General features: G+C 38.9%; 5 non-coding genes across 5 annotated transcripts; all 5 read left to right on the forward strand.

Moving 5' to 3' along the window:
- Positions 1-20,095: 20,095 nt before the first annotated feature.
- On the forward strand, positions 20,096-20,169 carry trnai-aau (transfer RNA isoleucine (anticodon AAU)). The gene has a single exon. It is a non-coding gene; the product is annotated as a tRNA-Ile (tRNA).
- A 14,130-nt stretch (positions 20,170-34,299) lies between these two features.
- trnan-guu (transfer RNA asparagine (anticodon GUU)) lies at positions 34,300-34,373 on the forward strand. The gene has a single exon. It is a non-coding gene; the product is annotated as a tRNA-Asn (tRNA).
- Positions 34,374-37,908: 3,535 nt separating this feature from the next.
- On the forward strand, positions 37,909-37,980 carry trnaq-cug (transfer RNA glutamine (anticodon CUG)). The gene has a single exon. It is a non-coding gene; the product is annotated as a tRNA-Gln (tRNA).
- Positions 37,981-40,174: 2,194 nt separating this feature from the next.
- On the forward strand, positions 40,175-40,246 carry trnaq-cug (transfer RNA glutamine (anticodon CUG)). The gene has a single exon. It is a non-coding gene; the product is annotated as a tRNA-Gln (tRNA).
- Positions 40,247-58,931: 18,685 nt separating this feature from the next.
- On the forward strand, positions 58,932-59,005 carry trnan-guu (transfer RNA asparagine (anticodon GUU)). The gene has a single exon. It is a non-coding gene; the product is annotated as a tRNA-Asn (tRNA).
- Positions 59,006-60,948: the final 1,943 nt, after the last annotated feature.

Here is a 60,948-nt window from a genome sequence, read left to right on the forward strand (position 1 = left end):
GGAATGTGCCCCCTCAATCCACTCCCCAATCACAAGAGGACAAAATCAAAGCTGAGCTGAGTGTTTACTTGATGTCCCCCAGTGTAGATACTGATACAGACTCACTTATATGGTGGAAACAGTAAACAAGCTCGAGTTCCTTTTAAAAAACCTGTAAAGAACTGTTTGTGGTTTTGCACTTTTCTTATGCTGCACATTATTTAAAGTGAGTTGTTTGTAAGTTTTTTATATAAAGGATATAGCTAATTAAGATGTCTATTTTGTTCAAATTATTGTTAATTATTGTTATATTGTTATAAAGTTTGATTTCCTTGAAAGGATAATTATAGGTGGTGCTGTTACTATTTTTGCATTTCTGCCGTCTTTTAAATAAAACATTTTCAATTGCATTATACAAAAACAAAAAAGAAATTGCAATCGAGACTCGATAATACACCTGAAATTAATCTTTTTTTTTTTTTTCAATATCACCCAGCCCTAACTGTATTACAAATTAATGTGGACAGATCTGTAAAAATGAAATGTGTGGCCCTCTGGTTTAGGTGTTTATGTGAAATCGGCCCTTGGTATAAAGAAGTTGTGCACCCCTGCTCTAACCAATTGAGCTAATCCATTAAGTTTTTGTTTTTAAAATCTTTGTACATAATTCTACACTAACTACATTCAACCAGCTGCATGGCAGCATAAAAAACATTTGAGAGTCTGCACACTTTCAGTGAAGTAGTGATGGGAATTTCGGCTCCTTTTAGAGAGCCGGCTCTTTCGGCTCCCAACTGGGTCCTTAGATTTTTTTGTTGCTTAAATTAATTTATTACCAAATTACATGTAAAATGAATTACTAATGTAAAAAAAAAAAAAACATTGTATTAAATGTTTATTATTTAAATTGCTTTTATTTATATACTCAACATGGAACAGAGTGCTCCAACAATAAATTATAAAATACAAAAACAAAGACCCATCTCAATTAGACAAAAAGATCTGATTGTGTATATTAATTGTACATTTGCATCTAGAGCGGGACGGCACGGTGGCTAAGTGGTTGGCACTGTCACCTCACAGCAGGAAGGTCCTGGGTTCGATCCCCAGGTGGGGTGGTCCGGGTCCTTTCTGTGTGGAGTTTGCATGTCTTTCCCATGTCCATGTGGGTTTCCTCCGGGTGCTCCGGTTTCCTCCCACAGTCCAAAGACGTGCAAGTGAGGTGAATGTTCCTGTCATGAATGTAACCAAAGTGTAAAACGTGACATTAAAATCCTAAACAAAACAAAATAAACAAGCATCTAGAATGAAACAGCATAACATCAACGAAGCATCACTCACACTCAACAAAATATAAATGAAAATGTGCAAAACAAAAAGAAAATCCAGGTGACAGTATTATTTGTAAGTATTTAGTGAAGATTAGCATTCAGAAAAACCAAGGAGCTCATCTTTGATGGGTTAATCCTGTTTCTCCTTTCTGTTATGATCTGCCCTGTTAAAAAAGATTCTCTCTGAGGGGACAGATACACAGTCTATGTGCCATCACATGTAAACACAAACGCCACCATGTATCTTGACCAATCACGTGCGGTTTTGACAGAAAAAAAATGGGAAAAAACTAATCGGCTCCCAATCAGGAGCCGGATCCCGTCGTTCACTTTAAAGAGCCGACTCTTAGAGCCGGATCGTTCGCGACCGACCCATCACTACAGTGAAGAGCTGCAGAAATGAGCGGCTCCTAAACTGAATTTGGTTGTTATTGCACCAGAAATGCAGCAGCTTAATGTTATTTTAATGATCAGAGATCTCAGTCCTACTTCAGACATCACTGTCTAGTCATTTCTTATGTTCAGACTTTCTTAATACACATCTAAGAGGTTTAATGGGTTCTTATATGTGTGTTCTGTTTAAACTATATATTTCTTAAAGTTCTTGACTGAGCTTAATGCCGCCAACCACTGACTGGAGCAGATACGACTCAGGTCCTAGGATTTGTACGTGTAGATTCTGGGTTTTAGGAAGTTGAGCTACTGTTAATTTTTTTTTTCCAGTTGAACTAAAAACAACCTGAATTGATGTTTTAATTGTTCATTAAGACTTCACTAAGAGTTATTACCATCAAGCAAATGTAAAGCATATTTCTATATGAAGAGCATCTGTTTCCAGATAATATACACTGAGGTTTAAAGCATAATGGAGCGGGTTCAGTAATTGTGTAGTAGTTTAAAAGTGACAGTAAGTCTGTGTCTGTTTCTGTTACTTATTCTGAATTGTGTTTGTTTGTAAACTGTAAATTAGTTCTTAATCTGGTCGTGATGTTAGTGAATTAAACCTACATCACTCTGATGGTCTGACCGATGAGCTGTCTGTTCTGACTTGCTGCTTAAGCCTGGCTAGCTCAGTCGGTAGAGCATGAGATGCTTAATCTCAGGGTCATGGGTTCGAGCCCCACGTTGGGTGAGTAGCTTTGTTTAACATCTACGCAAACCAAAAGAACATTCTTCCAATTTGGACAGAACTGAAGGGCTGTCAGTGTAGAATCGGGTATGTGGGTATATGCACTGCACTTGGACATCAGTTGGTTAGAGCGTGGTGCTAATAACGCCAAGGTCGTGGGTTTGATCTCCGTACGTACACTTTTGGACTTAAACTAACGAACGAGTGAGCTTTCTCCAACTAGCAGGTCCGATTGACCTGGGCTTCAAACGTTGTCTCTGACAAGTGTGAGCTCTGTGTACTTTGGTCAGTAGAAGTAGTTTTATAGCTTTATAAAAACATTGTACTTACTTACTATTTCCATTCTTGCAGGAGTGTGGGTTTACCTTCCACTTCAATAGTGAGGCGTGTCCAGCTCTGCTACACAAACTGTCATCTGTGTCCCTGTTAAAAACTTTAGCTTAGTTAAAGCAAATAAAGACACATTTAAAATGTTCATCTTTTATTACAGGTTTAAAGTTGCATAAAACAAATGTTTGTACAAATTATATAAAACCAAAGTACAAAATAAACATTTAACTTATTTTAATTATCTCACAAATCACTTCTTAGTTTTAAAGGTCAAAGGCAGAACAGCTATTAACATTAAATATCACTTCTTGTAACAACTCAGCACAATAATTTAACTGCACAACCCAACAAGTTAAAATAACCCATCATGTGTTCTGTCCAAAATTTACACAGTGCTTGGTTGCCAAATAACACCTTTTCACCTGCATTCAGCCTTTCTTTCCTGTATACCAAAAACAGCCACTGCAGGTCTACAACATGTTACAAAAACACTTGGGATTGAAGAGCCATAAACACTCTCTAATTTTTATTTTTGCTTTCTTTATGTTGTCGGTGAAACTAAAATAAATAAATAAATCATTAAAAGCTTAAAATTAAAAAGCAAGTGTTTAGGTTCATTCATCATCTTAACACATATTACAAACGAATCAAGCTCATCAAATTGAAGTACTAACCAGGCCCGACCCTGCTTAGCTTCCGAGATCGGACGAGATCGGGCGTTCTCAGGGTGGTGTGGCTGTAAGCGAGAGAAGCTGTAAACAAGCTGCTTCTTATAGACGTCCGTCGTTCAGCCTTTCTAAATTAATAAATTAAAAGTAAATAAAGTAATTAAAAGCTTAAAATGGTTTAGGTAGCTCGTTACATTTCAGGCATGTTTATGTAAACAAAACTCTCAAAAGGACGACTTATGAAATTAATTTATTCATAAATAGTGTTTATGGTTTTAAGCTTTATGTTAATAGTAATAATAATACAATAATAATAATAATAATATGTCAGAAGAAAAGATTTATGGAGTTCAGGAAAATATAATTATATATTAACATAATTAACCATCCTATTACCTTTGGGGTCAATTTGACCCCATTCAGTGTTTAACGTCTTTAAATAAACGATTGACATATTTTTTTTGCTTCATATTTGATGACTTTTCCCAATTTAATGGGGACAACTGGGTAAACATAAAATTAACATGATGTTATGTTTTCAGTGTCCTGTACACATGTTGTACGCATCAGTGTTCTTTGGGGTCAGTTTGACCCCAGGCTGTTTTAGCTGTAAAAAAACATATAATAAATATCAACATTTTACACACATTTGTTTTGGTTGTTTAGGATGATATTGAGGTCACTATGACATGCAATTTTATAATCTTCAAAAAACCTCAAGGCCCTAATTTAACATAACCATAACTGTAGTAGTGCGAGAACCACTGATAGTTCACACAACATGGGGAAGTGGAAAACATCATCCTCACGAGATTTTTGTATATTTCCTATGCTGTAGGGACAGGAAAATATGGTTCCCGCGTATAGAGACAGAGGATGATGTTGAGGAGGACCCTGATTATGAGGCATCCTCAGTGTTGACCTTTCTTTTGTCTCTCAACCACCAGCAAACACACTACCTTCCAAAAATGAAAAGTTATTATGGTCTGTCTCCCCACTTGAACAACAGGGTAGACTTAGTGCTGCTAATGTCATCAAAATGGTTCCAGGCCCCACCAGCCATGTACAAGACATAAAATCAGCATTTGAGCTCGTCCTAACACCATCACTTAAAAGGATATACGTAAGATGACAAATTTAGAGAGGTGTGTGTATAGGGACAGTTGGAAAGACTTGGATGTGACCCACTTGCAAACCTACATTGGGTTGCTCATTTTGGCGGGAGTACACAAGTCAAAAGGTGAAGCAACAGTAAGTCTTTGGGCTGCTGACACTGGAAGGGCAATATTTCCAGCCACCATGTCTCTAAACACATTCCATGTTTTCTCCCTCGTCATACGCTTTGATGACAGAAAAACAAGGCAGGGCCGACGAGAGCATGACAAACTTGCAACAAAATGTACCTAGAAAGTATATAAAGCTCATAAAACACCAAAAAGATCTGTACTTCCAATTTTAGATCAATCAATTAGATTTTATGGTGATCTGCATATTGCTCCATAATCGTGCAACAGGTATTCTGGATGTATAAGGGGGGGGTGGGTACGGGGTTTTCTTTTAAAGGCTATTTAAGTGGTCAACGAACAAACAAAGTATGTGACATAAACTTGGGTAAAAACTTTAATTATAATCATTTTCTAGAGGTTTAAATTCTGTTAGTAAACCTGAAGGTAATAGGAGGGTTAATACAGAAAAGTACATTAAGATCTTAGAGCAACATGTGCTGCTTTCAAGGCGTCGTCTTTTCCAGGGATGTCCAGCATTTTTTAACAAGACGATGCAAAACCATCTGCTGCACACATTAAAAAGGCGTGGCTGTGGAAGAAGAGGGTACGAGTACTTGACTGGCCTGCCTGCAGTCCTGACCTGCCCCCTATAGAGAATGTGTGGAGAATTTTGAAAGGAAAAATGCGACAGCATTCATAATATGAAGAATTATTGCAAACACCATAAAGACCAGGGTAAAATTCTTCCACTTGAAAGTAAAAGTTGTTCTGTGTTTATTAAAGTAGATTAAACTTGAATAATGAACAAAAACAGATTCAGATCTGAGGTTGGTACATTACACCACATTACTTTTAATGATTAATGATCATATTCATACCATGATGTATATTTAATAATTAAACTAGAACAGTTCTAGCAAAAGAAAACCATACAGCTTTACCTCCTGTGTGAATGTGCTGGTGTTGTTAGAGAGAATAATGCACAAACATACTTTCCACACTTTTAACAGTGATGTAGTTTTTTTGTGTGAGTTTGTTAATGCCGTTTAAGATTACTTTCATAAGCAAAAAACTTTCCACACTCTGAGCAGTGATACGGCTTCTCTCCAGTGTGAACACGCTGGTGTACCTTAAGGGCACTACTTTGAATAAAACTCTTTTCACACTCTGAGCAGTGATACGGTTTCTCTCCTGTATGAACATGCTGGTGTACTTTAAGAGTATTACTGTTAGCAAAACTCTTCCCACACTCTGAGCAGTGATACGGTTTGTTTCCTGTGTGAACACGCTGGTGTTGTTGGAGTTTACTCCGTCGAGTAAAACTTTTTCCACACTCTGAGCAGTGATACGGTTTCTCTCCTGTGTAAACACGCTGGTGTACTTTAAGCTCACTACTTCGAGTAAAACTCTTTTCACACTCTGAACACTGAAATGGCTTCTCTCCTGTGTGAATGCGCTGGTGTTTTTGGAGCGTACTGTGACGAGAAAAACTGTGTCCACACTCTGAACACTGAAATGGCTTCTCTCCTGTATGAATGCGCTGGTGTCGTTGGAGATTACTCTGCTTAGTAAAACTCTTTCTACACTCTGAGCAGTGATATGGCTTCTCTCCTGTGTGAATACGCTGGTGTTGTTTGAGATGACTCCGCTTAATAAAACTCTTCCTATACTCTGAACACTGATATGGCTTCTCTCCTGTGTGAATGCGCTGGTGTTGTTTGAGATGACTCTGCGTAGTAAAACTCTTCCCACACTCTGAGCAGTGATGAAAGTTCTTCATGTTTATGCTTTGATAAGACTGTAGAAACTGTTTCCTTGGAAAGCGACAGAAACAAAGAAACAAAGAAACAAGTCGATTAATTAGAATTACTTTTACTACATTAATACCACAATAATATTAAACTCTTCACCTAGTATTAAAAACATTAAATTCACTTCACGTCTAAGTGAGAATCTGAATAATAATGTGAATTATAAATATATTGTCTGGCCCTTTAAGAATGTTAAGTGCACTATAGGGCGTAGGGAGCGAGTGTGTAGGGAGGATTTCAGAATTGACCGTTTCCGACTGTGCTCCTGTTATTTGCACTGAGCTTGTGTGATTTAAAGTAGCGTTCTCGTTAAACCACTCAAATGTTTGGACTTGAATGAATTATTTTACATTATTTTACATCACCGTCATCGCAACATTAACATTTACATTAATATTTTTTTGTTACCGTATAGAACTTCTGTATTACAGGCATAACTAATCGTACACGTTCATACACTTTTAAGAAATAGCTATAACTAGAAACTAACCAGTTAACTTTTTGAAATATATTGAAGTGTTTAGCCTTCTATTATTGTGTTTTGTGTGGGCTGAGAGAGATTATTATTATTAATGGCTATATGTTAATATGTTTAAAAGTGTAATTGATACCTGCATTTACAGTTATGCGTATTTATTATAGATCAGATGGGATAAGCAATGTTTGACGTTCTGACTGTAATTTTTTTGTAATAAAACATTAAAATATTGTGATTACACTCTAAAGTGTGTACACTGTTTGTGAGATTTTTTTTTTACTTCTAAAACTAAAGCATTTTTTCACCCACAGGAGACATATTTCATTAGTCTAACTGACCACACACACAAGCAGGTTTAATGTTATCCAGTTCAGTCTGAAAAAAACTTAAAATAGGGATACAGTGAAGATACACCGGTGACAAACGCAGCGACGTGTGTGTGTGTCTTTTTTTTTTTTTTTTATTATCTATTTTCCCACTTTTATCCCCATTCTAGTCATGTCCAATTACCCTGATTGTGTCGTCTATACTGGTTCAACTCCTTGCTGCTGACTGAGGACGCCACTCAACCGAATTGCGCCCCCTCCGGCACGCAATCTGTACAGACTTGCATTTTTCACCTGCACAAGCCGAGTTCATACACCGAGAGACACTGCGCACGGAGGGTCACACCCCCCTCAATGTTATTCCTCAGCCCTGTGCAGGCGCCGTCAGTCAACCAGCAGGGGCCGCAGTTGCACCAGTTATGAGGGCTTATGCTCCGACTCTACCCGCTAAGCCCATGAACAACAGCCAAATGTTGTTCATACTGCCGCCCAACCCAGTGGGAAAGGTGTGTGTGTGTCTTTAAAAGAGATGATCTGTTCACAGTATCGATATAAGTGATTCACGAGTCGATTCATTTTATGCGACGCGTAAGATTCTCTTCTCAGTTATCTCTCCGTGTTTACTGTTATTAATTAATGTCATGGTTTTAAATAAACACCAGCTACTACAGAACATTCTGTGTGACTCTCTTACATTAAAAAGCTTCATTAAAAATCTTAATTAAACTGCTATTACCACAGAGCGGTAACCGAGTCAGAGTCATTCTGTCTGTGGAGCTAAAAGTTTTCTGTCAGTCAGAGCAAATGATCCTGAACTAACCAACTTAGTAACTAATAAACTTTTGCCTCTGATTGGCTCTGTAACGTTTTCTGCTCTCATCTACATCAAAAGCAAGAACCGCTTACGATTTACCAAAGTGAACCACAAGTTTATATAATGTGCTCATAGAATCGACTCAGATGGGGTCGGGTTGAATTGCATCGTATGTATGATGCACAACGTTAATGATGTTATTTTAGGTTGTGAAGTGCGATGGTTGTTGAATGGTGATGCGATGGCTGGAGCTTTGTAGCTCAAAGTCTGGATCAATCCACTGAGCTGTTAAGCTTAACATGGAGGTGATGTTTATATATCACGCGATCTGATCTGCTGAATTTAGGAAATATTGGCCGATCGCATATTTTGATATAAAAATTGGCCGATTTCGATACATAGCAGATCGATCCTCCCATCTCTAACTACAACCTTTGTCTTTTCTAAATTTGCGTTTCTCAATTTTTGTAAATTTTGCTAAATTTTTTATTACTTATTATACACATGCTGTGGGACTTTTAACTTAGATTGTGGTTGTAGTAAGTAGTACAGGTAATTAGTTAACTACTACAACCTTTGTCTTATCAAATTTGCATTTTTGTTAATTTTTTAAATACACTGCTCACAAAAATTAGGGGATATTTCAAAATTAATATGAAGCAATAAAAAAAGAAGCATTTGAATTTTTTTAATTAAACAAGAACATCAGAAAAGCAAACGATAAGTCAAAGAAAGTTGTTCGATTATGCAAATGAGATGCAAACTCAATTATCGTGATTGAGTAGCAAGTGACATATTGGTGGGGGTGAACAGAAGCATGTCAAACTGGACGAGAGTGCCACACATTGACTGTTCAGTAGGGTGTATGGTCACCCAAGACAGCAAACACACTGACAGCAATGGGGCATGGACAGGATCAGATTGTCCAGCAGTTCTTGTGGGATCCTCTGCCAATGAATCCAGGGCAACTTCCAGCTCAAGAAGTGTTGTGGGAGGCATCGGACGGTTTGCCAGATGTCTACCCAGTGCATCCCAAGCATGTTCAATGGGATTTAGGTCTGGAGAATGAGAAGGCCAGTCCTTTTTTTTAATCGCTTCATATTCATTTTGAAATATCCCCTAATTTTTGTGAGCAGTGTAGTTTGATTTGTTACTGCACCCATGCTGGGGGACTTTTAATTTGTATTGTGGTTGTAGTAACTAGTACAGGTGACTAGTTAACTACTACAACCTTTGTCTTATCAAAATTAGCATTTCTCAAATTTTGTACAATTTTTGATTTGTTACTGCACCCATGCCTTGGAATTTTTAATTTGTATTGTCATTATAGTAACTAGTACAGGGGACTAGTTAAGTACTACAACCTACATCTTATCATAATCAGATTTTCTTCATTTTTGTTAATTCTTTTTACTATTTGTTATTATTATTGTGGTTGTAGTTACTAGTACAGGGGACTAATTAAGTTCTTCAACCTCAAGTTCTTGATGTGTACTGTACCCATACTGTAGGACTTACAGTTAGGGTTGCCAACCGTCCTATAATATACGGAATTGTTCCTTATTTGGAAACTAAACGTTGTGTTCCGTATTGAACTGATACTGGACACGTTTTGTTCCGTATTTTTATCAGTGGGAGAGAAATGCTGCAGATTAGACTGAGACAGGGTGATGTGTATGAAACAGAAGGAAACTGCTGCTACCGTGGGAATTAGAAAGTGTTTAGTTATTATTTTAAGTAGTGTTCACTTTTAGTCTTTGTAACGCCGTGTGTGCGCAGGTTTATCAGCATAACAACCTGTTTATTACTCCGCTGTTTATTTTCAGTGTGAAGATGGATTGTGTAAAAATGTTGTTTGCACTATTCAGAAAAATGTTACATGATGTTCTTTATGCATGTTGTTTTGTCTAAAATATGGTTCTGATTTATTACTATGAACAATAATGTCTCTATGACAGTGTAAGACCCTGTGCCTTCCACCAATCCGACAGCCCAGGGTGTTCCTTTTTTCCAGTTCTGAAAGTTGGCGACCCTACTTACAGTTGTATTGGACGGTAAAACCCCGAGTTTTCATAAATTTTGAGTTAACTTACCCTGTTTAATCACTTAACCCGCTTTCTGGAATACCCCCCACTGCTCAATTGATTCATTTTGGTGGATCGGTTCAATGAATCGGTTCATCAGTACTGAATCATGTGTGATGCTAACAGTTAGCGGAGCAGCTAATAGTTTGTGTGTTTAAATAAAACTGAAGTTAAAGCTCCTCAAATCCTCACAGTGATGTTTTATTATGAACTCTAGTTTTATTATTAATTAGAATGTGGTTATAATTAAATATAAGGGTTATAATTAAATACATATTTTACTTACAGATGAGGCTCTACAGTACAAACACAGCAGCTTCTTGTTCTTCTTATGATGTTTAATGGCGGTTGGCAGAACAACTTAAGACGCACCAGCGCCACCAACTGGACTGGAGTTGAACAGCAGCTTAGCAGTAAAACATCTCCATTAGCCCTGTATCTCTCAGCTACAGTGTTGGGGGGAACGCGGTACAGTCACGTGATTACTTTTTATCTGTAACGAAGTCATGTAACGCGTTACAGTTACATATTTGTAATGACATTACAGTTACTGTGATGAGTGATGAGTCGTTCCCGAACGAACCGATTCTATTGAACGACTCTTTGAAATGAACTAAAGGAACCGAGTCGCTCCTCTAGTATAAGGACAAATAATTAAGGAATAAACTTGTTTAATGATGTTAAATCTGATTGGTTCATGGCGTGTATGTTTTAAAGCAGAAACAAACACAGGCACATCTCTGCACAAGAGAGGATTTTTCTGAAACTAAATAAATAAAGTAAATAAATGGAATTTGTTTGTAGATGTGATTCCAGTATACAGTATTTGTTTGGGTTTAGAATGTAAAGTGAAAGTAAAGTAATGAGGAACGAGATTACATTTTCCAGGATGTAATGAGTAAAGTAATCCCATTACAATTTTAGTTAAGTAATAAGTAATGAGTAATGGATTACTTTTTTGAGTAACTACCCCAACACTGCTCAGGTAGCTTTAGAGAGGACTACAGTCAGTCCTAGACGTTCTTCCAAGCAGTTTCTCTAATGTCATGTTTTGTTTTCCAACTCACACATTCACACCAGTAGAAGCTTAAAAATAACACTACAAACCAACTAGTCTATAAGCACAAGAGGATTCATCTTTATACACGGTGCTGTTTATGCTTTTACACTTTAAAATATGAGGAGGTTTTTTTATTACAACAAACACAACGGCAACAATTAATAATTATAAAAATAAAATAATATTAATAAAGTCACAAATCTGTACCCAAGCAACAAGCTGTAATTTATTTCTAGCACCACTAGATGGCGACGATGTCTGTACAACATTTTGAACTTCACTTTAAAAGTCAGTTGAATGTGTTTTACTGTAGTAAGAATGAAAGTATGAGCTGATCTTTGTCTCATTGTGTAGCTTTGATGAAGAAAAAGCCGCTGGGTCAGTGTGTAACAGGAGGTTTGGAGTGAAGGTGGGTGTGTGTGGATAAAAGCTTCCAGCACAGGCAGTCTCCCATCCAAGTACTAACCAGGACCCACTCTGCGTAGCTTATTTGTATCATCTGTATTCAACCATTTCTTCACCAGCAGCACTGTAATTATGAGAGTGACGGTGGGACCTAGTAGTAGTACTGGTAGCTCTGATTACATTAAATAGTAACACTTTAAATACTAAAAAGTCTGAATTTCACTTCTACTCTTCTCTGTTCTTTCCTCTCCTGTTTTCTGTCTTCTTTATTAACGATTTAGTCTTTTTATTCTCTTATGATTCATGAATAGAATTTCAGGTTACATTTACATTTTCGCAGGCGCTTTTTATCCAAAGCAACTTACAATTGTCATTGAATGCAATTTGAACAACTGAAGGTGGAGAGCCTTGCTCAGGGGCCCAACATTGGCAACTTGGCAGTGATGAGGCTTGAACCGGCAACCTTTGGCTTACTAGTCAAGTACCTTAACCACTTAGCTACCACTGCCCTGCCACTGGTTACATTAATAACTATTTTGAATTATTACCCACCCAGTCCTTTACATCCACTTTCTATTGTCACTCCAGCTCAAGCCTACATACAAATACATGGACTGTGAGTTTAGACGTCGCATTTAACAACCATGGACACATTTCCTGACATCAGATTCAAAACCAAACTCTCATCACACAGAGGACTCGGATGGAATTTACAGTTTAACAAAAACATTTATTCATCAATAAAGAAACACTTGTCTCCTGAGCCCTCAATTGGTCTTGGTCAGTTGGTCACCTCCGTGATAAGAAAACACCTGAACTACAACAATAGTATTTATTTATTTTTAAATGTTATTTCAGTGCAGTCTGTATTAGGATTTATATGAACTGGGTTTTATGCACTAGAAGATGGTGGGATAATTAAATGTAAATATGAGTATTTCTTTTAACAAAGGAGTTTAGCTACCACTAATTTGGTCTATAGATAAACACAAAGAACAAAGACTCATGATGATAGAACAATGATGAACAACACTGTTCAGTCCACAGCCCTCCATTCACACCTTCTCATGTACATTCTGGTTGAGGACGGTTCATTATTTGCTAAGTGGAAATCATCTAAAGACTAGAATTTTGGAGTGTAGACCTAGAAGTGTTAAAGTAAGAGGCTATTCATTTATGAAAACTTAGAAAACACCATAAAGACCAGGGTAAAATTCTTCCACTTGAAAGTAAAAGTTGTTCTGTGTTTATTAAAGTAGATTAAACTTGAATAATGAATAAAAACAGATTCAGATCTGAGGTTGGTACATTACACCAGGGGTTTTCAACCTTTTTAAGCATGCGGCCCCCTTCGTGAGCCAAGCGCGACTTGCGCCCCCCTTGCACCATGCCCCCCTCCCCTTGATGAAGCACGGCTCGAGCGCTGATGCCACCATTTCATAATGATAATCTCGTAATGCCACGCTCCCCCAGTCAGCCACTCGCGACCCCCTGCCCCACAGGTTGAAAACCCCTGCATTACACCACATTACATTTGATGATTAATGATAATATTCATGCAATCATGTACATTTGATAATTGAAGTAGAACAATTCAAGTGTAAATCTAAAAATGAAACACGGCTTTAGTCACAAAAACGTAACTTCTGTGTGACCGTACTGGTGTCTATTAAAAATGCTGCTTCCAGTAAAACTTCATCTGCACTATAAGCAGCAATATGGGTCATCCTCTTATGTGAATGCGCTGGTGTGGTGTACTTAAAGGATATTCCTTTCACTAAAGTTCTTTTTTTAGACACGTGATACAACCTCTCTCCTGTGTGAATGCGCTGGTGTTGTTGGAGAACATAATGCGCAATAAAATACTTCCCACACTCTTAACAGTGATGTAGTTTCTCTATGTGAATACGCTGATGCCGTTTGAGATTATTTTCATGAGCAAAAATCTTTCCACACACTGAGCAGTGATACGGTTTCTCTCCTGTGTGAATACGCTGGTGTACTTTAAGGGCACTACTTTGAGTAAAACTCTTTCCACACTCAGTGCAGTGATACGGTTTCTCTCCTGTGTGAATACGCTGGTGTTTTTGAAGGGTAACCCTGTTGAGCAAAACTCTTTCCACACTCTGAGCAGTGATACGGTTTCTCTCCTGTGTGAATACGCTGATGTTTTTGAAGGTTACCCTGTTGAGCAAAACTGTTTCCACACTCTGAGCAGTAATATGGTTTATCTTCTGTGTGAATGCGCTAAGGAGGGACGATGGTGGCGCCATCCAATCAGGACACGCTACATCTCAATTTCACATTTGAATGATTGTTGTAGCTGTTTCTCTCTAGCCCATCCTCTCTCTCTCTCTTCTTTTACCAGAACGATGCATTTTGGATATATGAAGGTGCATGGATGTTTATTTTCACATTTCTTCATCATGTTGTGTATGAAGTCAGTAATATGAGGTGAAAGAGGGCACAACGTTTCCCGACATGTTCCAGAACATTGAACTCAGCAGTGAAGATACAGACCTACTGTCAGCTCACTCAGAGCAGCCTGAGATCAATACCCTAAAACTTCATCAACTCACGTCTCTCAACTCATATTATTTCATTATAATTCTACAAAGAGGCCACAAAAGGGCAACATCACAAGGATTTTTCTATCCTGTATACCAAAAACAGTCGACATTGCAGGTCTACAACACGTTACAAAAACACTTGGGACAGAAGAGCCATAAACACTCTCTCATTTGATATAATAATAATAATAATAATAATAATAATAATAAATGTCTCAAATCTGCAATAAGTAACAAGCTGTAAATTATTTTTAGCACCACTAGATGAAGACGATGTCTGTACAACATGTTGAACTTCACTTTAAAAGTCAGTTGAATGTGTTTTACTGTAGTAAGAATGAACGTATGAGCTGATCTTTGTCTCATTGTGTTGCTTTGATGAAGAAAAAGCCGCATTTAATCCATGTTTATGATATGCTTAAGTTTTAGTGGGCATCTAAACCTTGGTAATTGTATTTATTTTTTATAATAGTAACACTTTAAATACTTTAAGCTCTGAATTTCACTTCTACTCTTTTCTGTTCTTTCCTCTCCTGTTTTCTTCTCCTCTCTGATCTTCTTTATTAACGATTTAGTATTTTCATTCTCTTATGATTTATGAATAGAATTTCAGGTTACATGAAGAACTATTTTGAATTATTACCCACCCAGTTCTTTACATCTATCTTCTATTGTCACTCCAGCTCAAGCCTACATACAAATACATGGACCGTGAGTTTAGTCCCATTTAACAACCGTGGACACATTTGTTGACATCAGATTCAAAACCAAACTCTCATCACACAGAGGACTCGGATGGAATTTACAGTTTAACAAATACATTTATTTATCAATAAAGAAACACTTGTCTCCTGACCCCTCAGTTGGTCTTGGTCAATTGGTCACCTCCATGATAAGAAAACACCTGAACTACCACAATAGTATTTATTTATTTTTAATAATAATTTCAAAACATGTCAGTGCAATCTGTATTAGTTATATGAACTGGGTTTTATGCACTAGAAGATGGTGGGATAGTTAAACGTAAATATGAGTATTTCTTTTAACAAAGGAGTTTAGCTACCACTAATTTGGTCTATAGATAAACACAAAGAACAAAGACTCATGATGATAGAACAATGCAACACTGTTCAGTCCACAGCCCTCCATTCACACCTTCTCATGTACATTCTGGTTGAGGACGGTTCATTATTTGATAAGTGGAAATCATCTAAAGACTAGAATTTTGGAGTGTAGATCTAAAAGTGTTAAAGTAAAAAGTTATACATTTATGAAAACTTAGCATTCATAATATGAAGAATTTATGCAAACACCATAAAGACCAGGGTAAAAATCTTCCACTTGAATGTAAAAGTTGTTCTGTGTTTATTAAAGTAGATTAAACTTGAATAATTAATAAAACAGATTCAGATCTGAGGTTGGTACATTACACCACATTACATTTGATGATTAATGATAATATTCATACAATCATGTACATTTGATAATTGAAGTAGAACAGTTCTAGTGGATATTAGTAGAAAAAGAAAAGTGTAGGAGAAAAAATAACACATAGCTTTTTCTGTACATGCAGTAGTGGAGTATCATTTTATTTTCTCCTCTGAATGCGCTGGTGACCGTACTGGTGTCAATTAAAAATGCTGCTTCCAGTAAAACTTCATCTGCACTATAAGCAGCAATATGGGTCATCCTCTTATGTGAATGCGCTGGTGTGGTGTACTTAAAGGATATTCCTTTCACTGAAGTTCTTTTCAGACAGTAAACTGTGATACGACCTCTCTCCTGTGTGAATGTGCTGGTGTTGTTGGAGAACATAATGTGCAATAAAATACTTCCCACACTCTTAACAGTGATGTAGTTTTTCTATGTGAATACGCTGATGCTGTTTGAGATTATTTTCATGAGCAAAAAACTTCCCACACTCTGAGCAGTGATACGGCTTCTCTCCTGTGTGAATGCGCTGGTGTACTTTAAGGGCACTACTTTGAGTAAAACTTTTTCCACACTCAGTGCAGTTATACGGTTTCTCTCCTGTGTGAATACGCTGGTGGATTTGAAGGGTACTATGTTCAGCAAAACTCTTTCCACACTCTGAGCAGTAATATGGTTTCTCCCCTGTGTGAATACGCTGGTGTTTTTGAAGGGTACCATGTTCAGCAAAACTCTTTCCACACTCAGTGCAGTTATATGGTTTCTCTCCTGTGTGAATACGCTGGTGTTTTTGAAAAGTACCATGTTCAGCAAAACTCTTTCCACACTCTGAGCAGTAACACGGTTTCTCTCCTGTGTGAATACGCTGGTGTTTTTGAAGGTTATTCTGTTGAGCAAAACTCTTTCCACATTTTAAGCAGTGATAGGGCTTCTCTCCAGTGTGAACACGCTGGTGTACTTTAAGGTCACAACTTTGAATGAAACTCTTTCCACACTCTGAGCAGTGATGTGGCTTTTCTCCAGTGTGAACACGCTGGTGTACTTTAAGGTCACAACTTTGAATGAAACTCTTTCCACACTCTGAGCAGTGATAGGGCTTCTCTCCCGTGTGAACACGCTGGTGTACTTTAAGGTCACAACTTTGAATGAAACTCTTTCCACACTCTGAGCAGTGATGTGGCTTTTCTCCAGTGTGAATACACTGGTGTACTTTAAGAGCATTACTGTAAGAAAAACTCCTCCCACACTCTGAGCAGTAATTCTCTCCTGTGTGAATACGCTGGTGTAATTTAAGGTTACTGCTTTGAGTAAAACTCTTTTCACAGTCCGAGCACTGAAATGGCTTCTCTCCTGTGTGAATGTGCTTGTGTCTTTGGAGCGTACTCTGACGAGAAAAACTGCTTCCACACTCTGAGCAGTGATATGGCTTCTCTCCTGTATGAACGCGCTGGTGTCGTTGGAGATGACTCTGCTTAGTAAAACTCTTCCCACACTCTGAGCAGTGATGAAAGTTATTCATGTTTATGCTTTGATAAGACTGTAGAAACTGTTTCCTTGGAAAGCAACAGAAACAAAGAAACAAGTCGATTAATTAGAATTACTTTTACTACATTAATACCACAATAATATTAAACTCTTCACCTAGTAATAAAAACATTAAATTCACTTCACGTCTAAGTGAGAATCTGAATTCAAAGAACATCAGGATAAAATACTTATAAATACTGCAGATATTAATAAGTAAATAACTATAAATAACTTAATTAATTTAAATTATTATTAAATAGAATAATCTTGATTACATTAATTGTTATTATGATTAAAAGGAATCTACTTGTTTCCACAGAACAATTCCACTTCATAATGATAGTACATCATCTGTAGTTTACACTCAGTTTATATCAAGACATTCTGATGTATCATTTCTAAATACATTCTAGAAATGTGACAATATAAAATTGCTCAGCTGTTTTCTAATACACTGCACTTCACAAACAAATAGAACACGTTTTACAAATACAAACGCTGTTCCGCAAATGCCGTTTGTGAATCACGTGACTTTTGGCACTGTTCTGGCGCCGTGTGTCATACCCCTTTTCCACCGACGCGGCACGTAGCCCGTTCCGGTTCCCGAACTTCACTTTGAACCGGTTCCGCATGTTTCCACTGGAAAAAAGAGGTTCCAGACAGTGAACTAGCGGGTCAATCTGGCACCACAGAATACTTGGTTTTTCAACCCGAACCGTGACGTCTGTCTGTGGGCGTGTCATGTTATACAGCATAGCGCGTTAGCAACAATGGCGTCCGCTGGAGTCTCGTATGGAGCTTAATGCTGAATTTTTATCTTTTAAAGTTCACCTGATCACATTTTGAGCCAGTTTGCCACTGATATTTTCAAAGTGCATTTAAAAAGATGAACTTTGTGATATGACGTGATAAAAGTGACCCGGACAGAACAAAAAACGCTTGACGTGAGAAATAAAGCGTGAAGCTTTTTCAACTGCCCGAGCTGCATAAACACCACATGTGTAAATCCAGATAAACACAGATACATGTGGTATTTTAGAGTAGATTTGATGTTTATTTCACACAGACAGATGTTCGTGTTCTGGAACTTTAGTGATCTTTCACCGCTCGAGTCGAGCGCTGAGCAAATCGGCTATTTGCGCTGAGAGTCGCGGTGAAACCGAAGAGCAAAACACTTCTCACGTTAACGAACTAAAAAAACAACAACTGAGACAAACACGTCACGTCTTCTTATCACCGATTGTTAGATCAATGCTTTTTACATAAAAACGAACATCTGTAACAACAGCACAAATGCTTGCACATAATATGCACACTCCGCCATGATATTACTACTCTTAACTTTCGTTAAGTAACGCCCACCAATGATGACGCTGCTTGGTTTTCAAAAACTGGTGGAAACGTTCGTCGGTTCTCTACAGAACACCAAGGTTCAGAGAAACCTGAACAGAACCGGTTCAAGAACCATGTTTTTTTTTGGTGGAAAAGGGGTAAAACTGAACTGCGTCTTTCTGTACATGAGGAAGAAATCTATGGAGAAACCTTAAATAACATGAACCTAAAGGTATGAACTTACATTGTAGAAAAGAAAAACAAGCCAGTAGCAGCAGTGTGCACATTAAACCTTTCACAGAAGGATAATTAAGTTTGGCTAATTGAAATAATGGCATGTTTCTGACATGAATGAGAGGGGCATTAAAAAGATCTCACACTTGTCAGAGACAACGTTTGAAGCCCAGGTCAATAGAACCTGCTAGTTAGAGAAGAAGTCCAAAAGAGGGTGTGGCCCATACGTGAATCGAACCCGCGACCTTGGCGTTATTAGCCCCACGCTCTAACCAACTGAGCTAAACGGCCAATTCGTCTGTACTTTCTTTAGATCTTTGTACATAATTCTACACTAACCCCATTCAAGCAGCTGAAACGGACTTTAATAATACACATCTAAGAGGTTTTGTGGGTTCTTATATGTGTGAACTATCTAAACTATATATTTCTTAAAGTTCCTGACTGAGCTTAATGCCGCCAACCAGCGACTGGAGCAGATACGACTCAGGTCCTGCACACAGTAAGTAGTGCTGATACACAGTACCAGCCTGCACACCAGAGGAGCTCCAAACATCAAGTTTTCACTCATTAAATCATGTTTGTGAACTTTGTGGAATGAATGTAGGATTTGTACGTGTAGATTCTGGGTTTTAGGAAGTTCAGCTACTGTTAATATTTTCCCCAATTGAACTAAAAACCTGAATTGATGTTTTAATTGTTCATTAAGACTTCACTAAGAGTTATTACCATCAAGCAAATGTAAAGCATATTTCTATGGGAAGAGCATCTGTTTCCAGATGATATACACTGAGGTTTAACGGTTTGATCAACAGGCATGGTTGTGCAATAAAAGGCCTCATCCCTGGGTGGACTCAAACCACCAACCTTTCAGTTAACAGCCGAACACACTAACCAATTGCACCACAGAGACACACACACAGCTGTTTCATTGGACGGTACACACAAAAAATCAAATCGCTCTCTATACAGGCTCACTGTGGAGGCAAATTGGTGGTTAAGTGGGCGGGTCTAAACTGATGAAGACTGAATGAATGTACCACAATACAGTATAGTTTAGATAGAACACACATATAAGAACCCACAAAACCTCTTAGATGTGTGTTAAGAAAGTCTGAACATAAGAAATGACTAGACAGTGATGTCTGAAATAGGACTGAGATTTCAGATCATTAAAATAACATGAAACTGCTGCATTTCTGGTGCAATAACAAACAAACTCAGTTTAGGAGCCGCTCATTTCTGCAGATTTTCACTGTAAGTGTGCAAACTCAGATGGTTTTTAAGCTGCCATGCAGCTGGTTGAATGGAGTTAGTGTAGAATTATGTACAAAGATCTAAAGGAGAAAAGATATAAACTGGCCGGTTAGCTCAGTTGGTTAGAGTGTGGTGCTAATAACGCCAAAGTCGCGGGTTCGATCCCCGTACGGGCCACATCTCCTCTTGGACTTAAACTAACAAACAAGTGATCCTTCTCTAACTAGCAGGTCCTATTGCCCTGGGCTTCAAACTTTGTCATTCTGGTAGGACAATAAAAGCGATATACTACTTTTTATTCAATGTATTAAACTACATAGTGTTGTGCAACATTACATGTGTACTTAATACTTTTGTATTTTAATACTTGCAAATTTGAATACTTGCATACTTTAATACTTGCTTACTATAATACTTTGCTGTAATATACAGTATATTGAGCTGCTGTAATAAATGATCTATCTATAGATTCATTTAATTTTATCTGTAATGCTAGTGATGGGCTATCCTAAACTATCTTTAGGAAGGTAGCTATATCTAGCTTTGGGGTTGTTGAGGCTAAATATTCATGATTGTTGTAATGTTGCTACACAGTCGCATTAGAAATCTCTTTTAAAACTAATGTTTGATATTGCAGGGTCTGATGAAGACACTAAAAATCTTATCCGGTGGAGAGTGGCCAACCAGGCCCTCTTCACTGGAAAACAGAATGCAGCGGTTCGAGGGTTTTAGTAAGTAACTGTTTGTTTGACGTAACACAAAATTTGTGTTACATCTTATGCATAATATTAATTACAAAGGGTGGTATAAAGACAAGTTTTAGTATTCAAGTTTTTCAAAGCATTAAAAACCTTTAATGACTAAACTTTTTTTGAAGTAGTGTATGCTATATACATTAATAACTGTTATATGCATTATATTGTAGAGCCTTTGTGTTGGAGAACCAAATGCAGGGGAAGGTGACTCCCACTTATGTGAAGAAGAAGTGGGAGAACCTCAAACAAAAATACAAAGTAAGCTTCGTTTGTTGGTAAGATCTTCAGTAAAAATATCAGAAAAGATTTGTAATACAAGTTAAGGTCCTTCTACTGTGTTTATGAATCTTGTAGGAACTTAAGTGTCCACCTACTGGGGTAAGTACAGAGGGTGGTGAAGCAACAGCAGCATCCTGGAAATGGTATGCAGATATGGATGAGGCAATAGGTGGGAGATAATCAATTAGCCCACTGACCCTTATTTCCTCATCTGGCCAGGATGCTGCTGAAGCTTCACCATCCTCGAGAAGCATGGAAACCCCAGCCAACAAGAGACGAGGGGAGAAAGATTTAGTTGCATATCTGAGGAAGATGGAAGAAAGGGAAAATGAGAGGGAGATAGAAGCAGCAGAGAACGAGGAGAGAAGATGGAGAGAGGCTGAGGAGAGGGAGGAAAGAAGAGAAAGGGAAAGAATAGAACAAGAGGAGAAGAGAGAGCAAGAGACGCACCAGAGAGAGGAAAAGCGATAGTGAGAGACGCAAGAGAGAGGAGAGGAGAGACCAGGAAGCAAGAATGAGGGAGGAAAGGTTTATTAAAATCTTAGAGATTCTAATGAAAAAATAAATAGTTGAAAATCAAAAAGTGTTGTAGTATTACTGTATGTTATGAGAAAGAAAATGCATTGGCAAATAATTGAAATAAAGGATTTTCTTTTTAATTTATCCTTAATTAAAAATAGAAAAAGTGTAAAAATTGGAAATTGTAATTAAAAAAATATTCAAGAAATTGAACATTTTGCTAAGAAAGTTTTACTTTTAAATAATGAATAACTGTTAATGTCAAGAGTCAATCAAGAACTGTAGAACAAAATGTAAAAACAAACAACATGAACCTATTAACAAAACATTTTTCTAAATATAATCATGCTCATAAAGAGCTGGTATGCTGTGCTGTGGTGCTGAGACAGCTGCAGCCAGATGCTTTCTTGCATCTTCACCTGATGTAATGTCATTAATTACAGGCTCTGGTTGGTCAACATGTACCTCTGTTAATTCTGGCTCAATGATGTCTCCATGAGCTATACTGAGGTCGCGAAGACAGGTCTCACCTCAAGGGCTTTAAAGAAAATGGAATGCCATCTTGTCTTCATCATATCAAAAGCCCTTTCCACCACATTCCTGGCCTTGGACAGTTTGCTGTTAAAACGAGCCTGTACAGGGTTCTGCACAGGTTCTCGATAGGGGGTCAGGAGCCGGATGGGTGTATTAATGCAGGGATAACCACCATCCCCAAGAATGTATCGTCCTGCAGGTGGGTATAAGCCCTCTTTATACACAGGGCTGTTCTTTAGTACCCTTGCATCATGAATCAACCCAGGGTAACCAACAAAAATGTCTCTGAACTTCCCCTGGTAGTCACAGATGGCTTGAAGCTGAATTGAGTGGAACAGCTTCCTGTTTAGGTAGCACTGTGCATTGGCAGATGGGGGTTTTATTCGAATGTGGCACCCATCAGTAGCACCAACTGCCACTTTAAAAGATTCAGATCCGCCAAGTGGGCAAACCCAGCTCCTACACACTCTAGTTCATCACCAGTTGGTAGGGTGATGATCCTCCTGACGAGCCCTCTGACAGCCATACTCATTTTGTGCACAATGTCGTGCACAGATGATTTGGGTATGGCGAAGGCTTGTGAGACAACACGATAAGATGCTTCATGTACCAGCCAATAGAGGAACACCAACACTTCAATGTCCCTGCTCCACCCATGATCAGCTTCAGTTTTTAATGAAGTGATGAGTGAGGTGATGGTGTCCCGGGAGAGACGAAGGTCAGCCCTGAGATCTGCACCGCTGAAATACAGCTGCAAGACAGGCACAGCTGTGTTTAGGTTGCAGTACGATCTCGGGTTCACATGCTGTAAAATAAATGTACATAGTTTAGTTTTTGTTCCTACAATCTTCACTCATAAGCAATTATTCTTCTTGTCCTTTTTCGAAAAATTATTCTACTGTAATTATTAATGTGTCAGATCTATCATTTTGTCATTTATTTTCATTGTATTAGTCTAATCATGGTAATGTAGTATACTGTTGCTAAAGAGGTTAGCAGTACTTACATTATTTATGAGGTAAAAAATCAATAATTTTCTTAGTTCTCTTCTGCGATTTACTACTCTCTGCTGTCTCAGTGTAGAATCAAAACTTACACTTGAACCTTGAGTCTTTACTAGTGTTTTGTAGACTAGTAGTTGAGAGGGGGTCCAATAATAGCAAAAAAATTGTCTTATCAGATGAAGGGAAAGAATAGGGTCTTTGTGTCCTACCTCCTTATCCCATCTCTCTCGTTTGGCTTTTCATAATGTACTCAGGCTTGGTAGGTGGGTAGGCTCTGGGTCACCGAGTGCCATTATCTTGTAACCTCTGTGGCTCACCACAGTTTTTTACCCTCCCAGAGTTCTTCAAGACCTGCAGTCTTTTCTCTCCAGACAGCATGCGCTTTACCTTTCCAGTATGAAGACTGTCATCAATGTTATTAATTCTGCATTTTAGCACTGCTGGTGTGCTCACCTCTGGTAGACTCTCACTGGAAATGCACAATTCTTTATATATGTTTGCCATCCCATTACTTCATAATCCTACAATAAAAATGTATAAAAGCCATTTAATGAGTACAAGAGTAAGTGATCCTAAAGAATATAGTGATTTGGTTATTTTATTAGACTTTAAAAAGTGGTCTATACAGAATCAAAGACACTTTATATTAGTTTGCCATCCCATTATTCCACATTCCTACAGTAAAAATTCATTCAGAAACTCATAGGAGTACAAAATAGTGTAATTTCATAACAAATTGATTTGCTTGTATAACAGGACTTTAAAATGTAATGTATACAGAACCGAAACGACGCTTTACACAAGTTTGTCATCACATTACTCTGAATTTCTATAGTACAAATGTCTTAAACTCATGTAAGTAATACAAGAGTAAATGTTCTTTTAAAATATAATCATGTGACTTCATAATTAAATTTGATATTTTATTAGACTTCATATATTGGTCTGTACAGAACTGAAAATACACACAAAAGTTTACCATCCCATTACTCCACATTCCTACAGTAAAAATACTTAAACGCTTCAAAAACATAAGTTTGATATGTTTATATTTGATAGTTTGATTTGCTTATTTTGTGGATATTTAAATGTAGCTATTTGCATCATTTTGTTATCTCATTTCTGAAAATCATCAAGGTAAAAACAGTAGATGTGGTATTATGAGTAAGTAGGACAGTTATTTAAATATAGTGGGTTTCTTTATTTTTAATACCAAAGAAGGTCTGAATTTGGAACATGTAGATTGTTCTACATTTAGACTAGAACAGACTTTATTTCTGGTACATCTGTGTGCATCAGGACTCGATAAGTTTATTAAACTGTAAAACTTATTTCTGTTTTAATCTCTGTACTAAAAGTCAGAGCATCGTACCGTAAAACAGGGTTTAATGCGCACTAAAACTTTTAGTGTAGACCAGTGGTTCTCAAACTTACCACCCATTATCAAATCGAAACTTCCAAGTACCACCTATGTTTCTCATCACAGAACCATATAAGGCTCACATTAATTAGGTGTGTATATATACAGTATATATATATATTTTTTTTTTTAATTTTTTTTTTTTACAGTGGCCCTAGTTTGTAGGCAAACTTAAGTTTGTGCTTATGTTATTCAACCTACTGAAGACACTGTTTTGCTAAAGTACTGTTCTGGATAATGCTTGTGGCATTATTTTCTTCAACATTCAACGTTTTTCATTTCTGTTTTCATTTCAGAATTGAAGACCAGTGTGAGGCAGGAAATTATGGCTATTATATTATTATTTTTTATTATTAACTTATAATAAATAAAAATACTTGATAAAAATGTTGGTGTACATTAGTTTTTTTTCTGTTACTGGTTTAACTGTACTATATAGTACTATTTAAGACATTTTTTTAAGACATACATACATATATGTTAAACATGTGTACATTTTTGTTACTATTATTCTTATTCTTCACCTTTGTCTTCTTATTAATACATTATTTGCAATAGTTGTACTTATTAATAAAGAGCAAGAACATTTGAAGTAGTCCCAGTGACCATTAAAGGTTACATATGGCTGGGGAAAGCCTTTTTAAAAATCTACTGCAGGCCAGAACTGGGCCATTATTGGCCCGATAATGGTTGTTCTGGCTAGCAGGTGGTTAAGTGCTGGCATATTGCTGGCAGTCATGGCTGGGATCCGGGCAGCCGTATACGGGCCACAATCTAACCGTCATTCATTTTGACACTGGGCCAGATCTGGCTGCCGGATGTGGGCCGACACAAAAAGTTCCGGCATGCCGAATATGGCCCAGAACTGGGCCATAAATTTTTTGCTAGCTGGGTACTTTTCCGAGATTATCTGGCGTACCACCTCGTGCTGCTTCACGTACCACAGTTTGAGAACCACTGATCTAGACAATGTGATCAGTACCGTAAAACAGGGTTTAAATGCGCACTAAAACGTCACTAAAACTTTATTAAGTAGAAATAGCGCGGCCGAGCAATTCCAGAAGATCTAAAACAAATGCAGCTCCCAGTTTCAACCTCAAAAAGCTTCATAAATCCCTTTTCTAGCAAGAAAACTCAATAAAAAACAAAGAACACAACAAGAACTCAGCACGTTTTCTCCACTCAAATGATCCACAGGTGAGTTTAATAACAAGCAGCAGAAACAGCGTCCTGTAATAAGAGTCCCAATACCGCTAGATCCCACCGTCACTCTGTTCACTGTAGTGCTGCTGGGTCCTAGTGCCCTATAATTCACCTACCATACTGCGCTCCATGTGTCTCCTACATGCAGTAATACCACAGTAATACTCAGTATGAGCAGAAAGACGTGACTAACTTACACTTTTACATTTAGTTCTTGTTGCTATATTCTGAATTGTGTTTGTTTGTAAACTGTGAATTTGTTAGTGAAGTTCTGACATGCTGCTTAAGTCCGGCTAGCTCAGTCGGTAGAGCATGAGACTCTTAATCTCAGTGTCGTGGGTTCGAGCCCCACGTTGGGCGAGTATCTTCACTTAACATCTACAGAAACCAAAAGGACGTTCTTCCACTTTGTACAGTCGGTCTCAGGTGACTTATCAGGTGTATATTTGTGCTTGTAGGACTGTTGTTTACTGGATGTTTTCAGTTACTTATTTCCACTATTCTGTGGGACTACACATTGTTGTTGTGTCTCATATCCGTTTCATCAACAGGCAGGTTGTGCAATAAAAGGCCCTCGTCCCTGGGTGGGCTCGAACCACCAACCTTTCGGTTAACAGCTGAACACGCTAACCGATTGCACCACAGAGACATCTTCATTGGACACACGAGTCACATGACTTGCTAACGTTTACAGAAGGGTAATTAAGTTTGGCAAATTGAAATAATGGCATGTTTCTGACCTGAATGAGAGGGGCATTAAAAAGATCTCACACTTGTCAGAGACAACGTTTGAAGCCCAGATCAATAGGACCTGCTAGTTAGAGAAGACTCACTTGTTTGTTGATTTAAGTCCAAAAGTGTGTGTGGCCTATACAGGGATCAAACCCACGACCTTGGCGTTATTAACACCACGCTTTAACCAACTGAGCTAACCGGCTGATGTGCCAGGGCAGGGCATATACCCACATACCCGATTCTACACTGACAGCCCTTCAGTTATGGAGCTGCCACACAGAAACGATGGAGAGCTTTACTGTTGTTGAGCAGAACAGATCTTCTGACTGAGGTTCATGTATTTTTCTTTTAAGAATAAATAAAAGTTGATGCTTTTAACCTCATACTTCACTAATACTTTTATTCTACACGGTCTAAATTTCTTTTAGTCTTCTGCCATGTGCAGTGCTAAAATTCACTAAATTACACAGCAGTTCTCTTTTTATTTTTGCCATTGACAAAATTGATCGTAAGCATTTATAAAGATCATGCCACGTTCATTAGGTGAAATGAAGCCAGAATTAAAGATGGCAGAAGAACAGGGTGGTATTCTTACTTACAGTGATCAAATTACTCAGGTTAGAAAGTCCTGATACACAGCACATGCTCACCTGACTCTCTCTCAACCACGCTACCTTTAATGGTTAAGGTGGGTGTGGCCCGTACGGGGATCAAACCCACGACCTTGGCATTATTAGCACCACGCTCTAACCAACTGAGCTAACCGGCCAGTTCAGCTAGTTCACTCTTTAGATCTTTGTACATAATTCTACACTAAACCCCATTCAACCAGCTGCATGGCAGCACAAAAACCATTAGAGAGTCTGCGCAAGAGTACATTTTAAATGAGTTACTTTTCACTTTTTACTTGAGTAGATTTTTAGACTAGTAATTTCTACTTTTATTTAAAAAAATAATAAAAAAAATCACGTAATAGTACAATATTTTAGTACTCTTTCGACCTCTGTATAATATATCCTAAATTGATGATTGTAACAGGTATAATTGATCTATTTATTAGGATTTTATACACACTTTGGTTACATTCATGACAGGAAATTTCTGGTTACACAAGATTCAGTTCAAGCCTTCTAATATCAAACACAGTCATGGACAATTTTGTATCTCCAGTTTACGTCACTTGCATGTTTTTGGACTGTGGGAGGAAACCGGAGCTCCCAGAGACACAAGGAGAACTTGCAAACTCTACACAGAAAGGACCCGGATCGCAAAATGCACCATAGATTTATGATGACAGACAGATCTGGACTGCAGTCAGGCCATTTTAGCAACTGTACTCCTTTAACAGGACGGTCGGCTGCTGAAACAAGCATGAATGTGGATCCTGAAAGCAGCATCTGTACCCCTCAGAAATAATGTTGCCTTATCACATGGTAAGGTTACTCATGTCATAGACGAAGATTTACCCACACAGTAAAAAAAAAAACACACACATCTCAGGTCAGTTTAAATGTAGCATCCATGTTTAATCACTTTCTTTACAGCAGGTAACATGAAATATAAAACCAGCTTTAAGGAAAATATATGTGCACATATTAATATTGTATATAAAAAACATAACAACTCTACTGTTATAGCTCATTATGAGCAGCACGCTTAAGAGTGAACACCTAAACAATGCCTCGTTTATTTACTTTTAGATGGGTAAGATCAAACAATATATAATATAATATTTCCTTTATTATAGAAATTCATTAATTTATTTGTTAATATATTAATATATTTTCATTTCATTTCATTAGGCCTATTATAAAATGTTTTTTAGGTAACAATGTTGTTTACTTTTAGACGGGTAAGATAAAGGTTCGCGAGGGGGGACTGCTGTGCTGGAGCCTATCCCAGCTTTTCAACGGGCGCAAGGCACACAGTAACACCCTGGACGGAAAGCCAGTCCATCACAGGGCAGACACACACACACACCCACAAACCCACACACACATTCACCTATAGGGCAATTCATTGTCTCCAATTAACCTGACTGCATGTGTTTGGACTGTGGGAGGAAACTGGAGCTCCCGGAGAACATGCAAACTCCCCACTCTATAAAGGACCTGGACCGCCCGTCTAGGGATCGAACCCAGGACCTTCTTGCCGTGAGGCGACAGTGCTACCCACCGAGCCACCATGCCGCCCTTATTATATTTCATTAGGCATATTATAAAATGTTGAATCATGTTTTAAAATAATAGATAAAATATCTTAAAAAATCTAAACTAGTGCAGAATAATGCATTTGTGTGTATTAATTCAACATTTTGGTTGTATGTGTTTGTTGTCATAAGCAGATTCCTCCATGCAGATCTCCTCTAGAGCAGTGATGTTTTGGGGCTGTCGCTGGGCAACACGGACTTTCAACTCCCTCCACAAATTTTCTATGGGGTTGAGGTCTGGAGACTGGCTAGGCCACTCCAGGACCTTGAAATGCTTTTTACGGAGCCACTCCTTCGTTGCCCGAGCGGTGTGTTTGGGATCATTGTCATGCTGGAAGACCCAGCCACGTTCCATCTTCAATGCTGTCACTGATGGAAGGAGGTTTTGGCTTAAAATGTCACGATACATGGCCCCGTTCATTCTTCCCTTAACATGGATCAGTCGTCCTGTCCCCTTTGCAGAAAAACAGCCCCAAAGCATGATGTTTCCACCCCCATGCTTCACACTAGGTATGGTGTTCTTGGGATGCAACTCAGCATTCTTCTTCCTCCAAACACGACGAGTTGAGTTTTTACCAAAAAGTTCCATTTTGGTTTCATCTGACCACACGATATTCTCCCAATCCTCTTCTGGATCATCCATATGCTCTCTGGCAAACTTCAGATGGGCCTGGACATGTACTGGCTTAAGCAGGGGGACACGCCTGGCACTGCAGGATTTGAGTCCCTCTCGACGTAGTGTGTTACTGATGGTAGCCTTTGTTACTTTGGTCCCAGCTCTCTGCAGGTCATTCATCAGGTCCCTCTGTGTAGTTCTGGGATTTTTGCTCACCGTTCTCATGATCATTTTGACCCCACGGGATGAGATCTTGCGTGGGGCCCCAGATCGAGGGAGATTATCAATGGTCTTGTATGTCTTCCATTTTCTTACAATTGCTCCCACAGTTGATTTATTCACACCAACCTGCTTGCCTATTGTAGATTCACTCTTCCCAGCCTGGTGCAGGTCTACAATTTTCTTCCTGGTGTCCTTCGACAGCTCTTTGGTCTTGGCCATGGTTGAGTTTGGAGTCTGACTGTTTGAGGCTGTGGACAGGTGTCTTTTATACAGATAACGAGGTCAAACAGGTGCCATTAATACAGGTAACGAGTGGAGGACAGAAGAGCTTCTTAAAGAAGAAGTTACAGGTCTGTGAGAGCCAGAAATCTTGCTTGTTTGTGGGTGACCAAATACTTATTTTCCACCATAATTTACAAATAAATTATTTAAAAATCCTACAATGTGATTTCTAGTATTTTTTTTTCTCATTTTGTCTCTCATAGTTGAAGTGTACCTATGATGAAAATTACAGACCTCTCTCATCTTTCTAAGTAGGAGAACTTGCACAATCAGTGGCTGACTAAATACTTTTTGGCCCCACTGTAAGGCTGCTATCTTGTGGACTGTTACAGTTTTTGTGGACAGTTGGTTGTTCAACAGTAATTGAATACATTTTTTAAATGGTATCTTTTGTTGAGTTTTTATTACACAATACTTACTCTGACCTTTTTGAATCCTGCACCTGAAAAATAACCCAAAGTATGAAAAAACTAAAACTAATACTAAAACTACTAAAAACTAAACTAAAACTAAGCATTAAAAAAATAATAAAAAATAATAAAAACTAGCAAACCCACTCTAAAAACTAATTAAAACTAACTGAATTAAAGAAACAAAAATCAAAACGAAATAAAACTAAACTATAATGAAAAATCCAAAACTATTATAACCTTGCCGTGGACACATTTGCTGACATCAGATTCAAAACCAAACTCTCATCACACAGAGGACTCGGGTGGAATTTACAGTTTAACAAATACATTTATTCATCAATAAAGAAACACTTGGTCACCTCCATGATAAGAAAACATCTGAACTACCACAATAGTATTTATTTATTTTTAAATGTAATTTTAAAACATGTCAGTTCAGTCTGTATTAGGATTTATATGAACTGGGTTTTATGCACTAGAAGATGGTGGGATAATTAAATGTAAATATGAGTATTTCTTTTAACAAAGGAGTTTAGCTACCACTAATCTGGTCTATAGATAAACACAAAGAACAAAGACTCATGATGATAAAACAATGCAACACTGTTCAGTCCACAGCCCTCCATTCACACCTTCTCATGTACATTCTGGTCGAGGACGGTTCATTATTTGCTAAGTGGAAATCATCTAAAGACTAGAATTTTGGAGTGTAGACCTAGAAGTGTTAAAGTAAGAGGCTATTCATTTATGAAAACTTAGCATTCATAATATAAAGAATTTATGCAAACACCATAAAGACCAGGGTAAAATTCTTCCACTTGAGAGTAAAAGTTGTTCTGTGTTTATTAAAGTAGATTAAACTTGAATAAAGAATAAAAACAGATTCAGATCTGAAGTTGGTACATTACACCGCATTACATTTGATTATTAATAATCATATTCATACCATCATGTACATTTGATAATTGAAGTAGAACAGTTGAAGTGTATATTTGAAAATGAAACACGGCTTTAGTCACAAAACCGTAACTTCTGTGTGACCGTACTGGTGTCTATTAAAAATGCTGCTTCCAGTAAAACTTCATCCACACTATAAGCAGCAATATGGGTCATCCTCTTATGTGAATGCGCTGGTGTGGTGTACTTAAAAGATATTCCTTTCACTAAAGTTCTTTTCAGACAGTGAACTGTGATATTACTTCTCTTTTGTGTGAATACGCTGGTGTACTTTAAGGGCACTACTTTGAGTAAAACTTTTTCCACAATCACTGCAGTTATACGGTTTCTCCCCTGTGTGAATACGCTGGTGTTTTTGAAGGGTACCATGTTCAGCAAAACTCTTTCCACACTCTGAGCAAAAATATGGTTTCTCTCCTGTGTGAATACGCTGGTGTACTTTAAGGGCATTACTGGAAGCAAAACTCTTTCCACACTGAGCAGTAATATGGTTTCTCTCCTGTGTGAACACGCTGGTGTCCTTTAAGGTCACCACTTTGAGTAAAACTCTTTCCACACTCTGAACACTGATATGGCTTCTCTCCTGTGTGAATGCGCTGGTGTTTTTGGAGCGTATTCTGTTGAGAAAAACTGTTTCCACACTCTGAGCAGTGATATGGCTTCTCTCCTGTGTGAATACGCTGGTGTCGTTGGAGATTACTCTGCGTAGTAAAACTCTTCCCACACTCTGAGCAGTGATATGGCATCTCTCCTTTATGAATGCACTGGTGTCGTTGGAGATTACTCTGCGTAGTAAAACTCTTCCCACACTCTGAGCAGTGATGAAAGTTCTTCATGTTTATGCTTTGATAAGACTGTAGAAACTGTTTCCTTGGAAAAGCAACAGAAACAAAGAAACAAGTCAATTAATTAGAATTACTTTTACTACATTAATACCACAATAATATTAAACTCATCACCTAGTAATAAAAACATTAAATTCACTTCATGTCTAAGTGAGAATCTGAATTCAAAGAACATCAGAATAAAATACTTATAAATACTGCAGATATTAATAATTAAATAACTATAAATAACTTGATATAAATAAAGATATAAGAGATCTGACTTTCTCAACATCAGTCCTGCACCAAGCAAATCTAATCCAGTTCATGACAGGACTAATAATTTAAACAAGTGTAAATCTTTGGTGTGCTGGGAGTAAAAAAGGCTTCATAAATCACCACAATTATGAGCATAAAGCTATTTTAAACAGTCTGAATATATTAACCTGATAATATTAAATAACATAATAAAATAAAAACAACAACAAATGCAACATAAATGTAAAAGAAACAAACAAGAAAACCCTTTACCTTCCTGTTAGAATCCTGGCAGCCACTTTAACAAAGCTGGTGTCTCCAGCAGGTCGTTTCTAATGAAGAACGTGCAGAAGATCCTTCTTACCAAGTGACTCAGCTACAAGTCTAGAGTTTAGTCCTTAAATAGAGCTGAGGACAAAGACCCAAGACCAGTTCAAAACTCTGCATTGGTCAATCATCAGCCAACCATTCACACCTTCTTGTGTGAAGTACTAGCTCATTATCTATGGAATGTGTGCAAATGAAGTAGATGGAGCCACAAAGCATGATGGGTGAAGTCAGACTACACCTACTTATCTCAGCAGAGAAGTGATTTACATTTAATCCTAAACACAAACAAGGAATTGAAAGGCTATTCTGTAAAGTGAAATGACATGAACTTAGATAAAGCTTTTATGATAAGAATCTAAGTCATGTAAAATGCTGTATGTATATTTGTGTGTGACTTTGTTCACATGCTAAAACTAGCAGACCTTTTTCATAGGTATGTGAGCGCAAATCCTCATTAAAAACATTTTGTACGGTTTGCAATGAAAGCTTTTAGACAGCCGTGACACATTTTGAAAGTAGCCCAATTTTCAACCATGACTGAATTTGTAAACAAGCCCAATTAGGCGGGAAAATCACGAGAGTTGCCAGGTTCAGCAAAATTATGCAGCCTAATGTCTGGTCTACAATAAACCCTGAAGCTGAAACTAGCCCAGAATCCAGGGTGTCACAGATATTGGTGAAATGGCAAATGAACGATCAGTACTACTAGTGAATCTTTTATTATTAATAATAATATAGTTTCATTTTACATTCCGATTAATATTTTTTGTGATGTATTTTGTTTACATTGGTATTACAGCTAGTAATATTTTATCATTAAAGTATTAGTCATTTTATTGAATTTTTTTATAATTGTTTTAGATCTCATAAAAGAACATCTAATAATAAGACTTTAAATACTAAAAGCTCTGAATTTCACTTCTACTTTTTTCTGTTCTTTCCTCTACAATCTTCATTATTAACTAATTAATTATGAATAGAATTTCAGGTTACATGAAGAACTATTTTAAATTAGGCAGATGCTGTGTGCACCCTGGTATAAACAGCAAAGTGTACAGTTTGCACCCTCCCAGAATTCATTGCGGGTCAGGCGCTCTTCTCTCACAGAAAAATAAACATGGCTGACTGTGCGGACAAACGAATGGAGTTCTTTTCAAACGTAAATAAAATATTACTGATTTTTAACTTGTATAAACTTGTACCGAGTGTTTTTATTTGCAAGTTCGGGCTTGTCAGGAAATGTAACTGTTATCGTTACATGAAGGGAGATGTTATATTGATGTTAGCATGCTGTGCTACCTCAATCCATTGGTTTTAATGACAAGATGCTAAATGCTAAACCCGATGGAATCGGGTTATAAAAATAACCATATAAACACATGGTTTTTACTTCGCGGATTTTCACCTTTCGCGCAGGGTTCTGGAATGCAACCCTCGCGATCGAGGAGGGATTACTGTACTTACATCTAGGCATAAAACATAAAGAGTCTTTAAATCTTCAAAAAGATGAAAAATGCAATGCAGCACACCAAGTAGCAAACCGCTTTTGCTTACATCAAGAAAATGCTGTGTCTACTTCTTTTCACAAAAGAAAACATGGGTAATTCCCTCTCTATTGCCCCCTAAGGGAGACCATGGGAACTGACCAAATGTAACTCTATGGTGTTAGCCACCATGCCTGTTACAGTATTATACTGTTTATTAGCCTGACTTAAGCAAGTCATGTGACCCTGACAGCTGGGCATGTGTCTCTGTGGCGCAATCGGTTAGCGCGTTCGGCTGTTAACCGAAAGGTTGGTGGTTCGAGCCCACCCAGGGACGAGTGCCTTTTAATGCACAACCATGTCTGATGATCAGACGATTAAACCTTAGTGTATATTATCTCATATAGAAATATGCTTTACATATGCTTCATGGCAATAACTCTTAGTGAAGTCTTAATGAACAGTTAAAACATCAATTCAGGTTTAGTTCAATTGGGGAAAAATATTAACAGTAGCTCAACACGTACAAATCCTACAATCATTCCACAAAGTTCACAAACATGATTTAATGAGTGAAATTGAGGTTTGGAGCCCCTCTGGTGTGCAGACTGGTACTGTGTATCAGCACTACTTACTGTGTGCAGGACCTGAGTCGTATCTGCTCCAGTCACTGGTTGGCGGCATTTAGCTCAGTCAAGAACTTTAAGAAATATATAGTTTAGATAGTTCACACATATAAGAACCCACAAAACCTCTTAGATGTGTATTAAGAAAGTCTGTTTTAGCTGCTTAAATGGGTCAGTGTAGATTTATGTACATACAAAGATCTAAAGAGCTCTGTTGAACTGGCTGATTAGCTCAGTTGGTTAGAGTGTGGTGCTAATAATGCCAAGGTCATGGGTTTGATCCCCGTATGAACCACACCCACTTTTGGACATAAACTAACAAACAAGTGATCCTTTTCTAACTAGCAGGTCCTATTAACCTGGACTTCAAACGTTGTCTCTGACAAGTGTGAGATCTTTTTAATGCCCCTCTCATTCAGGTCAGAAACATGCCATTATTTCACTTTGCCAAACTTAATTGCCCTTCTGTAAATGGTTTAATGTGCTCACTGCTGCTACTGGCTTGTTCTTCTTTTCTACAATGTAAGTTCATACCTTCAGGTTCATGTTATTTGAGATCTCTACATAGATTTCTTCCTCATGTGCATAAAGACGCAGTTCAGTTTGAGTCGATTCACTAAGTTGATAGTACTCAGTAATGAGCCGTTAGAAGCTGAAGGAGTCGATTCTTTTTGATGAAGTCAACATTTTATATGTTATACAAAATACTTAAAAGAGTCGGATCACTACCGTTAGCTGTCATTTAAAAATTAATCGCAGGTCAATACAGAGACAAACCATCTCATCTAATACAAAATAGAATAAATAATGTATAACAGTTTAATGATGCACCATACATACAGTGAAGCAAAACACAAAACCTCTAAACTTGTAAAAAGCTTCACTTAAATAATAATAAAATGTCAAAAATACATCAAATCACCTAAATATTATCTACATAACACATACAGCAAAAACAAGTGAATGTGGAATCATGTGTGTGTATTGTGTATGTGTGTGTATTGTGTGTGTGCATGTTTATGAATATTAACAGAATTGATACGTATGTTAGACATGCATACACTGTAAAACATTTCACGTTGGTTAAACTCAGAAACTTAAGTTCACCTGCTGCCTTAAAAAGCTGAGTAAACTCAACTTGATGAAAACCGTTGTAACAACTCAAGAAGTTAAGTTAAAACGTTTTTTAACTAATGATTATTCATTGTTTCAACTTGATGCACCGAGTCAAAATAACTTACTATGTTTATTTTATTCATTTCAGAAAATGAGCTATCTAGTCAAATAAACATACAATTCCTCACTATTATAACACACACTTTTAGATTAATAAAACTTCAGCTATATTCACATAACTTATTGTCTAAAGTTAACAGTGCTTATGTTTGTAATTTCTAGACTTGACTAAGAAATGTTTCCCAGTTTCTTTAAACTTTACAATGAATGAACTTACAACTTTTGTTTTTAAATAACATTTATTTAAACAACAAATATTTCATATGTTTTCACCTTGGCTCTTGGTACATCTTTTAAAAAGGCAATGTGTACCCAAAATAAAAACAATGCCACTTTTGAACACATTTATTGCAAACAGGTTCCATAAATGTTGTTTAGGAATAAATCTGCTCTTTGTAGTGCTGTAGTATTCTTCCTTGACCATTTCCACTTCATAAGAGGGGCCTTCAGAACTCTGCAGAGAGAAAAAACAAGACTGCTGAATTGTGTTCTCAAAAATGTATGTGAATAAAATTATTATCTGGATAGGGAGATATTTAGTACTCTTCATTCATCCCTACATAGGTCAGTTTAACTCAATTACAACTTTAAAAAGAAAATACAAATTCTTTAACACAGCAGATCAACACAGTGTAATAACGCACAAAATAAGTCGTTATTTACCTTTGAAAGTGGATGGCTAACGAATTAGCTAGCTAGTTAACATAATCTTTACCACTATTAGCTTACCTGAGCACGCATGCAGACGTTTCGTTCAAAGGCAAACCAAAGTTTAGTTCGCCACAGTTAACGTTCCGTTAAACGCATTACAGCACAAAACAAAACATCTGCCATGGACCCAAGTGGTGTAGTAGCTAACCGTTAACCTAATGTTAAGCGTTCATGGCCTCGGCAAACATATCGAAACAAGTAAATCCGTCAGTTCTGTCACATTCAATGATCGGCGTACACAATTTCACTTTTTATCACACAGGTTTTAAACTTTGATAAACTCACCTGCTTCCCGCCATTGACGCTTTCAGTAGTAAACGCTCCAACTTGCCAAACTCCACTCGGTGTATCAATCCGCCTCAAACTGTAGTCCAGAGTCAGGTGTATCCCTCTGCCGCTGAAAGTAGTCCACTATTGCATAACGTGTGTTATTCTTGTTTTTTATCAGTCTTAATATTAATGGCTTTCCGTCTGTGAAAAATATTGGTTAGCCCCATGCTCCCATGGTTTTAACATTTCAAAAAATATTATTGTTCTGTCTAACTCAAAAATGGTGCCCACCTATAGGAATCGCCCACTCTTTCCCCTTTTCTTTTTTTAACTGATAACTTACAGACTTAAGTTAAATGAACATTGACAACATAGAAAAACTCACAAGTAGTCAAGACAACTGATTATTTTACGTTAGATTTTCTTAAAACGTATTAACCTGAGTTCAATATCCAAAACTTGTCATGACAATTGGAGTTGAAAAGAAGTAATGAGTTCACATAACTTATTGACGCTGAAATGTTTTACAGTGTAGATACGTGAAGTGATGTAGACACACATAACTCCTCAGCAATAATAATGATACACTATGTGGCCAAAATTATTTGGACACCTTACCATGAGCTTGTTGGATCTCATTTCAAAAACAAACAGTATTAAAATCAAGTGACTTCTGTGTGATCATTAGTGACTTGTGATCTGCTGAACAGGTGCACAAACATCAAATCATCTGCTTCAGAGCGACAAGGAGGGACGGGCCAACTGCATCCTGAACTTAGTGCAATTTTCCAACAGTGGAACGTTTTGTTGTGATTTTGATACTTGGGTGGCAATGTTTAACTAAAATTACTTTTATTTAGTGTTTAAAACTTCTAAATTACCTCAGTTTTGTCAATTGATTTCAGTCAATTATATCAATCACGTAAGTTTAAATCACTTGAGATGTAAAAGTAAAGTCTGAAATTGAATATTTTTGCTTTATTTACTCAGCAAATGGCGAATCATTACATTTAGTTTTTGTGGTGTCAGGGTTCCATGGTGTAATGGTTAGCACTCTGGACTCTGAATCCAGTGATCTGAGTTCAAATCTCGGTGGGACCTTGCTGCTTTTATTTGGGGCCGGTGTGAGGTCCAAGATTGAGAAACATTAGCAGTTTCAGGATAGTAGCATTCAGCGCATGTGCAGTACAACAGAGCATCACAATTGCTTGTGCTAGTTTAGAGTCACCTAAAATGACATGTTAATTTCCATCCATTCATCCAGCTTGAATATCATAATACCACTAGTAGTGTTATAGTGTTCCACATGTGACTGCTCCATCCCAAAATATAATCGCTAATCATTGTTTACAGCACCATCTAACAGCCAACTTGCTCTTAAATGACTAATTATTAACTTTTTGGCTTTATTTACTCAGCAAATGGCAAGTTTCATTTGGGAGCCGGTGTGAGTTCCAAGGTTTAGAAACTTTAGCAGTTTCAGGATGGTAGCGTTCAGCGCATGTGCAAGTACAACAGAGCGCTTGTGGGGTGTAGACCACGATTACTTGTGCTAGTTGTGTCGACCAAACAGATCACCATTCAGGAAGGTATATCAGTGCCAAAATACGAGCCAGCTTGTTCAGTAAAACTTTATAAGCCAACAGCAGCGAATAAACTCAAGAGTCACCTTAGATTACATGTTAACTTCCATGTATCCATCCAGCTTAAATACCAGAAACACTACGTACAAAACATGTGGAGCTATTCTTACTACAGTAAAACACACTGAACTGACTTTTAAAGTGAAGTTCAAAATGTTGTACAGAGATCGTTCCCATCTAGTGGTGCTAGATAAATTACAGCTTGTTACTTGGGTCATTATTATTACATTGTGGTTGTTGTGTTATTTTTTAACTGTTTATGTTTTTAAATGTAAAACCATAAACAGCACCGTCTATAAATAAATGAATCTTGTGCTTCCACTTGAGATTTTCGTTTACGTGAACAATGTCTGAAATTTTAAGTTTTTATTTATTTATTTTAGTTTCAATACAACGTGACACCGGCAAGATAAAGAAAGCAAAAATAAAGTGTCCCAAGTGTTTTTGTAACGTGTTGTAGACCTGCAATGGCGACTGTTTTGGTATACGGGAAAGAAAAGGCCGAATGCAGGTGATAATGTGTTATTTGGCAACCAGCACTGTGTCAATATTAGACAGAACACATGATGGGTTATTTTAACTTGTTGGGTTGTGCAGTTTAACCAGTGTGCTGGATTAAATACATTTAAGAAAATACAGCATTAAAGCATAATCTCATTAAAATACGCTACAATTTAACACTATAATACAATACAATACAGCGACAGCAAGTCTGTGTCTGTTTCTGTTGTTTATTCTGAATTGTGTTTTTTTATAAACTGTGAATTAGTTCTTAATCTGGTCGTGATGTTAGTGAATTAAACCTACATCTCTCTGATGGTCTGATCGATGAGCTGTCTGTTCTGACATGCTGCAATTGCGCCACAGAGACAGAGTTACAGTTGTTTTATTGGACGGTACACACGGGTCACATGACTTGCTAACTTTTACAGAAGGGCAATTAAGTTTGGCAGATTGAAATAATGGCATGTTTCTGACCTGAATGAGAGCAGCATTAAAAAGATCTCACACTTGTTAGAGACAACGTTTGAAGCCCAGGTCAATAGGACCTGTTAGTTAGAGAAGGATCACTTGTTTGTTAGCTTAAGTCCTAAAGTGGGTTTGGCTCATACAGGAGTTGAACCAACGACCTTGGCGTTATTAGTTCCACGCTCTAAACAACTGAGCTAACGGGCCGATGTGCAAAGACAGGGCATATACCCACATACCCGATTCTACACTGACAGCCCTTCAGTTATGGAGCTGCCACACAGAAACGATGGAGAGCTTTACTGTTGTTCAGCAGAACAGATCTTTGTGTGAGATGACTGAGGTTCATGTATTTTTCTTTTAAGAATAAATAAAAGCTGATGCTTTTAACCTCATACATTCCTAATACTTTTATTCTACATGGTCTAAATTTATTGTAGTACACAGGTCAGTTAGCAGCTTCAAAAAATTTTGTTATCACCCATATCCTTTGCTGTGTGCGAGAGGTTTTTAGGTTTTTTTTTCCCTGAAATGAGTTTTTGCAACTTGGGATATCTAACATGTTAACTTTCATCTATTCATCCAGCTTAAATTCCATAAACACTACATAAAAACATGTGGAGTTATTGGTGTAATTATTTACCTTTGTGCTCAATTCTTTAAAAAAAAACCATGTCTTCTGTGGTTCCATGGTGTAATGGTTAGCACTCTGGACTCTGAATCCAGTGATCTGAGTTCAAATCTCGGTGGGACCTTACTGCTTTTATTTGGGGCCGGTGTGAGGTCCAAGATTGAGAAACAGTAGCAGTTTCAGGATAGTAGCATTCAGCGCATGTGCAGTACAACAGAGCATCACAATTGCTTGTGCTAGTTTAGAGTCACCTTAAATGACATGTTAATTTCCATCCATTCATCCAGCTTGAATATCATAATAGCACTAGTAGTGTTATAGTGTTCCACATGTGACTGCTCCATCCCAAAATATAATCGCTAATCATTGTTTACAGCGTCATCTAACAGCCAACTTGCTCTTAAATGACTAATTATTAACTTTTGGGCTTAAGTAAGACCTCACTTTGTGGTTCCATGGTGTAATGGTTAGCACTCTGGACTTGGAATCCAGTGATCGGAGTTTAAATCAAGGTGGAACCTGATTTTATTTAGGTAAAAACACTGTTATCAATGCTGAGTAGAGAATAGTGTTCCACATATGACTGCTCTATGCCGAATTGTAACACCAAAAGGCAAATCATTGTTTACAGCGCCATCTACCTAAAGGTTTAGAAACGTTAGCAGTATCAGGATGGTAGCGTTCAGCTTATGCGCAAGTACAACAGAGCGCTTGTGGGGTGTAGACCGCGATTACTTGTGCTAGTTGTGTCAACCAAGCAGATCACCATTCAGGAAGGTATATCAGTGCCAAAATACGAGCCAGTTTGTTCAGTAAAACTTTATAAGCCAACAGCAGCAAATAAACTTAAGAGTCACCTTAGATTACATGTTAACTTCCATCTATCCATCCAGCTTAAATACCATAAACACTACGTACAAAACATGTGGAGCTATTCTTACTACAGTAAAACACACTGAACTGACTTTTAAAGTGAAGTTCAAAATGTTGTACAGAGATCGTTCCCATCTAGTGCTGCTAGATAAATTACAGCTTGTTGCTTGGGTACAGATTTGTGACATTATTATTAAATTGTTGTTGTTGTTGTGTTTGTTGTTATTTTTTAACTGTTCATGTTAAAAATGAATCACCTAGTGCTTCCACTTGAGATTTTTGTTTACGTGAACAATGTCTGAAATCTGACGAGCCTGATTAGTTTGTAATATTTAAGATGATGAATGAACCTAAACACTCGCTTTTAAATTTTAAGTTTTTAATTATTTATTTTAGTTTCAATACAACGTGACACCGACAAGATAAAAAAAAAGTAAAAATAAAGTGTCCCAATCTTATCAGGTGGATATTTGTGCTTGCAGGACTGTTGTTTACTGGATGTTTTCAGTTACTTATTTCCACTATTCTGTGGGACTACACATTGTTGTGTCTCATATCCGTTTGATCAACAGGCAGGTTGTGCAATAAAAGACACTCGTTTCTGGGTTGGCTCGAACCACCAACCTTTTCAGGAAAACAGCCAAACGTGCTAACCGATTGCGCCACAGAGACACACAAAAAGAGACATTTCATTGGATGGTACACACAAGTCACATGACTTGCTAACTTTTACAGCAGGGCATTTAAGTTTGGCAAATTAAAATAATCACATGTGTCTGACCTGAATGAGAGGGGCATTAAAAAGATCCCAGGTCAATAGGACCTGCTAGTTAGAGAAGGCTCACTTGTTTGTTAGTTAGTTTAAACACAAAGGTGGGTGTGGCCAGTACAGGGACCGAACCTGCGACCTTGGTGTTATTAGCACCACACTCTAACCAACTGAGCTAACTGGCCTATGTACAAGGACAGGGCATATACCCACATACCCGATTCTACACTGACAGCCCTTTAGTTAAGGACCTGCCACACAGAAACGATGGAGAGCTTTACTGTTGGTCTCAAGTTCGTCTCGGCTGTAGTAGAGGAGACTTAATGAATGAATTCAGTTTAAATATTAATTTAAAAAAACCTTTCCAGTCGTACCTACCCACTAACCAAAACACTCAATCTGTAAAAGAAAGATACGTGCATGAAAGTGATGAGGTTCTAAAATTTTCTAATGTTGCGCTCACTATTAAAAGTTAAAAGTATTGGGGTGTACCAGTACTAGGGTGTGTCATGGTATGGGGTGTGTCAGTACCAGGGTGTGTCATGGAATGGGGTGTGTCAGTACAAGTACCAGGGAGTGTCATGGTACGGGGGTGTGTCAGTACCAGGGTGTGTAATGGTATGGGGTGTGTCAGTACCAGTACCAGGGTGTGTCATGGAATGGGGGTGTGTCAGTACAAGTACCAGGGTGTGTCATGGTATGGGGGTGTGTCAGTCCCAGGGTGTGTCATGGTATGGTGGTGTGTCAATACGAGGGTGTGTCATGGTATGGGGGTGTGTCAATACGAGGGTGTGTCATGGTATGGGGGTGTGTCAGTACCAGGGTGTATCATGGTATGGGGGTGTGTCATGGTATGGGGGTGTGTCAGTACCAGGGTGTATCATGGTATGGGGGTGTGTCAGTTCCAGGGTGTGTCATGGTATGGGGGTGTGTCAGTACCAGGGTGTGTCATGGTATGGGGGGGTGTCAATACGAGGGTGTGTCATGGTATGGGGGTGTGTCAGTACCAGTAACAGGGTGTGTCATGGTATGGGGGTGTGTCAGTACCAGGGTGTGTCATGGTATGGGGGTGTGTCAACACGAGGGTGTGTCATGGTATGGGGGTGTCAGTACCAGTACCAGGGTGTGTCATCGTATGGGGTGTGTCAGTACCAGGGTGTCACACACACACTTATACCTAGGGTACCCCATTATCCCCAGGACATGGGGAGAACATGCAAACTCCACCCGGTAATTGAACCCAGGACCCTCCAGAAGCCGTCCCACAGTGGAAATCAAGTCAGTATATGTGCAGTCACATGAATCCAGTCATGCCCATATATGGTAAAGGTAAATTCACTCTGCTCCCTCGGAACGCTGTGACATCACAATGTGGACCTGTGCTCTTCAGGAGCAGCATTTAGATTTTCTCCTCATTTACGATGGCTGCTTCTCTGAGACAGAGGTTTCTGCGTGTGCTGTGTTGCGGGGCGCCTCCCCGGGCGTCCTCCGGGGGCGACCCGGGTCACGGGGGCGGCACGGAGGCCGAGGAAGCGCTCCTGATGGAGGGGTTTCTGTTTAAGAGGACCAGGAGTGTGTTTAAAACCTGGAACAGGTCTGTACACTGATGCTTATGTATCTATTAGGAATTCTATATATATATAAGGAATAATTATCAATATTATGTATACACAATGTTATATATATACACTCAATATTATATATATACACTCAATATTATATATATATATATATGATGTGTTTGATCTCTGCAGGCGGTGGTTCATCATACAAAACGATCAGCTTCTATACAAGAAGAGGTTTAAGGTAGGTCACATGACTTTACATGATCTAAATCAGCTCTCTCCTGGACTCTGTGAAATACCCATAATGCACCGCAGTCTTACGCCCCTCATAATTTAGGTGCATCACAGCAGAGGTCGACTTCTGTGCCGGGATGCGCCCCTAATCGCCCCCGTCGTGTTTAAGTCTGGGATGATTTCACCGGCGTTTATATCATCGACTGTATAAATAAGAAGGTTTTATGTTCTATTCCCCCAGCGTGACTTCACGGTGCTGGCGGAAGACCTGCAGCTCTGTTCGGTCCAGAGCTGCGAGGACGCCGGGCGACGCTTCTGCTTCCGGGTGGTCACGCCCACAAGGTAAGTCCAGATCTATAATCATCAGAGATAGACAGACAGACAGACAGACAGACAGATGATCAATAGACAGACAGACATGGTCAATAGACAGATAGATAGGCAGACGGACAGATAGACAGACAGATAGATGATCAGTAGACAGACACACATATTAGACAAATAGATAGTCAGACAGACAGATAGAAAGACAGACAGGCAGATAGATAGATGATCAATAGACAGACAATAGATAGACAAGATTATTGATAGACAGACAGATAGATGATCACGAAGCAGACAGACATGCTAGATAGACATATGGATAGACAGACAAACAAATATTAGACAGACAAATGGATAGTCAGACAGAAAGATAGATGATCAATAGACAGACATACAGATTATCAATAAACAGACAGACAGATGCTAGATAGACAGATAGACAAGAAGACAGATTATAGATGAATAGATAATCAATAGACAGACAATTGATAGACAGGATGATTGAAAGAAAAATAGATAGACAGACTGCAAGATAGATGATCAATAGACATACAGACAGATGATCAATAAGAAGACAGACAGATAGATGCTAGATAGACAGATAGACAAAAAGATAGATTATAGATAAATAGATAACTGATAGACAGACAGATAGATGATCAATAGACAGATCAATAGACATACTATTTATTTATGTGTCTATCCATCTGTCTGTCTGAATGTCTGTCTATCTATCTGTTTATCTATCTACTCAATCTGTCTATCTGTCTGCATCCTATATAATCTGTATCTATCACCGTGTGTGTACAGGAGCTGTACGTTCCAGGCCGACTGTGAGGCAGGTAGACGGGCGTGGATCAGCGCCATTCAGAACCTGACTGAGAGAGAAGAAGGAACAGTCGAGAGCGAGGTGAATTATCATCACCACTATACTCCGGGAGGGGAGGGGTTCGGTTCTCGTCTCTGTAACACCAGTTTAATGTGTCTGAATCAGAAGGGGTACGAGGACGATTCGAAATCAGGCTCCAGTGAGACGTTATTGGACAGGGAGATTCAGTTGGAGGACTCACAGGAACCGCGGGCGTCTTCTGAAGCTCCAGGTAACCTTAACACCACCACATTCGAGTCCCACACTATTGAACTCTAGTGACTATATATTTAACCCTTGGGGTTCGTAGGTGGGATCAGTTCTAGAGAAATCGTCTGTGATGCTCCCAATAACAAGGGTGAGTACGCCGAACCTTTATTTGGACCCTTATTTTTGGTCCACATGACACATGAAGCATCATTGGTGATACTTGGGTTAAAGATGCTGAAGAAGAACCCACTGAAGGAGACCCAGGTAAAGGAGAAACTGATAAAGGAGAAACCACTAAAGGAGAACCCACTGAAGGAGACCCCGCTAAAGAAGAAACTGCTAAAGGAGAACCCACTGAAGGAGACCCCGCTAAAGAAGAAACTGCTAAAGGAGAACCCACTGAAGGAGAACCCGCTAAAGAAGAAACTGCTAAAGGAGAACCCACGGAAGGAGACCCCGCTAAAGAAGAAACTGCTAAAGGACAACCCGCTGAAGGAGAACCCACTAAAAGAGAACCCGGTGAAGGAGAAACCGCTAAAGGAGAAACCGCCGATGGAGGACGTGAAGAGGAGAAGACGACCGACACGAACCCGGACAGCTTTGAGAGCCGATACACCGTCGGAGAGCTGCTGGGAAAGGGAGGCTGCGGTTCGGTCTACGAAGGCGTCCGTAAGGTGGACGGGAACCAGGTGAGTGTCAGTTTGTTGTGTTGATCCTCCCCTGGGTCCTCCTATGGCTCCAGATACCTGTGATGACCTTCCAGGACCTTATAGGTTCACGGAGACTTCCGAGTAACACCCTGGCCCCCTGAATTCCCTTTGTTCCCAATCTATGGATCCTCCCCAGGATCCTCCCTACAACCTACCGGGACATTATTGAGACAAACCCGGGATGCACACTAAGAAGGTCTGAGTCACTGGTGATACCGGATACCACAGGATGCCTTCGGATGTCTCGTGGAGTCCACGTGTCGGCGGTCCGAGTTACTCCTGAAGAAGGTCTTGTTTTGTGATCTGGCTTCCCAGACTTGAACCCTGTGGAGCGCCTCGAGCAAGTGCAGTCAGCACGGCTCCAGACACCCGTGGAGACCTACTAGGACCTTATCGAGTCTCTCCCAACCCTTGTATTAAAAATCTACTAATGATCGTTTACTTGAGTGTTTAGGTTGCCATCAAATACGTGGTGAAGGATGAGCACCTCAGATTTACCAGGATTGTAAGTGACTTTACCTTTCAGATGAAGTAAATACCGTATAGACTGGATACACATGAAATCATTTGACCTTGTCTCTTCTACCATCAGCCCGGCGAGACAGAGTTGCTCCCCGTCGAGGTGGCCCTGATGCGCATGGTGTCCAGGCCACCCATCAGCCCGTACGTGCTGAAGCTCCTGGAGTGGTTCGACACGCCCGAGTGCTGCGTCCTGATTCTGGAGCGCCCCGTCCCCTGCGTAGACCTCTACCAGCTGATGCTCGAGAAGGGCAGGCTGAGGATGCCATTCGCCCGGCACGTCATGCGGCGGGTTGTCCTGGCGGTGCTCCACTGCCGCGACCGCGGGGTCCTGCACAGGGACATTAAGCTCCAGAACATCCTTCTGAACACAGAGACGCTGGAGGTGAAGCTGATAGACTTCGGATGCGGCGACCTGTTGAAGGATACTCCGTACTACACGTATTCAGGTAACTGTGCACCAACTTTGGGTACTTTGGTTTGGACTTTGGGTACGAGTTTGTCTTCTTTGTTCATGTAGGCACGTGGGTATACTCGCCACCCGAGTGGATAACCAAGAAGAAGTACTATGGCTGCCCTGCGACAGTCTGGAGTCTGGGCGTACTGCTGTTTTTCTTGGTTTGTGGACGCCTGCCATTTCGGTCTAAGAAGGAGATCACCAAAGGGCATCTAGTGTTCAAACCTGGTGTGTCTCATGGTAAGGAAATATATACATTAAGACCTGCACATACGCTGACCAGGCATAACATTATGACCACTGACAGGTGAAGTGACTCAAGGAGTGAATCGTGATGGATAGATGACTGGGTCAGAGCATCTCCAAATCTGCAGCTCTTGTGGGGTGGTCCAGGGAGGGTAGAGTGGTAAACCAGTGACAGGGTCATGGGCAGCCAAGGCTCGCTGATGCATCTGTGGCCCCCGATCCGGCAGAAGAGCTCCTGTAGCTCAAAGGTAGCAGCAGACCAGTCAGGATGCCCATGGTGACCCCTGTCCACGTCGCTCACCTGGGGGAACACATGGCACCAGGATGCACTATGGGAAGAAGTTCTGCCAACATTCTGCTGGGAAACTTTGGGTTGGGTCACTCTGACACGTAGCTCCTACCTAAGCATTTGAGGACCACATCCACCCTTCCATGGATTCTCCAGATCTCGATTCAACCGAGCGTCCGTGAGATGTGCTGGACAAACAAGTCCATGGAGGCCACATTATCAGGAAGGTGGTCATAATGTTATGCCTTATCAGTGTATCTTCTTCAGATCTAAACACCGTATAATTTGAATCTGCATTGTCGCACTCGCCAGCCTGCTGCCATCTGATCGAACAATGCCTCAAGAAGAAGCCCAGCAAGCGCCTCACCCTCGGGCAGATCCTCCTGCACGGGTGGTTCCATGAGTAGCCTGAAGACTAGGTCCAGACGGTGTAGATCTTTACACTCGTACTGGCGGCTGCAAAAAAGAGGGTAACATGACAGAAAAACACGTATCAAATAATTCAAGCGATGTACGAATGATTTAATAACGTCTTGGGCGTTTCTCTCCTAGGATCTGCGAGTCTTCCAGCGAAGGTACGACTGGCTGATACAGATGCTGGAGAATCGGACTAATCGGATGTGGGCCGAAGTGGAGCTGACACAGATCGGGGTGAGTTTGACTCAGTCTGAACCTGGCACTATATTTACTACTATATGTGTCGACTGCCGGATGCCACCCATGCGGTTACCCATAGCGACTACGCCATCAGTCAGAACCACATTCCTACCATTCTAATAGACAATCTACTTTTCTTCTACTTACAGATCCAACATGTCAACTTTATGGACATCGTCTTTGAGCTGGTGCTGCTTCTGGGAAGAGCGAGGATGCATCAGATTATTTCAGTAAGAGAGTCTGTGCTCTATAGAGTCTAGAATTAATCTGTTCTGCACTACAAGTGTAGTCAAACACACCCATGTGGCTTTTCTTACATTGTTTAGTTGACGCAGTACCAGAGACGAAAGCTCTTTCTGGACCGACTGATTGCTCTCATCTATTCGTGTGTTACGCCCAGAAGGACTGAACGGCAGTACACGGAGCATTATTTATTCCATCTTCAGGTGCGTGTTCTTTACACCACAAATGATCTCGAAAAAAACTGTCTGCTAGTAATCTGTTATTTATTCTTTTTCTCTCTCTCAGACTGAGATGCTGAGCTTCCTGGATGAAATCTTCACTCTGGACGAGTCTTTGTACGCAAAACCTGAAGCCCTGGCTGCTGCACTGGAGACGCTTTTATGGCGGAGCCTCCGACGGTTTCATGAAAGGCTGGAAACAGAGGATATCTAAAGGCCAACCCTGATTAGAACCTTTATTTAACTGTCAGGGATGCAGGTCTGGTGGTTGATGTGTTTTTCATGTGTGTTCACAGTTTGTATACCTGTGGAGGTGCCTGGGAGAGACATGGGAGACGTGTGAAGATACCACCGATGTGGAAGCGTGTACTGGATTTCTGATAGACGCGCTGCCATTAGGACAACGTCTTTACATCAGGACAACGCCCGTTGTGGACCAGATCCAGATGTGTAAAAAGCTGATGTTCTGTAAAAATTTAATAAAAAAAGAAGGAACTGTGATTCATTCATTCTCTGGCGTCTTTATTCTCTAAAAGAAATGATTTCCAATTATTTCACTGATTGCTATAAAAAGTTGGGACGGAGGCAGAATAAGAGTGAAAGGTTTATAGAAGATTAAAGTTACAGTTGCTCTCCATGCTGCTCTTTATTTTGAGGGAATCTGAGTTGTGAGATGTGGGAACAAACTGGGAACTGGAATGTGGACACAATACAGAGGAAGTAAAGGTGTCCAGATATTTGAGAAAAAGAGGCTCTACATGGCAAAGGAACCAATTTACTGCTCCTATTTTATACTTACACTTACCCCAGTTCTAGTAATTGAGAGTTAAGGGCCTCACTCAGGGACCCAACAGAGACAATCCACCAATGGTGTGGCTTGAACCTGCAACCTTTTGATTGCTAGCCCAGTACCTTCACCACTAATACCAAGTTCACACTACACAACTGTGTTCAGATCTCTGTTCAGTTAACACTACACAGTGGACAGTGAGTGTAGAAACAAGGAGGTGGTTTTATTGTTATGAATGATCAGTGTAGTCTATTTAGTTCTACAATTACTGACTGTAGTCCACCTGGTCAATGGTCACATTGAAAAACAAAGCAAGTATTATTTAGGTGGTGGATCATTCTCAGCACTGCAGTGACACTGACATGGTGTGTTAGTGTGGAACAATTTACAATAGTGTGAAAGAATAAAGAAAATGAAGTAATTAAAAGTGAGTGAGGTAAAACTGTAATCAGGTAGTATAGAGAAGTCTGTACGGTTTACCTCAGCTGCCTCAGGACACGTCTCAATTTGTTCATGCTTTGAGTTATTTCTCCTGCTAAAAAAATTAAATTGAATTAAAGTTTAGTGTAGAATTATGTAAGATCTACAGAAAATAGCTGAGCTGGCTGGTTAGCTCAGATGATTAGAGCGTGGCGCTAATAACGCCAAGGTCATGGGTTCCACACCCACTTTTGGACTTAAACTTACAAACAAGTGAACCTTCTCTAACTAGCAGGTCCTATTGACCTGAGCTTCAAACGTTGTCTCTGACAAGTGTGAGATCTTTTTAATGCCCCTCTCATTCAGGTCAGAAACATGCCATTATTTCAATTAGCCAAACTTAACTGCCCTGCTGTAAAAGTTAGCAAGTGTGACCTGTGTGTACCGTCCAGTGAGAGTGCAGTGCACGTGTCTCTGTGGCGCAATCGGTTAGCGCATTCAGCTGTTAAATGAGAGGTTGGTGGTTCGAGCCCATCCAGGCACGAGTGCCTTTTATTGCACAACCTGCCTGTTGATCATCGGATATGAGACACAACAATGTGTAGTCCCACAGAATAGTGGAAATAAGTAACTGAAAACATCCAGTAAACAACAGTCCTACAAGCACAAACATCCACCTGATAAGTCACTGGAGACCGGCTGTACAAAGTGGAAGAACGTCCTTTTGGTTTCCGTAGATGTTAAATGAAGATACTCACCCAATGTGGTGCTCGAACCCACGACCCTGAGATTAAGAGTCTCATGCTCTACCGTCTGAGCTAGCCGGGCTTAAGCAGCAGGTCAGAATGGACAGCTCATCGATCAGACCATCAAAGAGGTGTAGGTTTAATTCACTAACATCACGACCAGATTAAGAACTAATTCACAGTTTACAAACAAACACAATTCAGAATAAGTAACAGAAACAGACACAGACGTACTGTCGCTGTATTATATTGTATTATAGTGTTAAACTGTAGCCTATTTTATTGAGATTATGCTTTAATGCTGTATTTTCTTACTGCACAAACTGCACAACCCAACAAGTTAAAATAACCCATCATGTGTTCTGTCCAATATTTACACAGTGCTGGTTGCCAAATAACACATTTTCACCTGCATTTTGCCTTTTCTTTCCTGTATACCAAAAACCATTGCAGGTAAACGCCATTGCAGGTCTACAACATGTTACAAAAACACTTGGGACACTTTATTTTTGCTTTTTTTATCTTGCCGGTGTCACGTTGTATTGAAACTAAAATAAATAAATAAAAACTTTACAGTTTCAAAAAATAACAACAAACACAACAACAACAATTCAATAATAATGTCACAAATCTGTACCCAAGCAACAAGCTGTAATTTATCTAGCACCACTAGATGGGAACGATCTCTGTACAACATTTTGAACTTCACTTTAAAAGTCAGTTCAGTGTGTTTTACTGTAGTAAGAATAGCTCCACATGTTTTGTACGTAGTGTTTATGGTATTTAAGCTGGATGAATAGATGGAAGTTAACATGTAATCTAAGGTGACTTAAGTTTACTCGCTGCTGTTGGCTTATAAAGTTTTACTGAACAAACTGGCTCGTATTTTGGCACTGATATACCTTCCTGAATGGTGATCTGCTTGGTCGACACAACTAGCACAAGTAATCGTGGTCTACATAGTGTTGCCAACTTAGCGACTTTGTCGCTATATTTAGCGACTTTTCAGACCCCTCCAGCGACTTTTTTTCAAAAAAGCGACTAGCGACAAATCTAGCGACTTTTTCTGGTGTTATTGGAGACTTTTGGAGACTCGAACGTGAAAACACACATTGTTCGGCAGTTACTGTCCTCAAGCACAGGCGGTCAGGATCACAGTCAGTGTTGCCAGATTGGGCGGGTTTCAACCAAAATGAGCGGATTTTGTTGGAAATTGGCAGGGAAAAACACACTTTGGCAGGTGGACAAAATTTGGGCTGGTTTGTAATTATTTTGGCAGCTTAAAATATAAATAAAAAAAGGTATTGCTAAAGCAGGTGGAATATAAATAGGTCTCCCTTCTCCCTACCTTCTTCCACCACATCCAACCCGTTGTCAAAAGTTTGATTGACAGGTTATTCTTTCCAGTCCAAGACACTGTTGCCACGCCCATCAATACAGTGATTCATATGTTAGACAAGTGATTTGAGTTGAATATGAAGGTAAGCAAGTCTCATATGTACGAGAGGTTGAACTTTCATTGCTTGCAAGTATATTTTTATTTACATGCAAAGGGTTGTGTGTCCTAACAAATAATGCATTTTACAAACTTGGCAGGCTACATTAAAGACATGCAAGTAAAAAAAATTGTTCCTTTATAATGTGTAATTACTGATCTGTACATTTTAAGATATTAATTTGTAGGTCATGATGGTTTAACTGGTTTATTATTTGTGAAATGCTAAACACCATCTGCTTATCCTGTGTTTTGGGCGTTTTTTCATGCATTTTGGCTGAAAATTACTGTCGCAATCTGGCAACCCTGCCCAGAGTAGCTCAGTATTTTCTTAAAAAACAAAAACAAACCACGAATTAACAGAAGAATGTTCATTTGTAGTTCTAAACATATTTAGGGTGTTTTTTTTACCCACTTTTTGTCTTTCCCACTGTTAGAAATTCATGTGCAAAATTCAGGAGCCAGGAGACTTCCGGGTCTTCAGGAGTAGTTTATTGACACATACAGACGTATGGGCACAGCTTGTGAGACCGACAGAAAAATCTGACTAGGCAAAATCTAGGGAGACTTTATATACATTAGAAATGAGGGGAGGATTCACAAGGAAGATAAAGAGGGGCGATCAGGGAGGGGGGTACTGGAGGGGTGTTGGTTTTATTGTGGGTAATACAGGAGACAAGGATAAGTGTGAACAAAAGGGCTTTGGGCTTTATAACACAATTAGGTGTGGGTAGACAGGATTGGGTGTGTGTGTAGGATTCAGGGAGTGGGGGTAATATGAAAGGATCAAACAGGAGGGTTCATTTCAATATGACGAGACAGGATTTAGGGGGTTTGTAGGAGACGGGAAAGGGAGTAGGTGAGGGGTGTATTTTGGTACAAAATGTAAGAAAAAGGGGGGCAATTTCTCTTACCACGATGTTATTCCTCTTCTACAGCGTCAATTACATGCAAATGCATCATATGCAAATTAGGCAATGACGTCATTTAGCGACTTCTAGCGACTTTTAGGACAGCCAATAGCTACTTTCCTTACTGAGGAGTTGGCAACACTGGGTGTACACCCCACAACTGCTAACGTTTCTAAACCTTGAAACTTACACCGTCTCCCAAGTGAAACTTGTCATTTGCTGAGTAAATAAAGCCAAAAAGTGAATAATTAGTCATTTAAGAGCAAGTTGGCTGTTAGATGGCGCTGTAATCAATGATTTGCGATTATATTTTGGGATGGAGCAGTTACATGTGGAACACTATAACACTACTAGTGCTATTATGATATTCAGGCTGGATGAATGGATGGAAATTAACATGTGATTTAAGGTGACTCTAAACTAGCACAAGCAATTGCGATGCTCTGTTGTACTGCACATGCGCTGAATGCTGCCATCCTGAAACTGCTAATGTTTCTCAATCTTGGACCTCACACCGGACCCCAAATAAAAGCAGTAAGGTCCCACTGAGATTTGAACTCAGATCACTGGACTCAGAGCCCAGAGTGCTAACCACTACACCATGGAGCCCTGACACCACAAAAACTAAACGTAATGATTCTCCATTTGCTGAGTAAATAAAGCAAAACTACACAACTTCAGACTTTACTTTTACATCTCAAGTGATTTAAACTTATGTGATTAATATAATTGACTGAAATCAATTGACAAAACTGAGGACATTTAGAAGTTTTAAACACTAAATAAAAGTAATTTTAGTTAAATATTGCCACCCAAGTATCAAAATCACAACAAAACGTTCCACTGTTGGAAAATTGCACTAAGTTCAGGATGCAGTTGGCCCGTCCCTCCTTCTCACTCTGAAGCAGATGATTTGATGTTTGTGCACCTGTTCAGCAGATCACAATTCACTAATGATCACACAGAAGTCACTTGATTTTAATACTGTTTGTTTTTGAAATGAGATCCAACAAGCTCATGGTAAGGTGTCCAGATAATTTTGTCACATAGTGTATCATTATTATTGCTAAGGAGTTAATATGTGTGTCTACATCACTTCATGTATCTATACGTGTCTAACATATGTATCTATTCTGTTAATATTCATAAACACACACACACACACACACACACAATGTGACTGTGTAGCCTCAACAACCCCAAAGCTAGATATATCTACCTTCCTAAAGATAGTTTAGGATAGCCCATCACTAGCATTACAGATAAAATTAAATGAACCTATAGATAGATCATTTATTACAGCAGCTCAATATATATTAATGCAAAGTATTATAGTAAGCAAGTATTAAAGTATGCAAGTATTCAAATTTGCAAGTATTAAAATACAAAAGTATTAAGTACACATGTAATGTTGCACAACACTATGTAGTTAAATACATTGAATAAAAAGTAGTATATCGCTTTTATTGTCTTACCGGAATGACAACGTTTGAAGCCCAGATCAATAGGACCTGCTAGTTAGAGAAGGCTCACTTGTTTGTTAGTTTAAGTCCAAAAAGGGGGTGTGGTCCGTAAGGGCATCGAACCCACGACCTTGGCATTATTAGCACCACGCTCTAACCAACTGAGCTAACCGGCCGACATTCAAGGTCAGGGCATATACCCACATACCCGATTCTACACTGACAGCTCTTCAGTTATGGACCTGCTGAACGATGGAGAGCTTTACTGTTGTTGAGCAGAACAGATCTTCATGTGAGATGACTGAGGTATTTTTCTTTTAAGAATAAATAAAAGCTGATGCTTTTAACCTCATACTTTCCTAATACTTTTATTCTGCATGGTCTACATTTCTTTTAGTCTTCTGCCATGTGCAGTGCAAGAATTTACTAAATTACAGTTTCTCAGTGAAAAAAAAGCAATTCTCTTTTTATTTATTTATTTATTTTTGCCATTAACAAAGTTGATTGTAAGCATTTATAAAGGTCATGCCACATTCATTAGGTGAAATGAAGCCAGAATTAAAGATGGTAGAAGAACAGGGTGGTATTCTTACTTTCAGTGGTCAAATTACTCAGGTTAGAAAGTCCTGACATGCAGCACATGCTCATCTGACTCTCTCTCAAACATGCTAACTTCAATCATTAAAGTTGGCGTGGCCTGTACGGGGATCAAACCCACGACCGTGGCGTTATTAGCACTACGCTCTAATCAACTGAGCTAACCGTCCAGTTAATCTGTTCACTCTTTATATCTTTGTACATAATTCTACACTAACTCCATGGCAGCACAAAAACCATTTGAGATTCTGCACAGAAATTAGCAGCTCCTAACTGAGTTTGTTTGTTATTGCACCAGAAATGCAGCAGTTTCATGTTATTTTAATGATCCGAGATCTCAGTCCTGCTTCAGACATCACTGTCTAGTCATTTCTTATGTTCAGACTTTCTTAATACACATCTAAGAGGTTTTGTGGGTTCTTATATGTGTGAACTATCTAAACTATACTGTATTGTGGTACATTCATTCAGCCTACATCAGTTTAGACCCGCCCACTTAACCACCAGTTTGCCTCCACAGTGAGCCTGTATACAGAGAGATTAGATTAGTTGGTGGTTCGAGCCCACCCAGGGACGAGTGTCTTTTATTGCACAACCATGTCTGATGATCAGACAAACCTCAGTGTATATTATCTGGAAACAGATGCTCTTCATATAGAAATATGCTTTACATTTGCTTGATGGTAATAACTCCTAGTGAAGTCTTAATGAACAATTAAAACATCAATTCACTTTTTAGTTCAATTGGGGGAAAATATTAACAGTAGCTGAACTTCCTAAAACCCAGAATCTACACGAACAAATCCTACATTCATTCCACAAAGTTCACAATTTAATGAGTGAAAACTTGATGTTTGGAGCCCCTCTGGTGTGCAGGCTGGTACTGTGTATCAGCACTACTTACTGTGTGCAGGACCTGAGTCGTATCTGCTCCAGTCACTGGTTGGTGGCATTAAGCTCAGTCAAGAACTTAAAGAAATATATAGTTTAGATAGCTCACACATAGAAGAACCTACAAAACCTCTTAGATGTGTTTCTATCTAAAGAAATAATTAATAAACTGGCCGTTTAGCTCATTTGGTTAGAGTGTGGTGCTAATAACGCCAAGGTTGCGGGTTCGATCCCCGTACGAGCCACACCCACTTTTGGACTTAAACTAACAAACAAGTGATCCTTCTCTAACTAGCAGGTCCTATTGACCTGGGCTTCAAACGTGTGAGATCTTTTTACTGTCCCTCTCATTCAGGTCAGAAACATGCCATTATTTCAATTAGCCAAACTTAGTGACCCTTCTGTAAATGGTTTAATTTGCACACTGCTGCTACTGGCTTGTGAATGTGGAAGCATGTGTGTATTAGAAATCTCTTTTAAAACTAATGTTTGATATTGCAGGGTCTGATGAATCTTATCCAGTGGAGAGTGGCCAACCAGGCTCTCTTCACCGGAAAACATAATGCAGCAGTTCGAAGGTTTGAGTAAGTCACTGTTTGTTTGACGTAACAAAATTTGTGTTACATCATATGCATAATAATAATTACAAAGGGTGGTATAAAGACACGTTTTAGTATTTAAGTTTTGCAAACTTTTTCAAAGCATTAAAAACTTCTAATGACTAAACTTTTTTTGAAGCAGTGTATGCTATATACATTAATAACTGTTATGTGCATTATATTGTAGAGCCTTTGTGTTGGAGAACCAAATGCAGGGGAAGGTGACTCCCACTTATGTGAAGAAGAAGTGGGAGAACCTCAAACAAAAATACAAAGTAAGCTTCGTTTGTTGGTAAGATCTTCAGTAAAAATATCAGAAAAGATTTGTAATACAAGTTAAGGTCCTTGTACTGTGTTTATGAATCTTATGAATCTTGTAGGAACTTAACTGGGGTAGGTGGGGTACACCTACTGGGGTAAGTACAGAGGGTGGTGAAGCAACAGCAGCATCCTGGAAATGGTATGCGGATATGGATGAAGCAATAGGTGGGAGACCATCAATTAGCCCACCGACCCTTATTTCCTCATCTGGCCAGGATGCTGCTGAAGCTTCACCATCCTCGAGAAGCATGGAAACCCCAGCCAAAAAGAGATGAGTGGAGAAAGATTTAGTTGCGTATCTGAGGGAGATGGAAGAAAGGGAAAATGAGAGGGAGATAGAAGCAGCAGAGAATGAGGAGAGAAGGGAAAGAATAGAACGAGAGGAGAAGAGAGAGCAAGAGGCGCACCAGGGAGAGGAAAAGCGAGAGCGAGAGATGCGAGAGAGAGAGACCAGGAAGCAAGAATGAGGGAGGAAAAGAGAGATAGGGAGGCAAGAGAGAGAGAGGAAAAGTTTATTGTTTATTATTATTGTATGTTGTGAGAAAGAAAATGTGTTGGCAAATAATGGAAATAAAGGATTTTCTTTTTAATTTAACCTTAATTAAAAATAGAAAAAGTGTAAAAATTGGAAATTGTAATTAAAAAAATATTCAAGTTTTACTTTTAAATAATGCATAAACTGTTAATGTCAAGAGACAATCAAGAACTGTAGAACAAAACGTAAAAACAAACAACATGAACCTATTAACAAAACATTTTTCTAAACATAGTCATGCTCATAAAGAGCTGGTATGCTGTGCTGTGGTGCTGAGACAGCTGCAGCCAGATGCTTTCTTGCATCTTCACCTGATGTAATGTCATTAATTACAAGCTCTGGTTGGTCAACATGCACCTCTGTTAATTCTGGCTCAATGATGTCTCCATGAGCGATACAGAGGTTGTGGAGCACCGCATAGCATGCAACAACCTCCGGGGCGAAGACAGGGCTCACCTCAAGGGCTTTAAAGAAAATGGAACGCCATCTTGTCTTCATCATTCCAAAAGCTCTTTCCACCACATTCCTGGCCTTGGACAGTTTGCTGTTAAAACGAGCCTGTACAGGGTTCTGCACAGGCTCTCGATAGGGGGTCAGGAGCCGGATGGGTGTATTAATACAGGGATAACCCCCATCCCCAAGAATGTATCGTCCTGCAGGTGGGTATAAGCCCTCTTTATACACAGGGCTGTTCTTTAGTACCCTTGCATCATGAACCTACCCAGGGTAACCAACAAAAATATCTCACAGTACAAAAAGTAGCACTGTGCGTTGGCAGATGGGGGTTTTATTTGAATAGGGCACCCATCAGTAGCACCAACTGCCACTCTAAAACATTCGGATCCGGCCAAGTGGGCAAACCCAGCTCCTACACACTCTAGTTAATCACCAGTTGGTAGGGTGATGATCCTCCTGATCCCTCTGACAGCCCTACTCATTTTGTGCACAATGTTGTGCACAGACGATTTTTGAAAAATTATTTTACTGTAATTATTAATGTGTCAGATCTATCATTTTGTCATTTATTTTCATTATATTAATTTAATCACAGTAATGTAGTATACTGTTGCTAAAGAGGTTGGCAGTACTTACATTATCTCTGAGGTAAAAAAAATCAATAACTTTCTTAGTTCTCTTCTGTGATTTCTGCCGTCTCAGTGTGGAGTCGGGATACATGACTATAGATTAATCAGTAAGTGGTGCAAATAAAGACGATAGATACCCAAAATTTTGGCGAGTGGAGCTCGAAATGAGCATGCAGTCTGTAACTATGGTCACTTTACGTTGGTAAGATGGCGGACGTAGTACGTACGGGTGTTGTGTTGTGTGCATACTCCACACTTCTGTACTGAAAGTACGTACTTCTTTGTCGGCAGAGCGGTGCATATTTCCTCCAATCTAGTACGTACTCAGTAAGTATGCGATTTCGGACGCAGCCTAAGTCTGTTTCTGTTGCTTATTCTGAATTTTGTTTGTTTGTAAACTGTGAATTAGTTCTTAATCTGACCGTGATGTTAGTGAATTAAACATACATCTCTCTGATGGTCTGACCGATGAGCTGTCTGTTGTGACATACTGCTTAATCCCGGCTAGCTCAGTCGGTAGAGCATGAGACTCTTAATCTCAGGATCATGGGTTCAAGCCCCACGTTGGGCGACTATCTTCATTTGATGTCTATGGACAGCCGGTCTCCGGTGACTTATCAGGTGGATATTTGTGCTTGTAGGACTGTTGTTTACTGGATGTTTTTCAGGTATTTATTTCCACTATTCTGTGGGACTACACATTGTTGTTGTGTCTCATATCCGTTTGATCAACAGGCAGGTTGTGCAATAAAAGACTTTTATTGTGCACAAAGTGTCTCTGTGGCGCAATCGGTTAGCGCGTTCGGCTGTTAACTGAAAGGTTGGTGGTTCAAGCCCACCCAGGGACGAGAGTCTTTTATTGCACAACCATGCCTGTTGATCATAAACCTCAGTGTATATTTTCTGGAAACAGATGCTCTTCATATAGAAATATGCTTTACATTTGCTTGATGGTAATAACTCTTAGTGAAGTCTTAATGAACAATTAAACATCAATTCAGGTTGTGTTTTCAGTTCAATTGGGAAACATACAGTATTAACAGTAGACATAGGTGGAGAGTAACGAATTACATTTAGTCGTGTTACTGTAATTGAGTAGTTTTTTTGTGTACTTGTACTTTTAAAAGTAGATTTTACAACCAGTAATTTTACTTTTACTTAAGTATGTTTTGTATTAAGAATTGTAATTCGCTACATTTTAAATAACTTTTGTAAAAAAAAAAAAAAAACGCAAATAAATTGCATCTTTTAAACTGCTGCAGTGAATTATGCAATGAAAGATGTCATGTAATGTGATTTACAAATATATTGTCTGACCCTTTAAGAGTGGCAGGTGTGCAATGCTAGGGCATAGGGAGTGAGTGTAGGGAAGATGGGAGAATTGAGTTTGTCATGTTATTGCATGGTACTCTTGTAATATTAAAAGCTAACGTTCTCGTTGTACCCCCACTCAATGTTTGGACTGAGTTATTTTCATTATTTTACAGAAAATAAACTGGTGCTAAAATAAAGGAGCTGTAATTTAGGTATAGAGTAGGGAGGGAAGGGTGATTTTAACATGTTTGGAGTTTGATGTTTCATTATTTGACAACATAGTCTGATGTCAAAGAATGGCAAAGTTTTGTCAGAACTGAGAAAAATTTTGATTTCCTCAATAGAGCTGAACCCAGAATTCCAGTTATTAATCAATGCTAAGTGTAATAATTGATATATTATGATATCACTGATAGCTGAACCCAGAATTCCAGTACAATAACAATGCTAAGTGTCGTTATTGTTATCTTAGCAAAAAATGGATGTTTTTTGTTAAAATGTAACAACATGCCAGAGGAAAATGTCGATGTCCTCAATACAGCTGAACACAGAACTGCACTTAGCAATCAGGACTTAGTGTAATTAGTGACATAATATCTATATGGAGACGTTTTTAACCAAAGAACAGCCTTGAAAAATGTTGATGTTCTTATTATACCAAATATCTTTTACCTCAGTGCCATACGTGAGCTGAACAATGTCAGTTTATTCACTCCTATGTGGACTTTGTGGTACTCAGACCACACCTCTGTTATGTTGATTCTAGCGTACAGACCGCTCACCAGTTGCTACAAACCAGAACTAAAACAGGTAAAGACCTGGCTAGCGGTAGCCTTCTCTGCTCTTCAGTACACTGACTGGGACATGTTTTTATTTATCTAAAAACAGGACAGAAGCTTTCAGGAATCAATAATGAGACCGAGGATTAAGGTTCAATATGTAGATATTTTATTAGCAAACAAGCAATAACAAGCAAAATACATAAATGACACATAAATGACCATAACAATACTAATTCTAGACTGGATAGGTGGCCATTTGCTCAGACTGTAGCAACTGCTCAAGTATATGAAAACATCAGATTGTACAAAACTGACTGTTCCAAGTGATATAAGCCAAACAATGAAAATGTGTGAAACACAAGTTATATACAGTGGGGTAAAAAAGTATTTAGTCAGCCACTGATTGTGCAGGTTCTCCTACTTAGAAAGATGAGAGAGGTCTGTAATTTTCATCATAGGTACACTTCAACTATGAGAGACAAAATAAGAAAAACAAAATCCAGGAAATCACATTGTAGGATTTTTAAAAAAATTATTTGTAAATTCTGGTGGAAAATAAGTATTTGGTCAATAACAAACAAGCAAGATTTCTGGCTCTCACAGACCTTGTGACTTATTCTTTAAGAAGCTCTTCTGTCCTCCACTCGTTACCTGTATTAATGGCACCTGTTTGACCTTGTTATCTGTATAAAAGA

The sequence above is a fragment of the Trichomycterus rosablanca genome, chromosome 14, assembly GCF_030014385.1.
Source record: "Trichomycterus rosablanca isolate fTriRos1 chromosome 14, fTriRos1.hap1, whole genome shotgun sequence".
Classification (NCBI taxonomy): domain Eukaryota; kingdom Metazoa; phylum Chordata; class Actinopteri; order Siluriformes; family Trichomycteridae; genus Trichomycterus; species Trichomycterus rosablanca.